Source organism: Hydra vulgaris, chromosome 14 (genome assembly GCF_038396675.1).
Source record: "Hydra vulgaris chromosome 14, alternate assembly HydraT2T_AEP".
Classification (NCBI taxonomy): Eukaryota; Metazoa; Cnidaria; class Hydrozoa; order Anthoathecata; family Hydridae; genus Hydra; species Hydra vulgaris.
Genome location: NC_088933.1, coordinates 43,197,059 through 43,269,147, shown reverse-complemented (window position 1 = coordinate 43,269,147; position 72,089 = coordinate 43,197,059). Strand labels below are relative to the sequence as shown.

General features: G+C 27.5%; 1 protein-coding gene across 5 annotated transcripts; it reads right to left on the bottom strand.

Moving 5' to 3' along the window:
- Positions 1–18,269: 18,269 nt before the first annotated feature.
- Positions 18,270–64,168, bottom strand: LOC136090690 (uncharacterized). 5 transcript variants are annotated; one of them, XM_065817531.1, is made up of 4 exons: positions 64,059–64,168; positions 50,135–50,170; positions 40,922–41,039; positions 18,270–20,958 (listed from the first exon to the last, which is right to left on the bottom strand). In XM_065817531.1, the coding sequence occupies exon 4, from the start codon at positions 20,912–20,914 to the stop codon at positions 18,569–18,571; it is 2,346 nt and encodes a 781-aa protein (XP_065673603.1). In that variant the 5' UTR covers positions 20,915–20,958; positions 40,922–41,039; positions 50,135–50,170; positions 64,059–64,168; the 3' UTR covers positions 18,270–18,568. The 5 variants fall into 5 exon arrangements, 4 of the variants coding, with proteins under 4 accessions (XP_065673603.1, XP_065673602.1, XP_065673604.1 ...); XM_065817530.1 differs by lacking the exon at positions 40,922–41,039; XR_010643643.1 differs by lacking the exons at positions 18,270–20,958; positions 40,922–41,039 and adding an exon at positions 48,121–48,258.
- Positions 64,169–72,089: the final 7,921 nt, after the last annotated feature.

Below are 72,089 nucleotides of genomic sequence, written 5' to 3'. Positions count from 1 at the left end.
CGCTAGCCGCATGCGGGTCTATTCAAGTTTCATTAATTTACTAATAATTAAAACTTGAATTATTCAATCGCTACTTTTCGATTAGTAAGCGAGTTCAAGTTTCTCGTTTTTGGCACAATCAAGACCCGAATTGTTTAAATTTATTTAAACCGTTTGTACTCATTTCCTTATAATAATTTGCGATAGATAAATAATTTAATATGTTTGTTATATTAAATAATTATTTTTAATAAGTTATGGCAAAATTTGTTATAACTTCTTACTATTAAAAACGAATTCGATATTCATGCACTTATTATATTCGGGTCAGGGTTTTATAAAAAACGCAAAACCTGGATTTGCTCACTGGAGTTTAGTTTCAACCGCGAGCCGCAATGACATTGTAAGAGTCGCTTTTTGGCTATCCTTGGTATATACAATGAGAATCAATAAAATCAAGATCAAACCTTTGATAGAGTTAGTGTAAATATATGAAAGCGTGTTTCACTCATGGTCAACCAATTGTTGCATTTTCAAGACCAAGAACATTTAAATGTTTGTTATTAAAAATTGATAAACATGCCATTCAAGGAGTCGAGGGTGAAAAATTGTTGTACAAGTCATGTTATTTTTTCTTATGTTATTAATTTATAGTTTATTTCAAAATTGATGCAATCGCAAAATTGATATTTTAATTAAGTAATTTTTCTGAAAAATCTAAAAAATCTTTTTGTAGTCATAATTTGAATACATGTTAATCATTAATCATGTTTAACAATTTGAATACATGTTTAATCATGGCCCCATAATAATTTTTAAATTACTAAAATATGCTTTTTTCTATAATGTCTCTCCATAACAGACGTTGCAAAGTCTTCTAGATTAATTGTTTATTTAAAAATTTTGTGTTATAGTTGTGTATTTTTTCTTTTTTTTAAATATGCTACAAAAATACATTTATTTTATTTTGTTACACATTCAACTATATATTACTTATATAATTTAATTAAATTTGTATAAAATATATATCAAATAAAATTTTTCTGTTTTTATGTATTTGTTAAATAGTTTTCAGTAAGCACGAGTATAAATTTATACTTTTGAAAATTTGTATTTCAACCTTTTCAGTCATTATCTTTACAAAAATCGACAAACAATTTAATTGTTTGAAACAAATTTGTTTTTTGAAAACAATTTGTATGTTTGTAACAAACAGCTCAACTCAAAACTAAGACGAATGCAAGGCGGAATATATTCCTAATATTTTTTGTTAAAGTTTTTTCTTTACTTTCGAAATATGACCCGAATATATTCTGAAAAAAATAAATGGTTTGCAGACGTGAATTCTAAAGTCGGCCGACTTTCACACTGGCCCTTAACCAATTCAAGATCGATAAAAAATTTCAACAAAAACTGTTTGCAGATCCTTTTAGAACTTTTTTCGTAGATCACAAATCTGTTGAAATTAAAATCCTAGCTGCTCGTCATGTTTTCTAATTTAGATTTTTAACTTTTGATTTCGTCATTATTTCAAAACATACTATTCATCTGCCATATGGTAATAGAAAAAACTGTGAGTTCTAAAGTTGTTATTAGTTATAAATTACTTCTCACCTACACACCTATCCAAAAATCTCAATTTTGATGACCAAAAAAACGACCAATGGACAATTAATCTGCAAGGCCTCAGGTACCATCAGATGTAAAAATTAAAATCTAATCTCTATCGACAAAGGAGAAAAACACACTTAAAGTTTTGTAGCACTTTACGCTACTGTTCGCACTTGGAGCCCCGTTGTAAATCTATTTTGTTTGTCTTTTTCACTTTTGGCTTATTGAGTTTTTAAAAAATATCAAAAACTCTTTACATATATGTGTTGGCTATAACCTGACAAAAAATCAGCTCTTTAATATTTGTGGTTTGTGTACCTAAAGTATAGGGTATGACACTAAAAGCCTCCAAAAAAAGAGACAATGGATGCTTTACGTTTTTATTCTAACCTTATTATCGACTATGGAAGTTTCGAAATTTAATAGAATTAAGCCTTGGCATGTATTTTTCAGGCAAAAAAAAAATAGAAGCAAGATATCTTTTATCTGTGCAAAAATATAGCTCTTTAAGTAGGAATCTCGCCTTTGAAAAAAAGGCCAAAATTTAGCAGCTTTTTGTGGTTTTTATGCTTTTTAAAGATTCAAAGTTACATTAAATAACTAATTTAACATTATCATGTGACTAGTGGATAAGGGGTTCTATGGTTGTTAGGCTTCACATTTGTGTGTACTTTGTCTGCAAAAAGACTGCTTTTTTTGTTCAAGTTTGTATAAAATATGGGGTAGAAAACACATTGTTACAGACATTTATTCTAATTGTTCTGAACTTAATATACATAAAAACCTCTTTATATTTTAGTCGTTAAACCCACAGATTTGCTTTGTTGTTTTTGTTTAAAATGATTGACTAAATAGTGGAAATATACTCAATAATAGCAACTTTTTTTAATTTAAATAAGAAACATATCTTTACTGAAATGGGTTTTAACAAGATATCAAACAAAAGAAAATCCCATTTAATCTTAATCGCCCATTGAAAAAACACATACATACAGACATGAAATAGTTTCCTTTTAAAAAAAATTACTTTATGGTGGTGTTCTGATGTTTAATTCTTTTTCTTCAAAACTTGCAAAATACGATATATACTTCTGATTAATTTTTTGTTAACTTGTGATATTTTATGAAACTATAAATAAATTAATATAGTTTATAATATGAACAAAAGTTTCAGACAAGAATATTTCTTATCAACTAATGTTATATCAAGTATTTCTAGAATGAAATCCTATAAATCTCTGTTTAACTGTTTAAAGAAAAAATGAATTATTTAAAAGATCGAATTCAAAGATACTTGCTGCTTTAGTCAATAACACATTTCAGTAACTGGTCTCCGTACCCAGGGTGATCAGAGTTTCTAATGTACTTCGCCCATTGAGCACTGAAAATTGAATGCAAGGCATCTGTTGATTGCTCACTAAAAATGCCCGATGCATTACCCTTTAAAGCAATGAACTCAGGAATATGGTAGAACACTGCATGGGCTTTTGTGGTGGCTAAAACTGGGAGCGGAAGATATGAGTTCTTAAAGTCTTTGATATGTTGAACAGGTGCAGTATTTAATGACCTTCCAAAACAGGAACTAACAACACTCTTAAAATGTTGGAATAATTTCACAAAACCAAGCATGGTCTGCCTTTTCTTTTTCAACAATTCTTGCAAAACATCCACATTCTTTATAAGCTTATACAATCATTTCCCACAAACTCTCTACCATGATAAGGTTATAATTTTAATTTGAGAAGTAATGGCAAATCTTTGCTTTTAAGTCATATCTTTAGCATTGGTTTGTAAAGATGATTTACAATTCCAACGAGAAGATGAAGTTCCATTGAGGGAATAAACTCAATAACTTATTTGACATTTTCTTGGTCAAACAATGGGTTATGAACAACATTATGAAAATCCTTTGCGCACATTTTTCCATTCCCTTTCTCAATGAATGCTTTGTATTGCATCCAAATGGATCTGAAGTTTCTTGGAGTTCAATGTTCTTTAAAGTCATTAGATTTAACATCACATCAACAGCAAAGGGTGTTTGCTTGAGTGAGTCTGAATGCCATTGATGATATGGGCTAACTTCATGTCACATGCAATAAAAAAAGGCACATCAATTTTCCAAAATAAAATAAATTTTTTTTTGACATTTTCATAAGTCTCTGAAACATTTTCAGCAACAGCAACAAGTAACTGAAACTTGGCACTTGTTTCTTTCCCATGTTCTACAGTCAGTAAGCTTTTGTCATTTGAGACTGAACTTGTTTTAAAATTTTGATATCCACCATTGGAGATAACACACAAGCCAAACTTGAGAAAAGATCCTTCACCATCAATACCTAGTTTCATAAGAGGCGGTGAAGTGATTGCTCTATCTCTGAGAATTGTAAGTGAGATTTCGGAAACTTTGAATAAACTTTCAAGCTTTTGACCAGACATTATAAAATTTTTCCTAAATTTTGTTTCAACAATTTTTGAATTTGTAGTCTTATTTAATGTTACAGTCAGTTCTTGCATCTTTTTATTTGAATCATCAGTATTGATTTAAACTTGAACCACGTCCAAAGTAGTTAGAAAAGTTCTTGATATGCGCGTTATTTTTACATTCTTGATATGCAAATAATTTTTACAATATGAAAAAAAGTCTTTATTATATCCAATATTTGGTCAATCATTTTAAATAAAAACAACAAAGCAAATCTGTGAGTTTAACAAATAAAGAGGTTTTTATGTGTTTTAAATTCAGAACAATTAGAATAAATGCCTCTACTATGTATTTTCTACCCCATATTTTATACAAACTTGAACAAAAAAAGCAGTCTTTTTGCAGACAAAGTACACACAAATGTGAAGCCTAACAACCATAGAACCCCTTATCCACTAGTCACATTATATTGTTACTAAATTAGTTATTTAATGTAACTATGAATCTTTAAAAAGCATAAAAACCACAAAAAGCTGCTAAATTTTGGCCGTTTTTTCTAAGGCGAGATTCCTACTTAAAGAGCTATATCTTTGCACAGATAAAAGATACCTTGCTTCTATTTTTTTTTTGCCTAAAAAATACATGTCAAGGCTTAATTCTATTAAATTTCGAAACTTCCATAGTCGATAATAAGTTTAGAATAAAAACGTAAAGCATCCATTGTCTCTTTTTTTGGAGGTTTTTAGTGCCATACCCTATACTTTAGGTACACAAACGACACAAATATTAAAGAGCTGATTTTTGTCAGGTTATAGCCAACACATATATGTAAAGAGTTTTTGATATTTTTTAAAATCTCAATAAGCCAAAAGTGAAAAAAACAAACAAAATAGATTTACAACGGGGCTCCAAGTGCGAACAGTAGCGTAAAGTGCTACAAAACTTTAAATGTGTTTTTCTACTTTGGCGATAGAGATTAGATTTTAATTTTTACATCTGGTGATACCTGAGACCTTGCAGATTAATTGTCCATTGGTCGTTTTTTGGTCATCAAAATTAAGGTTGGGGCCGTTTTAGGATAAGTGTGCCTATTCTTTTGAAAGTTATTATGAATCTACAATACATAATAAAACAACACTTATGCATACTTTAAATTCAATTGGAGCTATTGCTAAGTGAATTAGAATCAAAAGAAGTAACATATTGTTTTAATCAATATTTTTATAATTAATGCTTAATGAAATAGAATTAAAATAAATAGTAAATAAAAGTGTTAGAAATATCTAGAACTAAATTCCACATCTTTCATCAACCGCTCCCCATACGATACATCGGTGATTATATCAATTTGATACCGTGACCAATACTTTAAAATTTCCCTAGGAATTGACTCTCCTGCTTGTTTATATACAAGTCCTAGTCTATCATCTGGTTTTAGTTTGCAAAGGCATTGTCTAATATGTTCAAGAACTATGTGCATTTTTAGAGTTCCAGATAAATCTCTTGCCTGAAACATTGTTTTCAAAACCTGCGGGTAATGAGATAAATTGTAAGAAACCTTTTCAGTTGATAAATTGTAAAAAACCATACCCAAGACAAAAATTACATAATAGCTAATTTTGATGTTAATTGGTGAAAACTCTATAAATTTTTTATCAAATTCTCACCTGGTAAGTTTTTAAAATCAGTTTAAACTTTAAAGACCATAGCATTACTTTTTCTCTGCCTAAAGGTGGCAAAATTTCCTTCCAAAAGATATCATTGACAAATCATTGTATTAAATGTAATTTAGGAAGAGGGCTTTTAGCTATAACTAACATAAAATCTGGTTCGTTAAAAAATGGGAGGTTCATGGTGCTCATAGTGTTTGGGGCATCTCTTGTTTATTCATCCTAATAGCTGAAACCTAACAAAATATATATTAAACATATATTAAATGTTTATTATTAAACGGGTGATAATACATTGATAACAGAAAATTATTTAAAACATAATTTAATAAATTAATTTTTTGATAGAAAAAATTAAACATGTCGTTTTGTTTTACCTGTTGTAGCATTTTCTCAGATAGCCATATGTTTGTAAATCTGCACATTTATTGTTCAAAGATTTCAAAGAAATTACTAGTTTACATTAGATATATTTTCTTCCTCCAGTGTAATTAATCCTCAGAGTGACCGTAATTTAACATAGCAATATGGACAAAGAGTTGTTGAAGTGGCTGCCTGCAGGCCATTAACAACCAAAACTACTATAAAATCATCTACAAAAACAAAAAGAATCCTATCTAATCTAACAACATTTTCATGTTTTCATAACAGGAAACTTTAATTTGAGGTACTATACAAAGCATTATTAATCTGTGAAAACCTTTTAACTTTCCTTATTTCTAGCTGTACCCCCTTCAGAATACAAGGATCTTTTTTTGTTAGGAAGGTTTAGTTCCTCCGACTTTTTTAACTCTTCAGTTTTATCCTCGGTCAGTTCACAATTTAACTATAGGTGATAATTTTCTGGTAAAATTGATGCACAGATTTTTAGAAAGCCCTCCGTCCGTCCTCAGCCCTGGCCTCCGTCAGCCATTACCTAAATTAAGCAGATTTACTTCTGAAAATTATATTTCTTATTAAAAATAAAATTTTAATGTAAATATAAAATACAATGATACCTAAATGTATACTTTTTTATTAATCTCTCTAGCTATCATCACGACATCCACAATTCTTGTAAATCTGCCGAACAAATGGTTCTCTTTGCTTTCTCTTTAGATTCACCCTTTACATCAAGTATACCTTGTGTAACCTAATGAAAACTTTTCAAAGATTTTGATTTTTTTGACGCCTGCTCTCTGAGATAGGCAGGAACAGCGTTTTTAATTTTATTGGATCTAATAAAATTAGTAAATTTCATCACATTCAAAAATACTCCAGTATTTATTTGAAAGTTATTCAAGTCTTCTCTTGAAAAGTTGACTTTTTCGGCTATATTAGAATTTAAAGCGATTTGTGATTTATATCTGCCTTTTAAATGAAGTTCTAAGCTGACATTTTTTTTACTTGATTATTTTAAATTATCTGCCTTAGTTTGAAGTAATAAATTTATTAACTGGTCTTTTTCTTTTTCTGGTAAGATTTTGTTTAAAAACTTTTCAATATTTTCTGCTGATTTTGTTTGCTTGCAATAATGGGACAGTCCCTTTCCGATTTCTGATTTGCAATACAAACAAATGATTATTGAATTTGCACCTTCATTACCTATACAATTTGAATAGAAATATCACGCTCTTCGTTTATTATTTTCTGTATATATAAATTATGTCACAGCATACAATATTAACGTAAACAAGATTTTAAAGAAATTTATCTAATTCCGGCAGCAGCAAGTAAATCACTGTCTTCAGTAATATTAGAAGTCAATCTTATTTTATAAATTCTTCCTCTAAAGACGATTTGATGGCCAATATACCTAGCTGTGATACATGTATAGCCTATCTCCTCTAGTTCTAGTTTCTTTTATCAATAATTTGTCTTCGTAGTTTGGTATTTTATGCTATTTTCTATTTTCAATTTCTTTGTCTCCCTCATTTAGTGTAATTCTGCAGGTATCACACATACTAAGAGGATTTTCGCTGTTTTCTACGTCAAAATCTAAAATTATATATACATACACAGAAAAGATGGCTGAACAAATTAAAATAATTTGTTCAGCCTTCTTATCTGTAATTGCAGACTGCTGAGATGTTTGTTTTTTTTTTAAAAAAATTTTCCTTTATTGTGCATACACTTTTACTCTAGATTCGTTATGATTTGCTGATTTATTAGGCATATCTTAAGTACTATATTCATTACTTATTTTTAAGACTTGGTTCATAAATTTCCAAATAATAAAGTAGCTGTCGAAGATAAACTTTATTTTTATATGAATAAATAGTATCATAGTTATTACTCCTCATATTGGTTGTCATTTACTTGATAAAAGTTCAAAACTTTATTAATTTAGTTTAATTGTGTTCTTAGTTATTTAGTAGTTATTTTAATTAAAAACCAGAAATATAGATAAATGGTATAGTTTTCCTATCAATTTTTTAAACCGGACGTTGACGTTTATAGGAAAAAGTAATCGATTTGAAAGTCATTTAAAAATATTGAACGAGCAGTTAGGATTTTAATTTTAACGAATTTGTGATGTAAAAAAAAGTTCTTAAAGGATCTGGAAACAGCTTTTGTTGACATTTTTAACGATCTTGAATTTGTTGAGGGCCAGTGTATATTATCGGTTACAGTATTTTTTTTTTTTATAAAATTTTGCCGCCAAATCAAATAAAACAATGATGGCTTGAATAATAAAGCAAAACAAAATTTTAAAGCTTAAAGTTATAAAAGCAATAAATAGGCAATAAATCTAAGGGCCATATTATTCAACTAACTTAACTTTTAATAAGCCTGCTTTGTTATGATAGATGCATATAACACTCGAGCAATCTAAAGGAAAACGGTAAATAAATATCTCTAATGAAGCTAAGACCATTGACTTTTACTATTTTCTGTAACTTATTGAAAACAAACAAAGAATAAGTAGGAGGAGTGTGTAGTTGTAGTGTATAGTTTTCTTGACCCGTATTACGCTTCAAGAAAACTATAGTTGTTTATAATTACTCTTCAATAAAAAAAGAATAAAATTTTAAGAAACATTTCTTGTCTTTTTATTATGTTTTCTAAACTGTCCCAATGCCGTCCGACACTACTCTTTCTTGTGATATAAATTTAGAAAATGAGTACCTTTGATTATAAACAAAAAAAAATTTGATTGAACTAGCTTGGCTTCGCTTTTTTTTACAGAATTATTAAACTATAGTTTCCAACAAAATTTTCAACTTTTTGTCACATAGTACAAAAGCTGTAGTACCTTTTTCAAAAAGTGTCCTATAATGCCAACTTTTGCCCTATATGTATAATATATATCTTCTTTTTTTATGTTATTTTCATCAATATCAACTCTTAATTCCGCTAATCACATCCTACCTGATATGGTTGATAAAAGGTTGATCCATTGTTTGGCATTTGTATCACTCAAGCTTCTGTATCTAAAGTAATTACCTGCTTAGACTGTTCTGCAGATTGTGGTCCAGACAACATGCCCATTATATTCTTGCAGAAACGTTCTCTGGAGCTATTTTCTATACTTTCAAAACTATTTAACAAGTGATTATCAAAATTACAATTCTAAAGTCTTTAATAAAATTTAGCATGCTGGTCTTTTCCATAAGCTCTTTTCTTACGGTGTATTAAGTAATATCTTTAAGACTATTAAATCCTTTCCTAACAATCGTTGTACAAAAGTTGTCTTCGAGGGATAGTACTTTTCTTTATTTTCTGTAACTTCAGTGGTTCCTGAAGGTTCTTTCCTTTGCCCTAAATTTCTTTTAATTTACATTAACGATCTCCCAGAAATTCTCACATCTGTCATTAGTTTCTTGTATAATTATATAAATATTACAGTTTAATTTTTTTGACAGGTATAATAAAATTTCCAGCTTCTCTTGTGTCATATTTATTAACGTTATATTTAAAAAAGTGTTTATAAAATAATATGGTACCTGACCTAATTTAAATTTTAGCATGAATAATAAACTTTTATATATGCTAATTTGATAAATATTAAGTACCTTCATTTCTTAAAAGAAGGATTTAGTGTGTGTAAACTTGTCTCTATGGTAAATTAATCTTAAGGCATATTTTTGACGTTGGTATAATAACTTTTGTTTGGTCATATGCGTACTCGCCAAAGCTATATTAGCGTATACAAGGTAGTTGTGTATACAAGAAAATTTAATAAGTTTTAAATTACTTTGTGACAGTATAGACCTTGCTTTAAAAATAAGACCTATATTTTTTGATATAATAGTATTTAATGCATTTATGTGAGTTTTCCAAGAAAAATTTTCATCATTATAACTCCAAAAAATTGAGTTTCCTGAGTCCTATCAATGGTCATATTTTCTATTTTTAGCAGAGGTAGAGTTGTTGGTAATGTGTTTCTTAGTTGTTTTTAGTGAAATAAGGCGTATTTTGTTTTTGGTAATAAGTTTGTTAGTTGTTTTTAGTGAAATAAGGTATTTTATTTTTTCAGTATTTAGTGACAAATTGTAGCTCTAATTTAGTTTTTTAAGTTCTTTATTTGCATTTTTATACAGATCATGGATGCTTTTTGAAGAGTAAAATAAATTTGTATCGTCTGCGAACATTATAAACTCAAGTTTATTAGATACTTTTGGAAGGTTATTTATATAAATAAGAAACAAAAGAGGAGCAAGAAAAAAACATTGGTAATTTTCATCTGTATTAATACACTGTTGTTTGTTATAAAGGTAACTTATGAACCATTGCAGTGTTTGATATTTTAGTCTAAGTTTTTCCAACTTTTAAAAAAGATTTTGTGGTCTACTGTATCAAAAGCTTTTGATAAGTCTATAAAGACACCTAAACAAATTTTTTTTCATTGGATGATTCACTTATCTTATTAGCGAGGTCTAAGATGGCATACTATGTGAATGTTGTGTTTGAAAACCATATTGGTTTTCGTTCAGGCTATTGTTTGTGATTAGGTACTTATAGACGGTTGTAAATTATTTGTTCAAGGAGTTTTGACAATACGGGAAGAACTGATACTGGTCTGTAGTAAGTAGGGAGGAGGATTCCCCGGATTTATAGGCTGGTACTCTTTTAGCTATTTTTAGATCAATTTAAGTCAATTTAATATTAGAATTTTTCGAATCATCAGTTATATCACTGTTAATGACTTCTCCACCAGCATCAGAGTCGTCCTCGCTAGACTGGAATATTCTTTGATTAAGATTGGTAGCAATATTTGCTACAGAGTGTCTTTTTATTTTATTCCCAAACTGATCATTTTGATTCAAAACATCGGGGTTTGATAAATATAATAAATCAGCGTTTGGAATGTGCTTCAATAGCTAGTTTGAGCGGCTTTAGGGCAGCACAAAGGTTATAAACTTTATCAAGTTCATTCTTAGAAAGAGGAAAATCGGTGTTTTTGCTAATTAAACCTATTTTTATTTCTTATTGGACTTCCAAAAATCTTTCTAACATAGCAGTTGTGCTACTCAACCTTGTCCTGGAGTCACAAGTCAAAGCTTTCTCTTTCCAAATGCTTTAACAATATTTGGCTGAAGATCATCATCATTTTTTACAGGTGATCTATGAAACATTTGTACTAACTTTCGAATTTTGGCCACCGGTTCTTGAAATTCAGTTTTCAATGAGGGTACCAAATTTTCAGTTGATATTTGAATTGTTTTAACATAATTAATCAAATTTCCATTTTCTTCCTCACTATCACCATCATTATCTTCATTAACATCTTCAATTGAATCATTAACTTCAATAGTATCACCAACTTTAATGGTTTCATTAACTTCATTGTTTTTACCAACTTCAATAGTATCATCAACTTCAATGGTTTCATTAACTTCATTGTTATTACCAACTTCAATTGTATTACCAACTTTAATGGTATCAACAGTTTCATTGTCAAAATTATCGTTTGGTAGTGCAGCACATTTTTTTTTTAAAAAAGCACATCAATTACGCATAAATGGATAACATGACTGTAACACATTTGATGTTCAGGTTTAGTGTCATAGCCGAGTTTTTCATCAAACTGGCTCTATCTGTAACAGAGGCAACAATATTTTTGACTAAGTTTAAACCAAATAAATTAATTTTTTTATTAATTAGTCCAATGGCTTTCGATGCTGGCATTGAGCCAAGTACCCTTAACTTCCAAGAGATTGAACACCTCCATCATAATAAATATATTCAAATTCATGAATCTCCTGTTTTTAACTGACGTATACTAATTATATCCTTGAGCATGAAATGCTGATCGTAAAACTTGGCTATTAGCAATGGTTGTAAAACTTATTCCATCAATAGCAGTCAATCTGCTCAAGATTTCAGGTAAAGTTTTAAACCCAGAACTAAAAAAGTTTTCAATTCCTTGGTATTTTTGGAACATGACTAATTTCAACAGCCTCAGAGGCCAAGGTATTACATTTAATAATGTCAATTTTATGTTTCTTTTTTAAGTGTCTTGTAATAGCGCTTGTTGTTGAGCCAAGAGTTTTTAATAAAACTTTACAAGTTTTACATTTGGTTTATTACTGCTCTTTGGAAAATTCAAAATAATACCAAACCTCAGATCTTCTGGATGCGCTAACGTCTTTGAAAGTAGCCATATTTTAGTTTTACTAAATGTTTTAATTTTTTTCAAACGTAAATAAACAGTGATCAAACGGTCACTCTTTGTTTAATTTTTAACGCGGAAAAACTGACGTATTATGAATTGCAATGGTTTTACTCGTTACTTTATTATGCTTGTATTTTTAAAGTGGCCACATAAACGCTGTTTTTCTAAATTTTGAATAGCTACAAATGAATCAAAAAGGAAAGAACATTGTTTCCAAAAATAGTCACAGTTTCAAAACAGTTTTATTTATATTTCAGCTGTATTTATCGAAATGACCGTTAAAGCATTCTTTCTAAAACTTTTAAGCGAAAAAAGTTTGAACCTGCACGTTGAAATTTTGGCGTAAAGTTTGAAATTTCGAACTTGAACAAGTTTGAGCTAGCAGCCCTATTAAGAACCGATACTTGCTGAGTATTTATTAAATTCGTCAGAAATAATCTTTTTATAGTTAAATTCTTTTTCATTTATGTGTATTTTTGATTGTTGGTTTGAGTTTATTTTATTTTTACCAATTACTTCTTTCATAATTTCCTGGGTTTTTTATTATCTTTCTTGAATTTTTGAATTTGCCTGGAATAAAATTTTTTTTTGATTTTCTTTCGATTCTTTTAAATAGATTTTTATATTGCTCATACTTAGATGAGTTCGCTTCTATTTTATAGGTATTTTATGAATAGTTTTTTTTTTGTTTTGATGATTTTCTCATTCCTTTGGTAATTCATGGAGTGGTCAAGTATTTTGCTTTTATTCCTTTCATAACTTTTGGAATATGCTTATTATAGAAAGGATATTATAGAGAGGACATTATAGTTACGAAAGTGTCCATAAATTTATTGAAGCAGAGTTTTTGTGACCGAGGCTACATTCGTTATATACTTTTGACTAATTTACAACAGCCAACGAGTCTTTAAATTATTGGGTTGAAGATTTATTAATGCTTCTTTTGAATATTTTTATTTTTAGGTTATTGCTATTTTTTGCATGTTGGAATAGTGAGAAAGAAATAGGAAAGTGATCAGATATATCCATTTTAATTATTCCTGCTTTTAAAGATGTGTCTTGAATTTTTTAATATATTTTCAATAGCTTAAATTGAGGTAGAAGTTACCCAGGTGGGCTGTTTATAATTGGGAACACGTAATGTTGAATCATATTGTCGAAAAATATTTTGGTATTTGTATGGTCATAATAGTTAAAATAATTTATATTTAAGTCACCGATACAAAATCTTTTTTGTTCAGCGTTGTTTTTAATATATATATATATGTGTTTCATGTAATTTGAAAATTTTATAATATCTCCTTTAGGAGGTCTATGGTGGATAATAATGGTGGTATAGTAATATGATGATATAGTGGATATTACAAGATTTTTTGTGGAATTATTAAAAATTTCTATTGTAAAGACCTCACAATCAGTATCGGAAATTAGGCGATCGTTTCTAACTTGTGCAATTTGGTCATTACGAATGTAGATTGTTATTCCACCGCCTCTTTTGTTTTGTTTTCTTTTAAAAGAAATTAGTTTTTTGGAGATTATAAAGTTTAAATTTGTAAAGGAATTTTTGTAGGAACACCAAGTTTCTGTAAATAAAATCATTCAGAAAGAGTGTTTGCATTCGAAAAGAAAAATTTTTAACTTAAAATATTTATATTTAAGCTCCTAATGATTTTACATAGAAATTTCCTATTTTTGTTTGAAGTTCGGCTTTAAAAGATTCAGTATCAAAATATGCTTTTTCAAATGCTTTTTCGTTATAATCGTTATAATGAATCAAATGCTTTTTCGTTATAAAAAGAAATATCATCCTCAATATTGGTAGCTAAGATTTGGCTTTTCGACTCAAACTTTTGAATAGGTAAGACGCATTTTTATTTATTTGTAAGTTTTCGAACTTTCTTTTTTTTACGCACCTTGTTATTTTTTTACTTTTTTTTATTTCTCAATATATCAAATTTTCAAGTATTCTAGTTTATATATAAGTTCCATTATTTCGCTTCTTTAACTATTATTTTGTTTTACTATTTTCAATGATATTATCTTAACTCGGAGTGCTCGACTAGTTTTAAAAAAGATTTTTTTTGGGTATTTATACATCTTGTATCTTTGTAAAAAAAAAAACTTTATTTAATCGAATATCTATATAATTCGACGATCTTAACAAGTTTACAACTTTATATTTTTATGTATTATGTATATATATATATATATATATATATATATATATATATATATATATATATATATATATATATATATATATATATATATATATATATATATATATATATATATATATATATATATATATATATATACAGTATTGGACAAAACTTTTGCAACCAACATCGAACAATGCTAAAAAATGTTCCTAATTTTATGTCTTAAAAACGAAACGAACTATACTACCACAGCAAACAGTTCAGGAGTCTGGAGTCATAATGACATAAGCAATCAGCTGACAGGTGACAGCACACAGGCAGAATTTCGTTGACAAGTGCCATTTTGCAGCGGACAAAACAAGTGCAACTTCTTTGATTTGTTTCATTTTCTTAAGTCTGGTCCGTGTCAACATCACGGAAGTTTTTTAATAATTAAAGGAAGTATCCAGAAGTTTCCAGAAGTTTCCAGAAGCATGCAGAAGCTTCCAGATGTTTCCAGAAGAAGCATCTGGAAGCATCCAGTAGCATCCAGTAGCATCCAAAAATATCTAGAAACATTCAGAAGCATCCAGACGCATCCAGAAGCATCGAAAAGAAGCATCTAGAATCTTCTAGAACAAGTTCTCACAGGTTCATTTTACTATATAAGAGACATGTAAATCGACATGTAATTCAATCAGTATATGAAAGTCAATCAGTCAGTATTATCAAGACAGTTTATCGAAGTGAGTTTTATCAAAGTGTTTTATCGAAGAACATCAATACAAGAAGTGAAATACAACAAGTGTTTCATTACATCAATACAGTCCACATCCAACCAAGACGTTGTGTTCCACAGAGCATTATTGTATCATCATAAAGTGAATGTAACACGGTAAGCCTTGAGAAGTGTCATTATTTATTTTTATTATTTTTATGACTTCAAGTGCAAAAATAGCTTCCGACAGTCTTGGATTGGCACTAACAAAAAAAATTATTGGCGATTACGTAAGTGGAATGTCACAAAAAAGTATTTGTAATAAATGTCGTGAGAAAAAATGGACCGTATCAAGACTATGTTCCAAATATCGTTCTATGGGGAAGTTGGCAGCAGAAACAAAGGTGGAAGACCGCGTTCCACCACTTCTAGAGAAGATTCTATAATCGTCAGATCCGTCAAGAAAGATCCCTGGATATTATCAGTCGAGATACAAAAGCAATTAGAGCTGCCTGTATCGGACCTAACAATCAGACGACGTGCTGTTGAAGCCGGATTGTTTTCTCGACGCCCTGCAAAGAAACCGCTGATTTCACTAAAAAAACAGAAGAAAAGACTCCTGTTTGCTGCATCTCATATTGACTGGAATGTGCAGAAATGGCGAACTGTCCTGTTCAGTGATGAATCGAAGTTCAACATCATTGGGAGCGATGGCATTTGCCGTGTACGTCGACTGGCCGGAAAACGCCTCGATTTACGTTACTGCCATAAGACCGTGAAGCATGGTGGAGGCAATGTAATGGTCTGGGGGTGTTTTTTTGCTAACGGTCTAGGTCCAATATATCGAAACGATGGAATAATGGACCGTTTCATGTATAAAAATATCCTGAAAGATGTTATGTTACCTCATGCTGAATGAAATATGCCAATAAAATGGGTTTTTTAGCAAGACAACGATCCGAAACACACTGCAAAAGTAGTCAACCAGTGGTTTCAAGACAACCACCTATTGGTGATGGATTGGCCGCCTCAATCTCCGGATCTCAACCCTATCGAGAACCTATGGGAGATCGTCAACCGCAGAATTAATCGTGAAGGTGTTCTTAACAAGGATCAACTGTTTGAACAAATCCAAAAGGCCTGGGCAGCGATTCCACAAAGTTTCATTGATCACCTGATCGAATCTATGCCTCGAAGATGCAAGGCTGTGATCGACAACAAAGGATTCGCCGCGAAATATTGATAGCAAAATACAGCTTGGTCAACATTTTATCGAGTTGCACTTGTTTTGTCCAGAAGGAAATCAACTTTTTTTAATACTTTTGATTAATTTATTATTTTTTGTGTACAAATAATAAACTTTGTGATGAATAAAACTTGAAGAACTTTGTCTGTAAACAGTCACATAGTTATATCTCTAAATTGAAAAAATGCAGCACTTTTATATAAAGAAACTAAATTAGCATTATTTGGTTGCATGTATCATTTTTTTAAACAAGTCTTTAAAACCATTTTGTGATTATTATATCTTTTATTTCTTTCTCTTTTAATTCTGAAAATCAAGCTGCGTTGCACCTGTTTAAATTATTATTCTAATTTTTTCCTATGGTTTTAAAAAAAATATAGTCACGTTTATATAGTAAATAAAATATTTTATTATTAATATCATTATTACTATTATTTAAAAAATATAAAAAATACTATATCTTCATAAAAAATATTTACGCTTTGAATTTATAATACTTTATGTACATTTACATATTAAACTTATGTTCTTTTAAATATTAAACTTACGTACATTTACATATTAAACTTATAGTGGGGGCTCTAAGCATAAATATTTAGCAAAATAGTTCAAAATGTGATACCAGCATGAAACTTTCGAAACTGTTGTTAATAACTATACAAATTGATTTAGAAAAGGACTCCAATTGTAAATGTCTTAGGTTTTGAGTTATAGAGTTTTTTTTTAAAAATGGACTTAAAAAAATTTATTTTATACTGTAAAATCGGCTTGAAATAAATACAGTAACTGATCTTAACATACTTGCAAAACTTGTATTTATTTTTTAAATGGTACAAATTAATTTTATGTTTACATTTTAATAATTGTACACGCTTGCTGATGAAAGCATGTCGGGGCGTAGAGATAAGGCAAACATCGTCTTCATTTAGCCCCGGTCATGTAAATTTTATTTATATAAAACGGCATTGTATTTCTTTTTTAATGACGAAATAAATTTAAAAAAAAATATTTAAATTTTTTTCAATATTGGTCATCTCTATTTAGAACAGTTTGCTCAATACCTATCTCGTGTCGAATTCTTGCTTTACTTATCTCCAGGGATTTTCTAACTTTTTTTATCCTGTATTCTGGAATGACTGCCAAGGTTTTAGGATTCAGTCCTGGTAGAAATATTATACAATTATAATAGTTATAAGTATTATTCATTAATAAGTTCGTATTGACAACTAGAAAGTATATATATATTTTTTCTCTTACTTAAAATTCATTTTAATAAGTTTTAAAAAAAGTATTTAATTAAATATAAATCTAAATAGAGGATAAACTTCTTCAATTAGAACACGAGAACCATATTTTTTAAATTGGATATTTGTAAAACAGAAGATGCATCACTTCAAAAATATCTTAATTTATTATTTCAAACTCTTTAAAACTTAAATAACAAAATAGTTTTCAAAATTTTTGTGAATTTTAGTATAATTGTTTATACTGAATTTGACTGTATTGCTTATATTTTATAATGCAATAAAACAAGGATGTAATTTACATGCATGTAACCGCTTTTACAAGGTGGATCAAAATTGATTGTGTATATACCACAAAATTGATCGTGTATCGTTTATACGCAAAAAAAATATAAATGTATTTTTTTAATAATACAAACTCTATTTTATTTTTGTGTTTTTCACCATCTTATAAGATTATTTACAATGTTTTTTGTTGATCTTATTTACATATTTTTCCAAAAACAATCAATGAAATAATCAAAATTTCAGAAAATGTTTTTTGTCGAATCTTAACTCAATGTAACTTAAAATAAAGTTTCATTACGTAACGTTACAATTTGTGAATAAGCGAAGGAGAAATTATTTTAAAAACAAAAAATGAGTTTTAAATTATTCTTATTCAGGTAATTGTTTCTCAATCTGCTTTTTAAAATTTTATTCGGCTTACAATTAACTATTATTCGGAAGTAACGAGTCCCATAAGTGTGGCCCTTGGAATGTTATCAAGAACTCAAATACAGGTATTAAATATTTAAATCCGTATATATTAAAAGTATTGATTAAAGTTTAAAGTTTATCAAAGACTAATAGCAATATTATTTTTTAGTTATTTCAATTTTTTCTGATTAGACTCATTTAGTGCTGTTATCAAAATCGAAAATATATATTCGTCTTTACTTATCTTTTTTTTTTAGTTATGCACTTTTTAATAATCTCGTTTATATACTTAGGATCAATATATAAAGAAAATTTTTTTATCAGTTTCAAAAAGTTTTCTTCTTCGTATACCGACCATCGATCAAAAAAAAACAAATCTGCAATATCCGTCGACAACGCTTCTATCTCCAATAAAATCTCGATGTCACAATTGGAATGCAGCCAATCGTAAAGTAAACATGAAAGCAATTGTGTTTTATATTTTAATAAATTTAATGAATTCAATGAAATTCCGTAAATATTTGAATATAAGTCAATTAATTTTTTTAATAAAAACTTTTTTTCCAAACGATCACTTTCACTTTCTTGATTTAAACTGTAAACTCTAAGCTCAAGCAGCTTACACAAGCTAACTTTTGTTTCTTTAGGAGATTTATCAAAAATTTGAAAAAGCTCAGATCTTTGGTTAGGTGTCATAACTTGATTAGAAGCATTAAACATATCAATTTTTTCTGTCGAAAAAAGAAAATACGCTTTGGAATATGCGTTATCAACCAACGTGCAAGCATTTAAAATATCGGTATTATCACGTAAGTAATTGCATCTTGCACAATAACAGGTAAAACCTCCATAATTGTTCCAATTCTTAAATATTTGTTGTACGTTCTCAAATTCCCCATCATTTTCTGTGTATGGAATAGTAAGTTCTTCTCCTGCTTCAATATTTCGATTTGTTATAATAAAAAGATATTGACCAATAGTGAACCAGTCACAATTTGAAGTACATGAGTGATTAAAATAAGAACTAAAATAAAACAAACCACTGCATTTCATTTGTATTTTCCTCTTTTTGCTATAATCGTAGATCTTTCCAGAAGTACAAGTATCAAAAGCATTTGTATCAATAATGCCTCGTAACCGCACTACATCAACTTTGTCTTTGTCGATGTTATCTGTGCTAAAGAAAGACTCCTGCAAGTGTAACTCACTGAAACCATCAGACAGTCTATAAACTTGATCACAAATATTAGAATTTCTTATTATTTTCTGTACTAAATAAGGAAGCATAGTAGATGATGAAACACGATTACTTTTATGTGAGTTAAAGATTTGAATGCCTTGTACGCCATCATTATCAATACAATTAACAATTGCTTTTTCAACTAACACTAACTGATTCCAATTTATTGTTTTAGTAGCAAATACACTACGCCCTTTATTAGGAGTTATTTTAATTTCTAAATCACTGGATTGAAAATTCATATGAATAGTTGAAGAAAAAAAATGGTTTACGTTGTTTCTGCTAGTGGCTTTTAAATTTTGGTTTTCAGCCTCTTTGATCATGGCTTTTATATCGTAAAATCCTTCTAGTTCTTTTATTGCTAGCTCAGCATTCTTTACTAATAAATTTATTGAGTCATTATTTGTTAACTCACTTGTGAGTGGTTTTAATATATCTAGCGCATCACGAGGATTATTTAAACATAACATAGCATAGGCCTTTCGAAAGCGAGCTTTCAAATGATTTGGTGACAAACTTAATACTATGTTAGTATCAACAATAACTTCACTCCATCGCTCCAAACCAATATTTACCGCTGCACGATTACATAAAATTCGAATATTAGTTGGAAAATTTTGCAACCCCTTTGTATACCATTTCAACGCCAGAGTTAAGTGATTAGTTTTAAAATACTTATTACCTTCATCACACATTTCATTACTTATGATTTCATTTGGAATAAAGGATGGCTCTATAAGAGTTTGTTCTTCTTTTATTTTGCTGCTTTTTTGCACGGAAAAAGACTTTTGAGCCAATAGCCATTCGTTTTCATTATCAAACAAAATCACGGTTTGAGGGTTATCTGTACGCAATACGGGAGGATTATTTGGGTTATTTCTTGGAAAACGAAGATAAGGTTGACACAATGCTAAAAATGTCCCTCTCGGAAATATCTTTCGTGGGTCTTCCTCTGGCAAAACATAATTGTAAATGTTCAAACTCACCACGTCACCAAGCATATCTTCTACTACAGTCTCCGTCGCAACAACTCGAATGCAATCGTGAATAGTTTTCAAAAACAAAACACAATCATGCTGAATTTTATTTATTTTTTTAACAGCTTCTCGTAATGAAACTGAATTCAAGTTAAAATAACCTCTGCAAATTCCATGAGTTTCAGGTGCATCTAAACTTAAAAGGTTTCCCGTTGTTTTGTATGCTTCTGATGGATTTTCCGAACAATACTTTTCTATTTTTTTCTCATGCAAGTAAATTATCAATGATGGGTTAAATAAATTTCCTTCTACGACAGAAGGTTTTGGTCGCAAAACACTTTTCATTAAATCTGCACAGTCAAATGACATAGTAGATTTTTCGTTTCCCTTACAATGAGGACTAATATCTTATTCTATAAAAAAAGTTTTGTTATTAAAGCAAATATAACAAATTTTCGACCTATCTTATATAACTTTATAGTTTTTAAAAACTTGATGTGTGCTGAAGTTTAAGAAAAAATAACAAATTTACTTAATAAATAAATAAAGAAATTTAAAATAAAAAAATTTAATAATTCTCTCCGGGGGTGGACACAGCATTTTTTTATGTTTAATTATAAATTTTAAGTTTTATTGTATTATAATTCAGCGTTCAAAAGTTTTGACCAGATAAAGTTTGTTCCCACCTCCCCCCCCCATCCCTCTCTTGCCTTAATCTAAAAGAATTATAAATTTTATATAATCATAATTTTTGAAAGATTATATCATGAAACTTAAATTTTATAAGTTGCTTAGAATAGTAAAAATAAAATACATTTTTCAACTTGTTGCTCTCACGTTTGAGGTACGTGGGGCAAATATTTTGGGCCTTTTTTGTTCCCAAGCTCCAACCATCGCCATTTTTTGCAAAGCATCTTTATTTGACATAAGTATAAACATATAAATGTTTGGAGTTTGTTCCGATTTTGGAAATAAGTTCTAACACCAAAAAATGCTGAATCCGGCCCAGTTTCTCTGCTCTTTTGACAAATAAAATTTAAATTGGACTTTGAAATTCAAAATAATCTAAACAAAATAATTTTTTATATAATTTATAACGTTATTAAAACTAAATTAATAATTATTTTCTTTAATTTAAAACCATTGTTTTAATTTAAAAAACATCTAAACTTCATCTCTTTTATAGTAGATATTATAAAGAAACATTATAGCAGATAAATTAAAAAGGTTTTAAATTCAGAAACCCGGATACAACTAACGTTATTTTTTTGAGATTGATCCAAATTTCGTGTCATGCATTTCAACTCATTTTGTTAGTGCTTAACTCGCCTTACCTATCTGCTAAATTCATCTGGTTATTGAGTTGCTAGCCACTTGTGTAGGTTGAGCAGCTTAGTAAACTTAAGGTAATATCGTTTAAATTTATTAGTAAGATTTATTCGTAAAAAATTTACAATAATTTACACTATTTTATTATTCTTAAATAACTTATCATACATAAACGAAAAAATAGGCATTTAATCTGCTTTTAGTGCTTTGTACAAAAGGACAAAGATTTGCAGAGAACAATAACTCGTCTTCTACAAATTTTGTTTAATGGCCTCCGTTTGGCAATTAGCTAGAGGATGACAAACCTCAACATCTAAACATAAATAATTTATTTAAAAGGATTTCAAATTTTTCAAAAAAAGAAGCAAAAGAAGAAGAAGAAGAAGAAGAAGAAGAAGAAGAAGAAGAAGAAGAAGACTTTTCTAAGTTATTTTTAGTAAGCTTTATTATTCATATTTTCGAACATTTGAAAAAACTTTTTCTTAAACGTGAATATTAAAAATCTGCTTCATTTGAGCTGCTCTTTTTTTAAAAAAATTTTAATATACTTGCAGTTGCAGTAATACAAGCTGATGCTAATATTTTGTTCTAGAAACTGCTTGCAACATTTTTTACTTGTATGCTAAATTAAAAATGCTAAATTAATAAATTTAAGAATGCCCTACCAAACGACGAAAAAAATGTAGACCTAATCTTTGTATTGACAATATGATTAGAGTAAGTAGTAGATCTATATATTTTAAATAATATAAAATATAAAGAAGGTAGTAGATCTAGATAATTATTTTTAAAGTTTAAGTTTTGATAACAATTATGTTATGCTGAGTGCTATACTAGAAATACTTTTCCGATTATTTATTAAAAAAAGAGATTGTAATAACCTTATTTTCTAAAGTAAGTATCTAAATATTTGTTTTAACAACAAAGTTTTATTTTAAACTTTTGATAAGTGTATAATCAAAATAATCAAAAAAGACCTTCAAACATTTTTAGCGAAAATTAAGTATATTATTATTAAATAACGATTAACCACTAAAAACCAACTGTAGTGAAATACACAATAGCGCTCGATTGTGTAGCTCGAGCACAAGTGTATAATGCTTACCTTAAACTTTGAGTAGTTAATCATAAGAACTATTTTATTGCTGCTTTAATAAACTTTTAAAAACTAAAAACAGTCAATACCAACAACAGGAAGATATGTTGCTGCTTTTACAGATGAGTAAAGTAAATTATTGTCTGCATCACAACCTAGTCTCGACACCCATAGACTCTCCTCATTTTCTACTTCAATCAAGAACATTTTCTTCACCAAAATAGCGCTAAAAATTACTTACATCAATATTGAGTTTGAAAACATTTTCAGGATGTCCGTTGCGTGGGCTTGGAGTCTACATTTACATGAAACAAAGACCCTCACAAATCTAAATTCCGCCAAGACAGTCATATTGTTTAGTAAGAGAGATTATTTGATTATTTGAACAATCATGTGGTGTTAAATAAAAAGAGATGTGATAATTAAGCATTTAAATTTTTTCCTTGTATTTAAGGTCTCAAAAATTTGAGACTCTAAATACAAGGAAAAATTTAAAATGCATTTTGGTGAATTGTGAAAACGCATATAGAGAGGGTACTTGATTTTCCCAAAATGATATGTAGTCTTTGCTCAATTTACAGTTAAAAAGATTTTTTCTTGCGTTTCTTGTTCTATTCTAGTTTTCCAAATGAATTGTTTTTTTGTCTCAGCCAACAGCATTGATTTTGTGTAATATAAAATTTGTCACGCCAATATTTTCAAATTGAACAATCTTCTAGATTATAATCAATTATAAAAAACTTTTGTATACAAATACAAACTTTTTTTACCTTTGTAAACATTTTCCCTCACCCAGTTAATAACTGCTTTCCTACATACGATAAAGTTTAACTTAAATTTGGGACCTTCATTTACCCATATTCGCAGCCGTGGATAGAGTAACCACGGCTGCCAATATGAAAAGTCAAGTTTTAAATAGCAAACTGATTTTGTAAAGAATGTGTAAGTGTTTTTATTTAAAACTGCCAGTTTAATTCAACAGTTCATTCCAATAGCTTATTCCAACAGTTCATACCAATAGTTTATTTCAATTGTTCATGCAAATAGTTCATTCCAACAGTTCATTCCAAAAATTAAACAACTATACTCTTCTGATAACTCACTTTTCAAGAATTTCATTTATTTGGGTAATACTATTTACAATTATTTTCTTGTCCTTGCGCTTAAGGCAGAACTCCGTATCTAATCTCTATGTATCTGTTTTAGATGTTTTAATTTTACAGTATCTGCAGGAAATATAGTCAAACTTCGTAAAAAAATAGAAATTGAGTTACTTTCTTTGTTCTTATTATTGTCAAAAACATACCTGCACATTGAGTATTTCCTGTTATTGCACTCGCTTAAAAAAAAAAAAATGGTTATATTATTGTTTACTTTATTACATTTGTTTAATAGTTCCGGTAAGTTTCATTGCTTATTATAATAAAAGTTAATTTTAGATTAAAATGTAATCGTTTTAAAATAACTTTGCAATTTAAATTAAGATTTTTATTGTTTTGCTTATACCTTACTTAAGTATAATAACGCATCGGCCGTATGGGAACAGGGTTTATAGAGATTTTCACTGTTTTGCTGACGCTATAACACAGCATAATAGAATGGCATTGGTATTGGTCGATTTGGTCATGTATATTAGTGCATGCATAATATTATTAAAACAACTTGAATTCAAGATCTTATTAAAAAATTACAATAAATACAGAATTAAATAGATAATTAAATGACTTAATTACAACATTCATTATATAAACCGTAAAAATTGCAGTTTTTTTTGTTGTGGCTAATTTTTGCTCGTGAATCATACTTATCAATATAATCTATTTAAATTTCGTAAATTTCTATAAAAAATGTCTACTTTTATGCATATGTATATGTTCATTATACATATATATATATATATACATATATATATATATATATATATATATATATATATATATATATATATATATATATATATATATATATATATATATATATATTATATATATAAAATGTATATTATATCTTTTATATATACTTATAATATAAGTTAACTTATATCATGTAAACATATAAATATTTATTTATATTGTAAATTTCTATAATTTTCGTTGGAACGAACTGTTGGAATAAACAAGCAGTTTTATAAAAACATTCACATATTATTTTCAAAATCAGTTTGCTAATTGAAACTTGACTTTCCACATTTGCAGCCGTGGTTACTCTATCCACGGCTGCTAATATGGGTAAATAAAGAAACCAAAGTTATGGTTAACAGTAGCGTATGTAGGAAAATAGATATTAATTTAGTCTGTAATAAATTTCATAAGTTTAATGTTTGTTTTATCGAGATACAATGAATAGAGCAGCGAAAATTTTAAAGTTAGCTCCGTAAATAATAATTAAGGAACCCCCAGTATTGAATTCAATCAGATCTTAAAAGCAACCCAAAAGTATTACGAGCAACCCAAAAGTATTACGATTCAAACACCACACGTAAAACATGCTCTTGAGATAAGTTCACGTGAAAAAATTTGTTGCTGATTAAAGATTGATTTACAGAAGTTGTGACAGGAATGAATAACGGAGCAGGTAACTTTGCAGATACAAAAACACGGTTTTGTGGCAAATTTTGTTAAAATGGATGTTGCGAATGACATTACAAACATAATAGGAATAAATATTGTTAACGTTATTGCCATGGATGAAGAAAATGACATTGCGAGCTTAGTTGAAATTGGATCTGATATTAACAACATTTTTTAACATTCAAGAATAGGGGGAGATATTAGTGTTTTACCAAGAAAAAAGTTTTATATCTAAATCAGTAAAAGATAAACTTAAGTTACATAACTAACAGCTAAGCATAGGATTCGACCACCGTGTCTACTTGAAAACGAAATTGTATCACGAATATTGATGATACTCAGCGTAATCGATTAAATACGGAATTTAGGAATCTGTCTCGGTACGAGCGAAAAGTTATAGTTATTTCTGGCTGTAAAAGTCAAACTGTAAATCAGCATACCACTGATACATCGAGGCAATCGAAAACAAATCTGTTCTTTATGTGCAATGGAAATGATACTGTTTCAGGTTGTAAAACGTTTTACCTAACAACTTCAGGTTTTAACGCGATAAATAATTTTGTGTGAACCAAGCTCTATGTTATGTCTATGATGGAAGCATCGCACCTAAAAAAGACGGCAGAGAAAAGGCTGCCAATCCTAAAAAAATTAAAGATCAATAGGAAGCACATTGAGTTTTTTTTTCGTGTTTTTCTCACTATTGAAGTGACAACGTGCCTTACAGAAAGTATTTACCATTGAATATTACATAAAAAGAAATGCATAAAGATTTTATTCAACAAAATGAAAATTTTCAATTATTCCTATGATCTGTATTGTAAGGTTTTGAAAGAAATGGGAATATACTTTACAATACTTGGGCATGAGGAATGCGAAACATGTGAAAGCATTGATTTACATAGCCAAAACCACAAAAAGAACAGTTTAAACACTTCCAACTTATATTAATTGTACTTGAACAATGCGTATAAGTTGGAAGAAACACATTGGTAAAGCTACTCCTAGCAGCGATGAGTACAGAGGTGACCAACAAATTCAAGAAGAAAATAGTGGCAGTAATATTATTTCTGTTGACTGATAAAAGGTAATAATGTGGTCAAGAATTGAAGATTTTTAATATGCATGTTTTACTCAACAAATTATTGCCTTCAATAAAAGCTTTGTGAAACTCTAAAATCACAATCCTGTTTGAGCAATTGAAGCAGTATGGCAAGGTTTAACTGGACAAAAATAAAAAATTAGCAACAATGCCTTTTGTGCACTTTTTTTAGAAGAATGTAAAGAAGTTTACATTAAATTATAACTTGACAACTATTCTGGTAAAAATAAAAATCGGGCAATATTCACCTTCTTACTTTAAATAGTAAAAAGTGATGAAACTTCTGCCAATTGAAATAAAATTAAATACTTTGAACCTGGAAAAACATTTAATTTTTCAGACAACTTAAATTTCTGGGTTGAACTTAGCTTAACAGCAGCCTGCAAAGTGTATAGCTTTAACAGTTACCTTTTGCGTATGCAGTATGCTAACTCTGGAAAAATTAAAGTCAAGTCTATGCAACCAACCAATTTTAGTGACTGGAAAGACTTGTCATTCACTTTTGAGCATGATAAAAGAAATTCAGGACCATATCTCTCAGACATGATTTATGTCAGAGCAGAGTGAAAGAGAAGCAGTAACATTCTGAGGTATACTACTAAGTTTAGTGGAGCAGACATTGAACTCAAATTCCTTAAAGCTACAGTCAAAAAGCTGAGTGTGGAGAAACCTGTCGCAAGAATGGCTACAGGAAGAATTCAGCAAATAAAAAAAGATGACATCGTTTTTAAATTGTGTCCACTCATGGTAGAAAACAGAAAAAAGTTTCGGATTGATCTGAAAAGGTCCAGCGTAGACAGTTTTATAGTTTCAGAGTAAAAGCAGAACATATGTGCAACAACAACTATTTTATACATTCATTAGTATTTATAGTCGGACTGGCATTTTTATCTGTAGTCTGATATTTTCAAGAGTTTTTAACTACTTGTAATGGTTTTCCTAATTTTAAAGCAACTTTTAATGGTCGTTTATCTTTGTTTTACAGTAAAGTCTGGTCATAAATATTATCTTGTATATTCTGATTTGTAATTGTAAAAACATTGAAATTATTATTTTTTATAAATATCATCTTTCTTTGTTTGAAAATGATAAAATATTTTGTTTCTAGCAGGCTAAAATAAATAGAAAAAATTAAAAATACTTAAATTGTTATTCTTTTTTTAAACGCAGTTTCTACTTTTCTACATATGAAATTGAAAGCAAGAACTGTATTTCTGTATATTTATCTAATTTAACAATTAAAAAAAAAATTATAATAATAATTTAATTAGAAAAGTCATATTATAATTCAATAATGAAACCAAGCTAAATAATTAAATATTGCTTCTGGATCGCACATGAATGTTTACTATATTGCGAATTGTGAACACAGTATCAGCAAAATAAATATTTGCTGATACTGTGTTTACAATTATGCAAATATGCAAATGCTGTGTTCATTCTTATGATGGCAGTTTAGTTTTTGATTACTTTGCCTCATTTAAATAGGTAATAAATACATTCACGTTTTATGACTTATAGAATTTATCTTTAATGAGTTTTTTGCACATTTTTTTTATAACATTATTTAATTGCACTATCATAATTATATTTGTATTTATATTATTGTGTTTTGAAATTATCAATTAAAGTTGTTTGGTATTATGCAAAATTTTTATTCTAAATGGCATGCAATAAAAAGTATAGAAATGTAAAAAAATAATAATAAAAAATTTGCTTTTTCAATTTTTTGTTTTATTGTTATAGTATAACTGTTTTTATAATTAACAAAATTAAAAACAAAATGTAAATAATTTATATTTTAAAGAAAAGCTTTTTTGTTTTTTGTTTTTTGTTTTAATTATATTTAACCATATCAATAAAAATTTACAAATGCTGATCGTAAGTTAATAGATTTTGGTTAGGTATCTCTCATATAGTTACAAACTAGTCAATGGAGTGACACAAAAAAAACATACAAAATATAAATAAGAGAGAAAAAAAGAAAAGATTGTTAAGCAAATAATAATGATATATTTAATAATTATAGAAATAATACCAAATAATAAGAAGAAGAAGAAGAAGAAGAATATTTTACTTTTTAGGGTTAAAAAGAACTATTGATTTACCAATAAATTCATTAAAAGTATATATTGACAAAGTATATATTGACAAATATGCTTCTTACGAAGTTTCTTGGATTCAGGCTGGCATGGAATCCTTTATTCCCTTTCGACGATATCAAGTCAAACCTAACTCTTCTTCATGGTTTTACTCTCATTTTGCTGCTGCAATATCCAATCGTAATCATTACTTTCATATCTGTGACCAAAGCAGTTCTCCAGAAAACAGACGTCTGTGTACTACTGCTAGAAACCATTGTTAAAAGGTTTTTTCAGACACCAAAACCCTCTATTCTCGGGTTAGAAGATCTTGTAATTTATCTCAAAAATTAGGCTCGTGACTTTTATAAAACTTTTAACAGTATCTAAAACAAGGGTAAATTTGTTATTCCATTTTTCTTGTATTGTTCAAATTTAGTCACCTCCCCTAAAGACAAAGCTGGATTGTTTGCTAAGAACTTCTTGTCAATATCATCTTCTGATTCCACTAGTTTAGCTCTACCAAATATAGTATACAAACAAGTTCCCTAATACCCCGACCTACAATCACTCCAACTTCTGTACGTAAAGTGATTTCCTGATTAGATTCTTCTACAGCTTGTGGTCCGCACAACCTATCAGACAATACCTGTTATAGTCTTGCAGAATTATTCTCTGGAGCTGCCATCTATACTTTCAAAACAGTTTAACAAGAGCTTTTAGAGTTTTATTTTCCAACCTGCTGAAAAGCGGTATCTGTTAGCCCAATTTTCAAAAATTGTGGAGAGTGATCTGACTTGACTATCTACCGTCCTACTAGTCTTCCTACTATCATATGAAAGATTTTGAGTCTTTGATAAACAAACACTTAATCTTGAACCTTGAACCTAATAACTTGCTTTCTGATCACCAATATGAACTTCGATCTTTTTGTTCTACTAATGATTTGTTAACGGTAATAACTGATAGGTTTTTTTGTGCGTTAAATAGATGGGGAGATTCTAAGGCTATTGTTCTTGACATTTCTAAAGCTTTTGATAAAGTTTGACTTGCTAGTCTACTCCAAAATTTTTGTTTTACGTTGTATCATTAAACATTTTTAAGATTATTGAATCCTTTATCACCGATTATAGTGTAAATGTTCTCCTCGATGGACAGCTCTTTTCTTCATATCTTTAACTTCAGGGGTTCCTCAAGATTCTATTATTGAACCTATGTCTTTTTTAATTTACATTCTCACATCTATAGCTGCATTGTTAGCTGATGATAATACCATTTATTCTTGTCTTGATAAGAGCCATTACTCTCTAATTGCTTGGAAGGGGCATTCGAGTTTGAAAGGGATCTCACTTCTGCTATAGCATTATTCACAGTTGCTGGTAAACTTTAACTCAGATAAAACTCAATTTTTTTTTATCTAATTGTTATTGCAATAATCTAAAAATTTTTATACTTATGAACGATTATGAACTCGATGAGTCACCTACCCTTCGTCTTCTATGATTAACCCTTACTTCTGATCTTTCTTGGAAACCATGTATCAAATCCATTATAAAATTAGCATCTTCTAATGTTGCATCACTTCATCATGCTCGCCACTTTTTATCTCAAGACTCTATTCTTTATCTCTATATATCTCAAATCCATTTTTGAATGAAATACTGTTGCCATATCTGAGGTGAATCTTCGGATAATGCTCTTTCTCTTTTAGACAAGGTACAAAAACGCATAGTAAAAATAGTTTAACCTGCCTTGCAGCCAACCTTAAACTATAATCACATTGTTGTAATATTGCTTTTTTTTCTCTTTTCGATAAACATTATAATAGGCCATGCTCTAAAGAGCTAGCGTCACTTGTGCCATCTACTAAAAATCGTTCTTGTGTTACTCGTCGTTTAATTAAGTCTCATCTTTTTACTGTTACTGTTCCTAAGTGTTTTAAAAAATCTTGTTTTCCGGATTAATATAATTTTTAATATTTTAAGCTGTCTGTTAATTGTTATCTTTTTCTATAAATTTCATCTTTTCTCTTCCAGTAACTTCCAAGTCTAACAGTGGTTGCTTGTAGCCTTCTTGGAAGTGAAGATTTTTTTTTAAAAAACCGATATTGTTCCGGCCCCTAAATTGTGCTTTAACAGTATCTAGTTATTTTTACAACTGAAATAAATTATTTTGACTAAAACTTTATCTTTGCTATGTTGCACCTTTTATTCTGAGTTGATACGTTATCGAAGTTTTTTTATTTTTGGGGTTCAGTGCATAATCAAAATATTTTTATAAAGTATATAAAAAGTATGAATTTCAATATGTTAAAACGGAAATTGTACTCAAAGAGGATATAAAAAAGGGTATTTTATTTGGCAAAATAGTAACAATAGAGTCTGTATCTAAGTCTATATGTACGATGTATGTGCAAAACATAGAATACCTAAACCACCATTAAAAAGACATAAAAATTATCAAACAATATTTGCAAAGGAATTAAATAAACAATACTGTGGATGTAGTATTTTGAGAAAGCTTTAGTTGAACATGTTTTAAAAAAGATTTATGAATGTTTGGAATAAATACAATAGATTTTAGACGATTAGCATTTGAAATTGCTGAAAAAAACAACCTTATCAGTTCAACAAAGAAGGTAGCATGGGTAAAAAGAAGTGGTATTACCAATTCATAAAACCCAATCCAAGCCTTAGTAATATTCTTAAATAACTTCTAATGCAAGAGCTACAGTTTTTGTAAGTTAAAGGTTTTATTATTTTTAAGTAAATTTACTGAAGTTGTTTATAACCACAATATTACGACAAATTTGCTTTACATCGCAGATGAAACAGGAATAAGTAGAGTTCAGAAACCAATGAAAGCTTTAGCTCTAAAAGGTAAATACTAAGTAGGTAGTATTACAAGTGGTAAAATGAGAGTTAATACCATAATATAAACGCTGTTGAATATTTTATACCTTATATGCTGATAATTAAATGTAAAAGATGTAAAAATGAACTTAGAGATGGTGCACCACCATTGAAAGTTTTTTGATGTTTTGATATTGGCTGGATAACTAGATTTTAAATTACTTTATGGATAAGTCATCAATAAGTGCACTTTGTCTCAAACCTCTTACGAAAGAGCCAGAAAAAAGAAAGGATTTTCTAACATTTAATTGGAATTCAACACACAAAAAAAACATTGAAGCTTTAGTTTTAGCTCCAGCTCACAGAGTAATAATACTTTCTTTGCCAACATATACTACTCATAAGCTACAAATACATTCTAAGTTAAAAACATTTTTCAAAGCTTCAAATCTATATAATATTGCTGAACTTAATAGAAGATCCCTTTCGAGAGTATTTGAAACAAAATTCTAGGCAGCCATTGCAACCAAGGTGATGGCGAGAAAGAGCAGCACTTTTTTTTAAGAGTGAACGTGAGCAAAAGTGTACACAGATATCTTAAGTACATAAACTTCAAGTTATGTAGTGTTAAAATACACTAAAACATACACTAACGTTCATAATTATTCAAATGACATTAACTTTTCTAAAAAATGCTATTTTTTATTTAAGTACTTTTAATGTTGTTTTTTTCACCATTCAGTTTATGTAAAAAGTACAAAAGTATTTTTATATTTATAAATAATTTTTTTCACTATAGGTGGTATATATATATATTTTTTCACTATAGGTGGTATATATATAAATTTTTTTCACTATAGGTGGTATATATATAAATTTTTTTCACTATAGGTGGTATATATATAATTTTTTTCACTATAGGTGGTATATATATAATTTTTTCACTATAGGTGGTATATATATAATTTTTTCACTATAGGTGGTATATATATAATTTTTTCACTATTAGATAATGTAAAAAATATAAAAGTATTTTGATTAAAATGCTTTGATAAAAATCATAAGTATAATAAAAATGCTAAAAACTACATAAAAGATGAACGATTAATGAGACTGTAAACGTGGACTGACTATCAGTATAATCATATACTGTATAATTTTATGTATACTTTTTGCAGTTATTACAATTAGCATTTTATTTCTTTATTACACAACAGTGTTTGTGATTGGCCCCCGGTGTGTTTGGAATTACCCCACGAACGTAGGGTAATTCCGAACACCAATGGTTTTATTTTTGCCATAAATTTTTATTTTATAAAAAGATTTTAAAAAATTGCTTTTTAGGGTTTGTGACTGAATAGTTAAACTAATTGATAAGCAATAAATATGGTCAAATTTGCATAACTGGTGTCTATAATTCGCATTCCCGCTTAGGTGTTTGCCAATACCCCATTCTCCCCCATATATAGTGTATGTAAAATCTATAGAACTATAAAATTGTTTTGTTTTACATCTTAAATAACAAAAATTTAAACAAAAAACAAGCTGATAATGATTTGCCAAACGGCGAACTTAACTTTACTTTTAAAACAGTAAGACGGTTTAAAATGTCTTTATAAGGAAAATAATTCTAATTTTAAGTTTAGTTTTTTAGTTTTAGTTTTTAGTTTTAGTTTAGTTTTTTAGTTTTTTTGTTTATAATTCCAAATTTCTCTTGTTTTTATATTTATGATTCCTTTTTTGTTTAGCAAAACATTATTCTGACCTTTTATAATTCTTTCCATATCTATTGTGCAACTTTACCTAATGTTTTATTTCAATTAAAAATTTTATAAAGTTGATTAGTGTGCGGAAAGTGTTTATTGTCTTCCCGCCCTCTATGTACATAAGGGTACATATTTTGTTTATATATATATATATATATATATATATATATATATATATATATATATATATATATATATATATATATATATATATATATATATATATATATATATATATATATATATATATATACGTATATATATATATATGTATATATATATAAACGTATATATATATACATTTTATTTTCTTTGTTTTTTTTAAATGTTATTATTCTTTAATGTTTTGAAATTCGTAATATATAATAAAATCGTTTACAGACTATAGTAAAATAAAATCACAAAGTTACGTTATACAAAAAACATATAAAACAACACTGTAAAGTGTTAGAAGCTATATTGAAGAACGTCGAAAACTTGCAGAAGACCGATGGTCTAATCATCAAGAATCCGCTATGCGTTACTAATTTTTGGATACTTCAATTTAAAATGAGTTTGTATTTAAAAAGCAATGTTATCAGTTTTATCAGAATAAAAATAAAAATGCAAAATGCAAAAAATTAAAAATGCAAACAAAAAAAGCTTTAACTTTTTTAATTTTATTTCAATACACATAAATATAAGTAGATACACAATTTGCTAAATAGATAATATATAGTCGTTCTCTCTTAGATAAATAAGTCTATTATTTGTTATTTGTTGTTTTTGTTGTTGATGTTGTTTTTGAGTTATTTAAATTTTTAAAGTTATTAGTTTACATTGGTTTCGGAAAAAAGTTAGTTTTAAACATAGTTTTAAATGTTTTTGGGTGAATAAAAATTCCTAAAGTTGCTAGTGTTTAAAATGAGATCTTTTATCAACGTTTGAAAAGTATTTAAGTTATTCGAATTTTCCAAAAGAGTATTTTTGGATATTAGTTTATTTTATATACAAGGACCATGGTACGAAATGGAAAAGCGCGAGTTGTTTTATAAAGTACGTTGAAGTTTCCCGTTCGTCTAGCATGATATCTATTTTTACTTTTTTTGGAAGATATTCTTTAAAAAGTGAGAAGGAACAAGTTCAAGTTTATAGTTAGCCATAAACAACAAATTTTGGAATATATTGATTTGATATTTTTTTTAAATCACCAAAAAACCATCAACAATTAATAACTCAAAAAAACAAGCCTCGACTTCCCAACAACTCTTACCCAGGATTCAACAAACTGGAGTGTTCGTGTGGAAATTTCTATGTAGGTGAAACAAAACTCAAGATTTCAACTCGCATTTGCCAACATCGAAAACATACTTTTGAGGGAAAATGGAAAAATTTGGCCGTAGCGGGGCATTCCAGAAATTGCCATGGTGCCTTTGGCTGGAATAAAAACATCATGGTTAAAGTAGAGGTAGACTATTTTAATAGAAAGTTAAGAGAGTCCTTGGAAATACAGTATTACCAGCCTTCTCCAAAGGAAGGTGGTTTGAATAAAGACGACGGTGATTACGTCACATCGTCGTTTTGGAAACCTTATTTTTCTTATTTAAGACGCACGAATACCTTACATTGAAGTTTTATTATTTGTTTGTTTTTTAACGGTTTTTTTTTTGTTTTTTTTTTAAATATTTTTTGAATAACAAGGGTATATATAACCCCTAGAAATATTGTAATTTAAAATAAATAAATTTATAAGGATAAGTTTACATACTATACCAGATGTTTAAACTTAATTAGATTTATTTAACATATATTTAATGCTTTCAAATGCTTTCAAGTACTGTCAAATGCTTTCAAATGCTTTCAAAAACTTTGGTAGATAAAAACTTTATCAAATCAATGCATTAGTTGAAAAAATTTGGATAAGAACGCTTCGTCGACGCTGAAACTCAAGTGATGGTAGATTTTTTTTTTTGGTCTTTTGTAATATTAAGGATTTCTCAAGCTTAAAGCCCATTTCGTTGTTTAACGTTGAACAGATTCAACTAGAGCTACGTTAGTTTTTAAATACGAGGCCCAAACAAATACTGCATATTCAAGGTGTGGTCTTATTACCACTTTATAAAACTTGAGAGACATTTTTTCATCGATAATGGTGAATGTCTTTTTTAGCATAACAAGAATTTGAGAAGAAATTTATGGAGACAATTGATTGATGTGTGCTCCACCTGAGGTTATATATAAAAATGACACCTAAATCGCGCTCCTTAATAAAGCTAATCAGACTTTCATTTATAACTTAGTTATTTTGAAAAAAAGTAACTACACATAAGATTGGTTAACAATCCTATGTATAGTTAGTTTGTTAATGGATAACAAAGCATTTCAAAAGGTTTAATTTGAGTAACCAAGTGTTTGACCACTCGTATAGTAAAAGTAGGTAATCCTGCAGATCAACGAAATAAGTCCGCGGAAAAACTTTTTAGAAAAAAGTTCAGTGTCATCGGCAAATAAATCAGAAGTTTCAATAAGTTTGGTCAGATCGTTTGTAAAAAGAACAAAGAGGAACGAGCCGAGAACAGAACCTTGAGGAACACCACTAAGACCATCAACCCAGTCAGAACTAGTATTGTTAATAGTATCGCGTTGGTTTCTACCGACTAAAAAGGAATTATTCCAACGTAGTGGTTTGCAGTTTAGTCCAAATGATTTTAACAAAGCCTGTTGTGAGGTACGTAATCAAAAGCTCTAGCAAAGTCGAGATAGATTACATCTATAAACTGGTGCAATGCTAGGGAAGACGAAATAATATCAAGTTTCTATTAGATTGGTTACGCAAGATTTATGATGAAGGAAGCCATGTTGATTTGTAGAGAGTAGATTGTTATTGGTAACGTGCTTCAATATTTTATTCTTTATAACTTTTTCAAAGATTTTGCACGCAACCGAGGTTAGTGAAATAGTTTGAGAGTTTTCAGGGAGTAGTTCGTCTTCCTTTTTTTTATAGACCGGACTACTTTTTGCTAGTTTCCAGAGAGTTGGTACTATTCCAGAATTGTAAGATTTACAAAAGATTTTTGTAAGCGGAATTGCGAAGCTTTTGGCACATATCTTAAATATGAAAGGATGCAAGCCGTCAGGGCCAAAATATTTGTAAGGGTTTAGATCAGTAAGTTAATTAATAATGTCTGCAATAGAGAAATCTAAGTTGTTATAATAATTGCATATAGGTTTAACTTCACTTTTACTTAACAATGGAAAATTTTCGGAGCTTTCAAGAGTAAAAATAAACTTGTATTGAGAGTTCAGAAATTCAAGTATACTAGAAAGAGTTTCAGTAATTTCACATAAAGCTTATAGGGAACAAGTTTTATCTTTAATTTTTATTTGGTTGTTAATATATTTGCAGATGAATTTTGAGTTGTTCTGAGATTTTGATATTATTTCTTTTTCATATAATATTTTTGCTTAAAATATTTCAGCTTTAACGAACGATTAAGACGATTGTAATTTGTTTTGAAAACTTTATTCTTAAACTTAGTTGAGCAGTTAATATGCCAAGCCGAATATTTTGCTTGGATTAAGCTTTTAATAAGTAGAGTAACCCAAGTATCATTTTTTTTTTTTTGCTTTTTTAATCTTGGAGATAAAAAATTCGCAAGCAGTACGAAAATAAGAAATTAATATATTATCATTTGATCCGCATTTTTGTCAAGAAATAAAATATCCCAATCGATTGATGCAATGACGTTTGATTTTGAATTATAATCAACTTTGTTGTAATTAAATAGTTTATATTCGTTTTAAGGTAGCGATTCTGAAACTAAAGTTCTCCAAGTAATACTAAAGTGACCTTTGGTGTTATTACCTAGTATAGGATTAGGAGACAAATTTAAAATAGAACTATTGTTGTTGGTAAAGAATAAGTCCCACTTATTTTTTGGGCAACCATAGGTTGTCTGGAATGTAGGGCATGCGATACGTTGTGTAAACAGGCTGCTTTGGTAGATGTTCCGAATTCATAGTCGTTAGAAATGTTTGAATTGAAAGATTTTATACCATTATTAGATCACTTCAAATTCGGGAAATTAAAATCACCAACAATCAAACAGTCATCGTAGGGCTTCCTAATTAAGCTTTGAGCTGGTTTGAAAGATTCTGCGACGTTATTTATTAGATTAGCATCATTTGGTCGATATATAAACCCAATAAGTATGCGTATATTATCAACTTTTGTTGATACCGAAACTTGTTCAAGTTGGTTTGCATAGAACTAATTAGCCGTGAGAGTTAAATAAGTCAGTAATGCAGATTGCTACACCGCCACCTCGACTGTAGTTTGTTTTCAGGTTATGTACCAACTTTTCTCACTTTTTTTGTTGATGTCAACGGAGAATGCATTGATAACTGTTAGTTGTTTATGGGTTGTTTGTTTTTGTGTTTTTTTTGCAACTGTAACCCAACTGTATCCCATATTTCTGGTTGTTGTAATAGTTTGTTTAATAGAATTTTGGACAAGTTCATCTAACTTTAATGGTTGTTGCTTTATAACTTGCTCTAGTTCGGATATTTTGGCCAGCCGTTTAGCAGATTTAGCCTCAAGAAGTTTTTTAATTGCGTCATCGACTTGTTTTAATTGAGTTGGTGTTAAATAAGTTGCACATGAGTTGTTGTTTTTTTTCTTTAACTATATAGATTTAAGTTTAATATGTAAATGTAATACATAAATTACATTTAGGTATCATAATTTCAAAGCGGTAATATTTTTTATGAAGGTATAATATTTTTTAAATATTTTTTTTAATAATAATAAAACGTTTTATATACTATACAAACGTGATTGTATATTTTTTAAAACCTTACCAAACAAACAGAATGAAAATTTAAACAGGTATTTGCAATTTACAGCTACTTATCTACAAATGTTGACTGTTCTAGCAGCCTTATTTATCGTAAGCAAGTTTTTTGCATTTTCTAGTTCTTAAGGGTTTTGTTCAGAAAAAATATTTAAACAGAAATGTTGGTTTGTGATATAGGTTTTGAAGGAGATATCAGGGCATTGAGTTTTTCATGGCTATGGACCTATGTTTGCAAAAAAACTATTGAAATTTTCAGCTATAGAAATATTGTCGATATATTCAATTTCTTTAACAATAATATCGCGTTAGTTATTTCGTATGATTTTTACCTATTATTTCTTTCAATTTTTTAAAGGTTTTTTACTATCGCATTTGGTTTTTTGTAGTTATTTTGAATAATATTTTTTTTTGAATTCTTTCTAATGTCAGTTGTGTTCGAGATGGAGAGGTCTTGTCTTACTTTAAACGTTTGATGATTTCGGATATAAGTTGCAATCCCTCCTACCCTTTTGTTTTTTTTTCTTTTAAAAGATATTAGTTTATAATTTGGATTTCGACAATTTGAATTTGCTGAAAATGATTCATGAGAACACCACGCTTTGGTTATGGAAATCATACTGAATGAGTAGTTGTAATCTATTAGAAAGTGTTTTAGTTTATCAAAATTTTTATTTAAACTTTTTATATTTATTTGTATTGTAGTAAAATTATTTTTTAAAGTTTCAAGTTCAATTTTAAAAGTTTCTGTTTCAAAATACTTGGGATCAAAATTATTTCTATAAAAATCATTTAATAAAATATTATTTGCAGTTTCGAAGACGTTGAAACGCAGAGTTTCGAAGACGTTAAAACGCAGAGTTTCGAAGACGTTGAAACGCAGAGTTTCGAAGACGTTGAAACGCAGAGTTTCGAAGACGTTGAAACGCAGAGTTTTGAAGACGTTGAAACGCAGAGTTCCAAAGACGTTGAAACGCTGCGTTTCAAAATCTTTAGTTTTGTTTTTATTTTTGTTAGTCATTCTGTAAAGTGTGATAAATTTAAACGTCCTAGCGTAATGAAAAATGTACAGAACTATTTCACAAATCTTGAATAAGTACTTTGTTAAAATTAAAATTATTTACGAAAATCTCTGACAAATATTTTATCTTATTTGGTAATAGCGAATTTACCTCCCTCTTGAAATCTTTTATCATCTACCCATAAATTTTTTTCTTATTTCCATCGTTTTGTTTGCGTAGTTTACTTTTATGAATATTCCGGTTCCTTTGAGTTTTTTTAATAATGTTTAGATTTTATTTTTGTTTTGAAAACCTAGAAGTTTAATAATTATAGTTCTTGGAGATTTATCTTCATTATTTCCCCAATGCGGTGAGCTCTTTCAATTATTACGTCTTCAGAGATTCCCAGTTTGTTTCTAAATAGATCTTTAACTTTCTTTGCACAGTCATTCAGAGATTCCATGGGTAGCTCAGTTAAGCTATCGATCCTTAGGTTACGGCGTGAACAATTTTCAAGGTCAATATATATATTTTTTTTAATTGTTAATTTTGCTGGCCATCAGACTGTTTGTTTCCGATATTTTGTTTAAAAAGTTTTCTTCCTGAAGGTTAATACTTGCCTTTATATCGTTGATGTCTCTTTCAATGATTAAAACCTTCAAATTGCATTTATTGGACTCGTTCAATAAATTTCAACTCGTTCAACAAATTTCAAGTTTGTCAAGCCGATCTGTTATTGTTTTTAGATTCGCACTTATAATACGGCTAAATATATTTTCCTTTTTTTTTTAAAGGTTGAGAGTTTCACTTAGAAGACCTTTTTTCGTACTTCTGGTTTGGTGGTTAATAGTTTTTTAATATTTATCATTGTAACTTCCAAATGTATGTATGTATGTATGTATGTATGTATGTATGTATGTATGTATGTATGTATGTATGTATGTATGTATGTATGTATGTATGTATGTATGTATGTATGTATGTATGTATGTATGTATGTATTTATGTATGTATGTATGTATGTATGTATGTATGTATGTATGTATGTATGTATGTATGTATGTATGTATGTATGTATGTATGTATGTATGTATGTATGTATGTATGTATGTATGTATGTATGTATGTATGTATGTATGTATGTATGTATATTTGTATTGAAGCAAAAAAATAAAGTCTAAAAAATTAAGTTTAAAGGGTTAACATCTTCTTTGTAGAATTTTAACGTTGAAATCTAAAAACTGATTAATCGAGCATTATTGAATTCCCTTTGTATGATAGCTTCCTGTGGAATTACTTCTATATGAAGCAGAACTCAATTTTTAAAATTGCAACTAAGTTTTCGGAGCAGGGTTTGACTATTAAATGTTGAATGTGAAATAAATTTAAAGAGTATGTCATTAAAGCAAAATAATTTATAATTAGCAAAACGTTAAGAATATTTATTCAAGTTGGTTTGAATTATTATGTAGTATTATATTTTTTAACAATAAAAAATGTTCTCAGAAAACAAAAGTGTACTAAAAACATTGGTATTACGCGAGCCAAAGCATTTGAACTTATAAAAAAGCAACAGACATTGTACAAATTACAAAAAGAGCAACAAATATTAGTTACCTATAACTTTAATGTATTTATTAAGTGTACTTGTTGCAAATAAATTATCTTAAGCTAAACTAAAATTTAAAAATGTTGTTTTTTTGATTTTAGAAATTTTTTTGCAATTATTATTGTTAGCATTAAATCCTACCTGAGCTACAGACGGATAACACAAAGGTTTAAGGATCTTAAAACTCGCGTAAATCTAATTCCACGTAAGATAAAGTCTCACATAGATGAAAGGTTTTAAATGCCGCATATACTTTGTCCTAAATGAAATAACATAGAAAATATTGAATAAATGTGATTTGCTACTGTTACTAAAAAGTTGAGTGAATATTACTAAATTAATATTTAGGTTTGTTTAGAAACATTCATTGAAGTCATTTCCATGGATTCCAGACATTGATCTATCTGACATAACTTGACAACAATGAGCTCTGCTCATCATTGTCAAGTTATGTCAAGTCCATTTCTTTCTAGAATTTTGAAAATGTCATAACTGAGTTTATCAGCTTTTTGCTCTATAAAGTAAAAAACTATAAAAATACTTTTATCACTTCAACTTTCTCATTCTAGATTTTCACAAATCTGATTATTTCAGAAAGCTGGTCAGTGTGTAATAAGTCAAGTGTGCTCAACTTTAAAGTACCTCGCAGCCTTTATTTGAAAAGCCTCTATTGAAAAGAATCTCCATAACATTTTTTGCCAGAGCACTTATTACTCATTTTGAGTTTCTGGTGAAAGATAAGATAAGAATGCTTTTGCTGAAATTGAAGTTTGCCTCATCAGGTGTTCTTTCATCACTAGATCATATTTAAAAAGTATTTCAACCTTTTTAAGAAAGATTTTTTTATTCAAAATTTAATCATTTTCCTTAAAGTCACGAAATGTCAGATTTTGTTTAGCAAAATCCAAAACTATATCTGTGCTAAAAAAAATAGAGTGATAACTGTGAAAGCTATCACTCCATTTTTTTTCTCCTTTTCCATCACAGCTTATGTCCTGCTGCCAATGTTTGTCATTTTTCCAAACAGCATAGATGGTTATCCGATATCTCATGATTATATAATTTTATGCTTAGCATCTGCCACTTTTGAAACCCAGTGACGAATTTAAAATGTTGTTTCTGTTGGATTAACAGCAAAATGTTTGCAGCTAAAGAAGTATAACTTCTCACTAACGAGCGAGTAAACCATCCCAAACCGCAGCATTTTCTATTTTGCATTTTCTTGCAGAACTATTCTTGGTGTACATCCTTTAGCTTTTGCACCTTGTCTTGTCAAAGCACTGAATGAAATATCCTTTTTCTGAAAAAAGCGCTTTACCTTTTTATTTTTAACTTGAAAATGATCTGAAACCAGTACATTCCAGAAAGAAGCATCGGATAAAATATTTAAATTATTTACATTAATTTGAATCATCGCGATGATTCAAGTTAATTTAAATATATGTATTTAAATAGGACGATGCATCGTCATATTTACAGTATTATGGCAAGAATCATTTTCAACATGAACTTCTGTTTCATATTTATCAACTCTGCATCCTCAGTTTCTGTATCAATCTCTTCCAACTCCGGATTTATTTGCTTAATTGAAAAATGCACATTGCTAGCATTTATGGAGTCAGTATTAACTTGGCTTGAGGAGCAAAGTCTTTTGATGAGTCTTGATCATCATATAGTCTCCTTAAATATTGAAGCATGTATCCAAATAGGGATTTTAGTGATTTAAATGTTTTCTTTTTAACTTTTCGCTGATCGCATTTACTAAGCCTCTTTGAGTTATGCACTGCATGTGATTAAGTATTCTAAAATAACAATTTGTAAGTCATAATTAAAGCATAAGCTATAGCATTGTTTTAAGTAGTAGTAAGCATAAGTAATATTAAGCGTAAGTAAAGCTTAGTTTATAAATCATAATTATAAACATAGCATAGTTCTTTCATTTCAAAATTTAAACGTGTTACTAAGTTAATAGCAAGTGAAATCTTAAGTTATCTTTAAAACACTATATTATAGTGTAATAAAAATAGTCAAAAAACTATGATGAGTATTCACCTCAGGGAAATTTATTTCCCTGAGGTGAATTTCCCGGAAATACAATTGAAACGCTAATTTTCACTAATGTGTTTCATTTCTATCCGAACGCCTATCTCTTAAATCCAAATATAAATTCTTTTTATAATAAAATCGAAACCATTATTTGCTCCCTAGCGTATTAAAAAACGTGCCACATAAAGTCATTGCTTCCAAAACGAACGATTAGCGACCTTTTTAAGAGGTGATTTTCAACACTTCACAATTAAAGTAGTATAACACTTTATGAACTCTTGTAGAAAATTAAACATTTAAAGCTGGTAGTTTTGTGATAAATAAACCCTATATAATAAAATCAGAAAACATTATGGATAATCAGAAAATCAAAAAAGCACTATAGAGCCTTCAATTATTGTAAAATACAATCTTTTGTGAAAGAAATCCAAAATACAATCTTTTGTGAAGTCATCCAAAATATAATATTTTGTAAAAGGAATGCGAAATATAATTTTTTGATCTTGAATAAAATACGAAAGATTTGTGAGTAAAAGGAAGAAATAGAAGAGTTAGTAATAAAAAGTATTTTTGTTAAAAACTCTTCTATTTCTTCGAAAAAACAAAATCTGAAAACTGTTGGTTGGGTAAATGCAAAAATAATTTAAAACGAGCATAAGCAGTTTTTTCAAATTTACATTTATTCATTTTTGTGTCAGGTCGTGATGGTGCGGCCGCACCATCACGTTCCATAATGATGCCACTGCTCCCAAAACTTTTTATCGGTGACCACATTGTAAAAAGATAATGTTCAATAAAATGTTTGGTGTGATTTTTGGTGAAAACAATTTATAAAGATGACACAAGCACGATTGAAAATATAATTTCTAAAAATATTGGTTTGCTCTGTAAAGCAAAACCTCTTTTAAATCAAACATGTTTAAAATACATTTATTTCTCATTTATATTAGTTACACAAATGTTGCTTGGTACAGCATATAACTCAGACAAAAAAACTATTCAATAAACAAAAAGATGCTGTTAAATTAATATCAAATGTATATTGTCTCTCACATTCAAAACCATTGTTTAACAAACTGAATATACTAAATGTTTACCAAAAAACATATATCAAATTTTTAGGTTTAAAATTAGTAGAAATACAATGTCAAAAATTTTCAAACCATTATTTAATATCATTTATCACAGAAACCTTACCAATTATTCGAGTAAAAATTATGTTTAATCTGAAAGCTATATATTATTTAATAAAGTTCTTTATTTCTATTAGAGTTCCTAACGTACATAATAAAATGATTAGTAAAAATATGAAACAATTACAACTCTTGATCAGTTTAAACAAAACTTTTAAATAAGGAGACAATTGAGGATTGTTTCTAATTTTTTATTGAAGGGGTTATATTTGGAAAGTTATAATATTATGTAAATTTTATTTTGTTTAAAAAGATCTTTAATTACTGAAGTCTTTAATTACTTATATGAAAACATTTTATACAGAAGTAAATGGATAAATTATTTTTAATTAGAATGGATTTATATAAGTTGGTGTAGATAATAAAGGTAATTGGTGGTAAGACAAACGTGTCTTCTTGTTTTTACTTTTTATATATAGTTTATTACACAAAACTTGTACGTAATATGACAGCAAATAATTAAATAAGTATATAAAAGAACTTGTAGACTTATGTTATGAAAAATGAAATAAAGGTTGATTAAAGTTATTTAAATAAATTGTGTTATTTTTAAGTCAGAGTCCGAGCTGCTGCCAGAGTTAAAGCTGAAAATATGGGGTAGCTGGAGTCGGAGCCACAGCCAGGGCAAGAAATTGTAGTATTTTAGCAAAACTGTTGCTATTAGGAATATGTTTGGATAAAAAATTATCATTTGATATTATAAGGCCTGCGAGGGGTCGAATTTTGTGTTTTTTTGATGACTAAAAAATTTATTAGTTTTTAAAGTTGCTAGTTTTTAATTATGTTAACCAATACCCACGAAAAAAAGCTTTATAGAATTTCTATAAACTTTTGAAACAAATGGCCTATAGAAATTCTATAGAATTTTTATAAAATTTCTATATAATGTCTATTAATTTCTATAGAAATTGCTATTTTTTTTTCTATAGAAAAAAAAGTAGAAAAAAAAGTTCTATAGGGATTTCGATAGAAATTAACAGAGATTCCATAGAAATTCTATAAAATTCTATAGAATATCTATAGGCTATATGTTTCAAAAATTTATAGAAATTCTAAAGAATTTTTTTTCCTGGGTATGTCTATTGGGAAGTAACATTGTTTAATAAACTACAATCTATAGGCTTTTTATTTCAACAAACAAAGCTATTGAAAAAACAAGTTTATACTAAAAATAAAATATAAAATAAAATAAAAATTTCTATTAGCAAGATATTAGTGGGGTAACATGGTAGAGCATTTGCAGGGGACCTTAAAACAGTAGAATAGTGCTCCATTGTGCCATAAAGAGTTTTAAAAATCATTTCTTTCAATATATAGAGCCTATTTTTAGGATTTTTATGTAAATATAAATCTTTGAAATCCAATTCCGATACTAAGTCATTCTTTAATGACGCTTAAGAATGACATTAAAAATAGATATCTAGATTTCTGAAATGTGATTTGGATCATTAGAAAATATTGGATGCGTTATTTGTGTTATAATTATAAATTTGTTTGTCTTTCAAGTAATAATCTGTCTTTTCTCTAAGTTTTATACTTTTTATTTACATTTTTAATATTTGTATCAAGGTTTCCCAAGGGCGGGGTACTTTAAAACGTTATCTGTTATTTAAAACGTGCTCCACTCTCCCCTCCACATTTCACTAAATAGTTTTACGAAAAAGTAGTAAAGTCGAAAAATATTTACAGAATAAAAAATAATTAACAAGTAAAAATAATATTATAGCATTAGAAAAAAAAAAGATAAAGTTAGATCTTGTTTTCGAGAATTTTATTTAAAAACTTCATAAAATTATAAGACATACATATTATACATATATAAAAATGTGTGCATAAGAAAAAAATTAGCAAACTGTTAAATGTTTAAAAATATAAAAATATATTATTAAGAGATAAAATAATTTTTTTAAACTTTTTTAAAGGAAAAATAACTTCATTCAAAATAAAAATCAAAATGTTTGTAAACTATTTGCTCCATAGAGAAGCTCCACAGAATCAAATGCTAGATTTTTCAATGTAAGTTATAAGAATTGGTTGCCAAATTAAACTATCGTTTCTTAATTTGTATTTATATACGGCGTATACAGCGATTTATGGCGATTACGGCATATTATTGGCATATACGGCAATTTACGGCGAGAAAAGAGGGCGGCCAAATTCAGCACGTTGTCAGATTACTTTTATTTTTTCAAATCTACTATTATCAAGTCAATGATTATTATATACTAAAACAAAATGGCTAAAAATTTTACTCCATTTCAAGTAACAGAATTATTTGATATACACGAAAACACTTTACTTAAAATATTTAATGAACGCTTTCAAAAGCTAGAAAATGACTTTTTAATTATAAAAGATGAGAACAAACAATTATAAAAAGAACTAGATCAAACTAATTCTACTATTCAATTCCTAAGCGATAAATACGAAACAATGAAAGAAACATTAAGCAACAATAAAAATAAAATATCATCTCAAGTCAATTTTAAACAAAAAGCCACTAATCTTGAAAACAAATATCTTAAATAACCCTGAAAGACAAAATGGCAGAGTTAGAGGATAGGAGTCGTCGTAACAACCTTCTGTTTGAAGGAATCGAGGAAACTGAAGGGGAAACGTGGAAAAACAGCGAGGCAAAAGTAAGAAAACTAATAAAAGAAAAACTAAATATAAACGAAGAAAGACATAGAACGCGCGCACAGAACGGGGAAGAAAGAAAACGATGACGGCAAAATATAAGAAGAAGAACTGATGTAGTTAAATTCCTAGATTATAAAGATCGTGAAAATATACTAGAAAATCATAAAAAGCCAAAACTATGGAACAAAAAGATTTACATCAATGAAGATTTTAGTGAATGAACAACCATCATTCGTAAGCAATTACTTATTAAAGCAATTACTTATTAAATACGTTCATCAGGTAATTTTGCCAAAGTGGTATATAATAAATTAATCACCAAGTCTTTCGAAAAGACTATCTGATTATCAAATAAAAATTAAAATTTGACGTTTTAATGTATATGAGTATATATGTATGTAATATGTACACATTTATGTGTGCATACATATATATATATACTGATGCATATAAAAACTTTTGAATATTTTCGAAATAATAAAAACATGCAAAATGGATTCAACTTATCAGAATGATTTTGAAAAAATATCAAATTTATTTCATATCAATACTTTTAATTTAGACAATGAATCTGATCCAGATATTAATTATTTTAATGAGATTAATGGATCAAAATTCGAATGCTCTTACTTTTATCCAGATAAAATTAAAGCATATTAAAAAATGATAGTCGTGATTATTTTAATATAATCCACCTTAATATTAGAAGTTTAAAAAAGAATTTTGATAGCTTTTTAAATATGATTTGTTGAACGGAATACTTTTTTAACGTTATTTGTTTAACTGAAACTTGGTGTACAGAAGCAGATTTTAAATCAAACTCTAATCTCATTCTTACAGGTTTTAATACAGTGTTTTTAGAGCGTAATAATAATAAGCGTGGAGGAGGAGTTCTTTTTTACATAAAAGAAAACATTGGATTTAATATTAGAACCAAAATAAGTGTCTGATGAAAATATTCAGATTTTTACGGTTAAAATATTAAACTAAAAATTTAAAAATATTTTACTAAGCTGCTGCTATTGGCAATCAACTGGAATAATTGAGTACCTAAGCAATTATCTTGTTCATAATATAATAGAAAAAGCTAGTCAAGAAAAGAAGAAAAATTATATACTAGGGGATTTCAACCTAGACTGTTTCCAGTACAATGAAAAACAAAACATTACAAAGTTTTATAACCATTTATTTGAAATGGGAATAGTATCTATTATAAATAAACCCACCAGAATAAAGGAGTTCTTATCCTCCTTAATTGACAACGTTCTTACCAATGACTGTTTCAATATAACGCTCAAAAAAGGTATTGTAAAAACTGATGTTTCGGATCTTTTTCCAATTTTTTTCTGCTAAGGCGCTGACCTCAAAACAAATACGTACGAAAAAGTAAAAATAAAAAAATGTATTTATAACAACAATAACCTAAATTTATTTAAACAGCAACTTTTACATTAAGACTGGAGCTATATAAACTTTAATGAGGATATAAACATCATCTATAAATCTTTTTTTTAAATATATTTTATAAAATCTACGAAGCAAGTTTTCCAATACGAGAAATTATTCTTAACGCCAAAGACATTTCTTGTCCTTGGATAACTAAAGGAATAAAAAAATCCTTAAAAATAAAACAAAAACTCAATGTTAAATATCTTAAAAATAAATCAGACAAACATAAAAATAACTACACAGCTTAAAAAATATCTATTTGAAAAACTCCACAAAAAAGCCAAATAAATTTACTACTCTGACTTGCTTATGAAACACAAACATAATTCAAGGCGGGTTTGGCAAATAATGAAAGAAATTACTGGCAAACATAAAACAAGCACAAATTCGATGCCGAATGCTATAAAAGTAGAAAATAAATTAGTTACCGATTCAAATGAAATCGCTGCCAAATTCAAAGTTTTTTTCAACAATAGGACATAAACAATCAAATAAGATTCCTTATATAGACAACAACTCTGTTGACGAATTTATATCGTCACCAAATTCAACTATAAATTTTCAAATCTAAGTTATTATGAATTTGAAATAGCATTTAAATCATTTAAAAGGAATAAAGCAATTGGGTCAGATGATATAAATGGAAATATTATAACTGACACTTTTAATGTGATCAAAGATATTCTCTACAAAGTCTTTGAAGCATCTACTACTCTAGGATCTTTTCCAGATAGTTTGAAAATAGCAAAAATAATTCCAATTTTTAAAACAGGTGATCATACCAATATCACATACAATTGTCCTACCTCAGTTCTACCAGTCTTTTCGAAAATATTAGAAAGAATAATTTATAACAGATTATACACTTATCTTATTGATAATAAACTCCTCTATAAAAATCAATTTGGTTTTCAAGAAAACAATTCTACTGAACACGCTATTCTCCAAGTAACGCGCAGTATTGCCGACTCATTTAAGAATTCTCAATTCACACTAGGCCTATTTATTGACTTGTCAAAGGCTTTTGATACTGATAATCCTCATATTTTAATTAAAAAGCTGAAGAGCTATGGTGTAAAAGATAAAAATTGGTTCAAAAGCTATCTAAGTAATCGCAAATAATTTGTTTATAATAAAGAATCTTCATCGCAAATAATAACGTATATAACATGCAGTGTCCCCCAAGGTTCCCTACTTAGGCCACTGTTATTTTTATTATACATAAATTATCTTTACAAAGCTTCTAACTTAACGACCGTAAATTTTGCGGATGATACGAATTTATTGCAGTCGCACGAAAATGTAGATATACTTTTTAATAAAATGAATAATGAACTAAAAAGAGTATCATATTGGTTTATAAAAAATAAATTGTCTTTGAATACGGATAAAACAAAGTTTTAACTTTTTTACCCAGCCTCTAAAAAAAATGAGAATACAAAATATCTTGCCTGACTTATTAATTGACTATACAATCATAAAAAGAGAAAAAGTTACAAAATTCTTAGGAGTCATGATAGACGAAAACTTATCTTGAAATCAACAAATTGATAATATTTCCATGAAAGTTGCTAAAAGCATTGGAATTCTATATAAAGCTAGATATATACTAAATAAACACCAACTAACTCAACTATATTATTCATTTATTCATTGCCATATAAACTATGCTAATATTATATGGGGAAGCGCTCACAAAACCAAACTTAAATCTCTCTATCGGCATCAGAAACACGCAGCTCGCATAATTAATTTTGCAAATCGTTTTTCAAGCTCAATACTACTTCTTATAAAAATGAAAGTTTGAAATATATACAAACTAGCTATTTTTAATATTCTGTATTTTATGTTTAAATGTAAAGAAAATGTATCTCCTAGTGTATTTATAAATCTCTATAATTTGATACCAAAAACAAATATGAACTTCGTTGTTGTAAAAATATTCAAGAGCCATTTTGCAAAACAAAAATTGACCAGTTTTGTATTTCCTATCGTGGCCCATTTCTCTGGAATAAAATAGTATTACCTAACTTTGATTTTCTTTCAAGTGGTCTTTTTCTTCCTTTAAAAAGAAATTAAAAGAAATAATATTTTCAACACAAAATATATTCGTCTATTTTTAGTATTTCAAGTTAATATGATTTAATACATTATTTTTGTTTACTGTATAAAAATATAATTTATACAACATATATTGAATACTTTATATTATAATTTTATCCAATATTGAGTATGTTATATATCTATATTATAAAATATGATCTTAAAACTCGCTTAACATCTGAAGAGTGTTATAGCGCATATGTAATTTTTTATTGTGCGAATTTTTTCTTTATATAGATTGTAAAGGGCTTTATGATAAAATCATGTGATCTTCTGGAAGTCCTACCCGTAATATATTCATTGTAAATTTACTTTGTTTATATTATTCTGGAAAATAAATTACAAAAAAAAAAAAATATATATATATATTTTTAACTTTTAATCTAATAATTTAACTTTTAATCTATTTTATCTTTTAATTTATTTAATTTAATACATATTGTGAAAAGAAACGCGAAAGAACCAGTTTTAAATTTGTACTAATTACAAAGTATCTTAAACGGAGCCGATATATATTAAGAATTAATTTTAAATAAAAGCGGCTCGGCATGAGTAAATCTGTCTTTAAAACTGATAAGACGTGCAACATGTTTCTGTTGACTATAAAGAGGCTACAGCTTGTGACTTATTCGCATTACATTAAGTAAGATGTGCATAATTTAAATAACAATGGATAAAAAAGAAATATATATCTGAGTTTGTTTAAAGCACTTTAAGTTTTATACAGTATTCCTTAACGTTTGGCAAATTTAATACACAAGAATTCAATGTGGCATTTCCAACTAAAGTTTTCATCGATATAGATACCCAAAAGGTATGTACTAGGTTAAAAAGATTTTTTTTTAAAGGCTAGAACTATAAAATGTAAATGTAAATCACAAGTTAGTAGTTTTGTTTTAAAAATTAGACAAAAAAATGCCCATTTTATTTTTTTAATATTTAGTAAAGGCATATTCATTTTAAACCAATCAAAAATTTTCGCTGGTTCAATATTCATATTTTGAAGTAAAGTTTATAAACAGATAAAAAATGATCATCAGCAACATAACTTCCATTAAATTTGAAGCTTTATGACGATAATTGATGTCAATGAGAATGAGAAGGGCTCCAAGAGCCCTGAGTTATTCCATTGGTTATATTTAATATATTAGAAAGGTCATTTTCATTACTTTAACAAATTTTTTTGGGTTGCCTAAATAACTTTTAAGTAACAATAAAACATTTTCTTTGATTCCATAATATTCAATTTTTTTGAAGGAAAATTTTATGATCAATTGTATGTAAAGCTTTAATAAACCAATGAAAACTTCGAAGGAATTTTGGAAATTTTCAAAAGATTCAACAACACTGAGAGTAATATGGATATATAGTATTACATAATATATATAGTATTACATGTTCTGTTGTTCTAATTATTTAAATCCGTATTGATTGATAAATAGTATATTATTTAAAGTAAGGTGATTATAAATTTATAATCACCTTACGTTATGTAAAATTCTTTTTAAAACTTTAAAAATATATATAATTTAGGAAATTATTGCAACTTATTAATCTATACATTTGTCTGTAAGGACGAAAACAACAAACTTTTTATTTAAATATTACTGTTTTCTCAGTGATTTTTTTAGTAATCCACTTTTAAGTAAACCACTACTAGAACAAATCTACTGTAGTTTTGTTCAAAGTTGCCTAAACTACGGTAATATAGCATGGGGTAGTACCTATAAAACGAAACTAGAACCACTATATCGTAAACAGAAACGTGCTATCCGTATGGCTAGTTTTAAAAATAAAACAGAACACTTAAAACCTCATTTTAAACAAATGTCTTTATTACCATTGTTTGAACTAAATCTATATAATGTTCTAAGTCTTATGCATAATTGCAAAATGAAATATTCATTTTTCTAAAGCCTTATAAACAAAAACCAGAGTACAAATATTTACTGCGTACAAATAGTACCCAGTTAGAGCCTTCATCCCAGTGGGCACAAGTACGTTTTTCAAACGTTTGGTAAACGTTTAATCGTCGCGTTTTTTTTTTTTTTTTTTTGCCATATAAATTTATTAAAGTCGTAAAGCATAATATAAATACAAATAGCAGGGGCAAAAAGAAGACATAATTGGTCTTATCACCAAGCCCCTTAGTCTATACCGTAAATATAAGACAACAAAAATTAAAAAACGTAACACTATATAATATAAAACGTTTTTCTAAAGACTTAATAGAGTAAAAATCATCGGTCCTAAAGTCCTACTTCAACTTTTTGTTTTTGTGTTGGTTAAGAAAAATTTAAAAAAAGAAAAAAAGGAATTTATACAAAAAAACTATATTTCTAAAAAGCAAGCAAGCAAATACGCATAATCCTGAAGCTTTCCTTTTACACCAGCATATACCTTTAAATATGTGAATAATTCTTATAAACCATAATTTTATATATATATATATATATATATATATTTTTATTTCAAACCTCATTAAAACTTCAGAAAAAGCTGAGCGCTACGTCGATTATCTGTAGTTTTTGCTTTAATTTATTCTTAAACTCATATAGCATAGAAATTGTTTTAAGATCATTAGTTAATATTTTATTCCATAATTTAGTCCCTCTGGTAGAAATTGAAAATTCGGTCGCCGCAAAATAACTTTTGGGTTGAATATAACTGTTTTCTGAAAATCTGGTGAGATATCTTTTCTGATTTATTTTGAATAATGGGTAAAATATTTTAGGAGATATATTTTTATTAATTTTGAACATAAATATAAGAACTGGATAGACATTTAATTGATAAACATTCATTATATTTAAATTAACAAATAATGCTTGGGAGTGTGTATAACGGCCCACATCGGAAATGATTCTGATTGCATGCTTTTGTTTATTAAATAGTTTTTTTATTTTATTTTTATTTGTACTGCACCAAGCAATACTTGCAGAATTAAGATGGCAGTGAATGAACGAGAAATATAAAAGCTTTAAGCAAGTTGGATTTAAAAAAAGCTTAGCTCTGCATAGCAGGCCTATGTTCCTTGAGATTGTATTTTTGAGATATTGTATGTGATCTCTCCACGTCACATTTTCATCAAGAAGCACGCCGAGAAATGTTAAAGTGGTTTCTCTTTTTATGTCCTGATTGGCAATACAAAGTTTTGGAAGTTTCAATGGAATTTTATCTCGATAATGAAAACGATGGCAAAAAGTATATTTTGTTTTGGTTATGTTTAAAGATAATTTGTTTGCATTAAACCATTCAGTAAGATTTAATAGCTCTTTGTTTACTGACTTAAACAGAATATTTATATCATTATGTGCATAAAATAGATTTGTATCATCTGCAAATAAAATTGTATCTAGTTCAGTAAAAGGTTTACTTAAATCATTAATAAAAATGAGAAATAGGGGTGGCCCTAATACAGATCCCTGAGGAACCCCACATGTTATGTTCATATTGGTTGTTTTACCTTCATTATAAGAAATGTATTGTTTTCTATTTGACAAATAGCTTTTAAACCACGCAATATTTATATGTTTAATACCATAGTTTTCTAATTTTGTTAATAAAATGTTTTGAGTGATGTTTTTATAAGTTTGAGCGACGCTTGTAGACGTTTATACTATAAGTTCAAAGTTTGAGAGACGTATATATTATAAGTTATAAGTTTGAGAGATGCTTGAGAGACGTTTGTATAAGTAATTTGTTCAATAAACGTTCAAAAAACATTTTAATGGAAATTTTTTTATCATTTGATTTAATATTTTACGGGACCTTAAAAAGACCTTTAAAAAACGTTTTTTCCAAGCTAAAAACTGCGAACTGCGCATGAGCAACTTTACTTAAAAATATGAAGTATTTACAAGTTTTTCGACGAACTTTTACGATTGTAAAGGAATTTTTTTTAAATTATACATTCATAAGTTCTTACTAAGTTGTATAGTCAAACATTATTGCAGTATATAGAAATGCAATAGTAGAAAATCACTTTTCAAACATTTTTTATTTAACACTGTTTTTTTTATCTTTTAACTTTATTGATGTTTTTAGTTTAAAAACTCATTAGATACACAGTGTAGATGAAACACTGTTTTAAATGAAAAAAGTTTAATAAGTTATGCTCTTCTCATTGTAGACGTTTCAAACATAATAAATATTTATTGACTTTAGTACATACATAATACTAAGTATGGTTAAGTTGAAAACTAAGTTTTTTTTATAATCAATGATTGTTACTAGTTAATTCAGTACATGTCTAGTTTTCAGTACAGACAGTACTTGAAGTACATGTCTGTATAATAAATAGACGAATACAAAAATATTTACTTACTTTATACAGAAATACTTACTTATTTATAATACAATTTATTTTGTCGATATAAATTATACAAGTAAATATAATATATATTAACAAATATCTTGACTAAAGTATTATAGAAATGCGTGATACATCGATAAAGTTTGTTTCAAAACTTCTAGTTTTCGAGTTCTATTTATTCAAAAAACTTCAAATTCATAAAAACAGTTTGTTTCTTTTATATTTAGTTCACATAAATGCAAACTTATTGAAAAGTTATATAAAAACTTGTGTGTGTTAATAAAAAAATAGAAAAATATTTATTTTATCTTATAACGAATGGCAAATATAAATATTGGCAACCTAAATCTTGACTAAAGAACTAAAATAATTTAAGATGCATCCATAGAGTGATTCAAAGACTTCAAGTTCTAAACTTCAAGAATTAGGTTGTTTTTTAAAATTTAGCTCATGTATGTAAACTTCTGGATAACTTTTCAAAATTGGTTTTATATCTAAAATTCTTCACTAAATACTTCAATGTAAGTCTATATAAAAGATTGGAGTGAGCAGTCCTTTGTATTTGTTTTTTAATATCAATTTTAGAACGAAAAGTGTAATGTATCACAATTGTTTGCATTATTAAAGAAGCTAGTCCTGATATTACAGTGCAAAAAGTTGCCAAATATATCATCTACTTTTATATAACATTTTATGCTACATAAAACCAGCTAATTATTTTTCAAAAAGTTCAAAAAACGTGTATTTATTTTTAACAAGTTAATTGATAATACATGAAACACTTCTTCAACAATTTTTTTTTTTAGGTGCCCCAAGAAGTCTTTCCGGTCTGATCACAGAGCACCGGGGATGAGCATTTAATTGGAAGTTAACCCCTCCTTCCTAATCAATGTTCCAAAACTTGCCCAGATGTGGGGTTTCAACCACAGATTCCTTGTTTCTAAGGCAAGTGCGCAACCACTGCACCACGGTTGCAATAAAGTGCAGCAAAGCTTTCAGTGAAACATTGCTGCACTTTATTGTTACAATGAACTGCCATCAAGTTTTAAGCCTATAAGTGGAGCAGGTATGTTAATAAATGTTGACTTTTTTCATTTTTCATAAGATGTCATGGTATTTAGTTCAATTTTCAGTTTTCTACTGCAGTTTTTTATTAATATTTTACTCTGTTCTAACTTTTTTTTTCTTTTATAATAGGTTTCCAATATGCAGTATTTGTGGGTACCGTGATACCAGATATACCATTCCTAATGTATGAAATCAAAAAGTCTTTATCTGCAGTGAATATCCTGGAGGAAAAGACGGAGTTTGAAGATTCAGTCTTTTTTATGATAAAATAAATGATACAACAAGGTTTGATCAAAGCGAAATAATTTTAAATAATAAAGTAATGTTTTATTTGTTGTAATATTCTTGTTTACATTTATGTATAAATTTTTCCTAAATAAAGTAAAATGTGATCAAACTAAATATAATCTATGATTTTTTAAGCTCTTTTTCAGCTTCTGTTAATAAGGTTTTGGATGACATTATGTCAAAATGTGTTATAGCATTGTTTAAGAATGCTAGAACTTATTAAAATAGATCATTTAAAAAAACACATTATGGTATGGAGCAATTATTGGTAATTTTTTAATAAATGTGGTGTGTATGTCGTTTATATTGTTCCTTTTACATACTGTGTGAAGTTTTACATTACTTATTTCTTATTATTATTAACATTTTGATTTATTTTTTTACATGCATTTTCAAAACATACATGGTATTCTCAAAACTTCTAGAACGATTAATCTATAATAAATTAAATGAATATTTAAAAACTAACAAAATTATTGATTAAGGTCAAAATGGTTTGCAAAAGCTACACTCAACTGAGCATGCAATCCTTGACCTCTCAAATAGGATAAGTAGATCATTTAAAAAAAAAAATTCACATTAGGGATCTTTATTAATTTTTCAAAGGCATTTGACACCGTCAACCATTAGTTTTTACTAATAAAAATGAAAAACTATGGTATAAAAAATCAAGCTTTAAATTGGTTTAAAAACTACCTTAATAATAGACAACAGTGTGTTATTATATATAGAAAAACCAACTCAAATTTACTAAAAAAAAATTTGGTGTACCCCAAGGTTCCATTCTTGCTTCTCTTTTGTTTCTTATTTATATAAAAGATCTTCCAAACTCTAATATTTTTAAAACTATAATGTTTGCCGACGATGCAAACTTATTTTACTAGTCAAAGACAATCAAAGACCTCTATGAAAGAACAAATACTGAACTAAAAAAAGTTAACATATGGTTTAAATCAAATAAACTGTCACTCAATATAGAAAAAACTAAGTATATACTCTTTCACTCTAATCAAAAAAGTAAAAAAATACCCCTGAACCTACCAACAATTAATATAGAAAATATAACCAACAAAAGAGCTCTGAATACAAAGTTTTTAGGAGTTCTATTTGATGAACACATCTCTTGGAAACCCCACATAAACTACATAAACACAAAAATATCAAAGAACATAGGTTTACTTTACAAGGCAAGATCATTTTTGTCACAAAAAAGTCTAAAACTTATCTACTTTTCATTCATACATAGCTATCTCATGTATGCCAATATTTCATGGGGCAGTACCCACAAATCTAAATTTCAACCACTTTACTTACGTCAAAAATACGCTTCAAGACTAGTATACAACAAAAACAAATTTACTCATGCTCAACCCCAACAGGAACAAATGAACGCACTAAATATATTCCAAATAAATATTTTTCAAAATACACTTTCCATGTTTAAGTATAAAGTCTGGTTCCAGAACATTTTACAGCACACTTTTTTAAAAACAATATAAATAAATACAATACAAGAGCAACTGACAACTTTAAGATGGTCCATATTTATTTAACAAATTAGTTTCTAGAAACGAATCACTATTAAACTTAAATAATGAACACTCTCTGAAAAAAAAGCTAAAAACTACAATATTCAAATTAAACAACTGTAAGGAATTTTTTTAAATTTGAATAAATAAATAAATGTAACTTTAACTTTTAATACAAATTGATAAAAAAAAAGTAATATTAATAACTAGGTATATATGTAACACGTACATATATACCACGTATGCAACTGATTTTTTATGTGTATTACACGTCTAAGAAATAGGTACTCGATGACAAGACTGACTTAAGTCTTCTGCGAGGTTCCTATGACTACAAATAAGTAGTTCTTTATATCAATCTTACACAAATCTTACACAAATTTTACACAAATCTTACACAAACTTTGTTTTTATCATATTATACACTAAGATTATTTTGAAATGTGGTAAATAAACTTATAGTGAAACATCTAAGCTCTTCTCCAAAGATTTATTTTTATTTATTGTATCTTTTGCAGATTTATTTTTATTTATTGTATCTTTTATTTTAATTGGAGTAATATAGAAATATATTTCTCGGATTATTTTCACTTACACGTCACTAAATTGTTGTAATTGGTATTTATTTTATTCACGTCTCGGAGTTGTAAGCAACTACATTTTTATTTACCTCGTATATTTCGAACTTTATATTTATGATTTAAATTTGTATATCTTTGCTGCCAATTAGTGATTGGTTACTTGTAATTACTTTGTAGTTGTAAAATAAACATGTATAAAAAAAAAATAAAAAAAAAATTCGTTAATTTATTTTCGATTAAAAAGGGATTAAAGCTTTGAATAGAAAAGTAAACGACAGACGCTTTTTTCAGCTTTGCCCTTTTTACAAATGGCGGACTATTGTTATAAACAAAAAAAAGCGGCTTCATTTTTTTGTCCAATAAAATCCCGCAAGTTAGACATCTAGTTTATATAATATATATTTGGTGCTGGCTATTTTAAATTTGGTGCTGGATGTATAACCCATGCATTTAAAAAATATACACAAGTACGTCGCACCACAGGGCTACTAGGGATTTTTTTGTTTGTTCTTTTAACTATATTTTCTGGTTAATATGTCGTTGGTACATAATATATGAAGAACGCGGAAACTCGAAGAGGATCGTAAGATCCTGCCACCGAGAACCATTTAACAATACAAAAATAATAAACCAATTATTTCAAAAATATATAAAATGAAAAGGAAATACCGTTTAAAAAACCTTCACACACAAAAAAAAAAGATTATTAAACGGTGTTTTATAATCTTAATTATAAAACACCGTTTAACAAAATAATAAGAAGTAAATCAAATATTTTAAATTACATTTTGATAGCACTTGTAAAATAGAAACGAGATAAGAATTTTTAGAGAGATTCAGATTTTCTACAAAGAAAATAATTTTTTTCAGTTTGTTTTTGAAAGTAGAAAAATTTCAACTTTGGGAAAAATCAAAATTTTTTAAAATTATTTGGTTCCACAAATAAGCTCCGCGATAAGATATAAGAGACCTTCCAAAATTTGTATGCGAATAACGTTGATAAATAAAATTGTCATTTCTTAGATCATAATTGTTTTGGGGCTTTATTGCATATAAATTTTAAAAAGATATAGGAGTTAGGTTTATTTTACATTTAAGTATAAAGCAAAGAATGTTAAAAACATTTAGTTGGTATATATTAGGAATATTCATTTTGAATAAAAGTGGCTTTGCATGAGTTTAACGATCTTTAAAGTTTATTAGTCGTGCTAGATGCTTCTATTGCAATAAAAAGGATCTAATTGACTTTTTTTAGCACTACCCCATGCGATATTACAATAATTTAGATGGCATTGAATAAGTGAGTAATAAAGCTGAATTAATGCGTCTCTATTTACAAACTTCTCGCTTTACATAATACTCCAATATTTTTTGAAGCTTTGTTGGGCAAGGTTTCAATATCATTTTTCCACGTAAGGTTTTCATCAATAAGAACACCAAGAAAAAGGGACTTGCTTGTAGTTGTCGTTGAAAATATATATTAATATACTATAATGATAATATGTAGTTGTAAGAAAACTTGCAGAAGTCTAAGAGAAATCTTATCATCGAGAATCTTTAAAATACAAAATAAACTAAAAATTTAAAAAGCAAATTCTCCTATCAAAAAACATAAACTGCCAATTAACATGCCTCATCTTGTTATTGACAATATACAAACTAAACAAGTAACAGTAACCAACTTTCTAGATGTTTGTATAGATGAAAATCTTACATGGAAAAGTCACATTGAAAACTTACCAAGTAAAATTTCAAAAAGTATAGGAATATTGTACAAAGCAAGAAATGTTTTAAATAAACGTACTTTAGTACAATTATATCACTCATTTATTTATTGTCACATAAACTATGCAAACATTGCTTGGGGTAGCGCAAAGAAAATTAAACTTAAACCTCTTTATTGTCAGCAGAAGCATGTAGCGCGTCTCATATATTTTAAAGACCGTTATACTCATGCCAACCCTCTATTATTTGAAATGAAAATTTTTAATATATATGGGCTTAACATTTTTAATATTCTTTGTTTCATGTTTAAATGTAAAACCAATTCATCCCCTATTTCTTTCCATAATTTGTATTCATCGAAAAATAGAAATAAATACATTTTGCGGAATAATAATTTTATTAAGCAGCCCATTTTTCAAACAAACCTTTTTAAATTTTGTATTGATTATCGCGGACCATTCTTATGGAATAAAATAGTTTAAAAAAATTTTACTAAGGATTTTATTCATCAAAGTAACTACTTTTCTTTTAAACGAAAGCTTAAAGAACTCATTTTTACTATCGAAGATGTAACAATATACTTTTGATATTTTTTTTTCATTGATCCTTTTTACCCCCTGTTTAACTATTGATTTATAAAAATTATATATGCATCATTAACAACTGTAATATATAATAATGTATCTTGTATTTGTAACGGAATATTTTAAGTTTCTAACTTCGTTAACTTTTTTTTTATCTTGTAAATATCTTATAAATTTTAACACGATCATTTCTTAGCGGTACTCGACGACAAGACCGTATGGTCTTCTACGAGTTCCTGCGTTCTTTTATTATTTAATAACGATTATTATATATATATATATATATATATATATATATATATATGTATTTATTATTATATATTTGTATTTTAAATATTGTAACGAAATGCTTATTTATAATGTAATAAAAAGAACAAAAAACAAAAAAAAAATTATTAAATATACAGTAACTTTTTGAGGTCTATTGTTCAGTAATATTTTACAAAGTATAGTTGCTAACTTTATTTATTTTTTATGTTTTTTTTTAATGATTTCTTTTTTAAATTTAAATTGGTCTTATTACATCTTATTACATTAATTGTTCTTTACATTTAATACATATCGATAAATTGGTTTTGTTAATTATGAGATCTTTTAGTTTTTTTTCAGGGGCCGTATTCTCATCTCTCCGTTAAGCTTAACGGAGAGATGAGAATACGGCCCCTGGACAATAAGACTATCCAATATAGTAAGTTCTATATTTTAAGGTATTATTACTTTGTTGCATAAATAGGGGTCTCGGTATACAATTACAAATCTAAAATTATTATTTTTTTATCGGCAATGTAAAGTTTTCTGTTCCTGTGTGATATATCTGTTGGCATTAGTTTGAAAAATTATTAGTAAAATAAGTTGCGATAAGTCCGAGCTTATATTTGAGCATAAATAAAATATTTTAGTAGATGTTAATTTGATAGATATTTAAAGCATTCAAATTTTTAAGTAAAGGATTGGCTTGAGTTAATTTACTTTTATTATGAATCAATTTTGATGCATGTTTTTGGTGTATATATAGGAAATTTAGTTTAGATTTGTTTGTACTTCCCCAGGCAATATTAGCATATGTTAGATTTTGCATATAAGAAAAGTAGAGAATTTTTAGATTCTCCTGGGAAAGCATAGGCATATATTTTTATAAAAAGAAAGTATATGTTTTTATATTAAGGGCAATTTAAAACAGTTTTTGATGACAAGACCATTTAGTCTTCTGCAAGTTTTCCGCGTTCTTTTTGCAGTGTTAGAGTGAATTTATTTTTTACAGTGTTAGAGTGAATTTATTATTTTTGTAAAACCACTTTGCAATATTTTATTTTTATTTATACATTCACTGTTAACTAATCTTTGTTATGTAATTACGACTTTGTAATACACTAATACACTAAAATTCACAGTTTTAATATAAAAATATAACGATTTAATGACAAAGTGACAAATTATGGTAAATTTGTGCTTCAAAGCTTACAAAACATGTTATTAAAAAAAAGGCTTATAAAAAAAACTTAATATTTTGTTGGATATCCATTATTTTTTATTACTACAGCAATCCTACGAGGTATTGAGTCCGCTAAATTGCCCAAATCTTCAGTGCTGATCACGTCAAACTAGGACTTGATTATGGGCTCTATTAATTGTCGCTTGTTCCAAGGTTTTTCTTTCCTTACAAGTTTTTTCAGTCGAGACTACGGGTTTTATATCGGATTTAGGTCTGGACTGTTTACAGGCCACTTCAAAACGTTTATCTTTTTGGCTTTAAACCAATTTTTGACAGTTTTTGCGGTGTGGCATGAAGCGCTGTCCTGCTGGAACACACAGATTTCTGTTTTGCCCTCAAAAAATTATCAATCGATGCGAGTAATTTGGCTTCTAATATGTTTTCTTGGTATTTTTTGGCGTTTAAAATACCATCCACAATGTGGATATGACCCACAGCATCTCTGGTCATGCATCCCCACACCATTACACTTATGGGATGCTTCATTGTAACCAAAGTGCACTCTGGCAAAAGATCTTCACCGGGCTTTCTTCCTACATAATTGATTCCATCACTTCCAAAAATGGAAATCTTGCTTTCATCACTCCAAATAACTCTTGCCCAGTCTTCCTTTGTTCACTCTTTGTGTTCTTTTGCCCAAATTTAACGATTCTTTCGTTTTTTTTTGTTTAAATATGGTTTTTTTCTGGGTCTTCTTGCTTATAAACCATTTTCAAAAAGCCTTCGGCAAATTGTTCTTGAACTAACCGAAACTCCGGCGGCCTTTAAATCATTTTTAATTTCAACTGAAGTTGCTCTTCGGTTCTTAAGTGCAAGCCTCGTTATCATCCTGTCATCGTTGGCAGTTGTCTTCTTAATTTTTCCATTTTTTGGCATGTTTTTGAAGGTATTGGTTGCCTTAAACCTTTCGCACACCTTCCTCACTCCAGATCTTGTTGCTCCAATTATCAACTTTTTGGCGATTTCCATGTACGAATAACCTTCTCCACGTAATGTAACAGTTTTGCATCGCTTTGTAGGTGACCAATACCCTTTCGCCATTGTAAATAAAAGTACAATTTTAAAAAACACACTAAATCTTCAAGAGCACTGACGACTTTTCACCAGCAATTGTTGAAACTCAACTAAATGATTACAAAACAATGATCTTGAATTTATAGCTTAAAAGATTTTTGGATAAAAATGTTTTATGGATAAAACATTTTGATCTTGAATTTATAGCTAAAAAGATTTATGGATAAAAAATAATTGCAGAACTTAATTTTTTAGTAATCGCAGCCTATGTTTGATTTTTAGTAGTTGCAGCCTCTGTTCTTTTAAAAGAATTAAGATTGCTGTATTATTTAATTATTACAGTTTTGTAAAACGTTGAAGCAAACGTTTTCTTGGATAACACGGCCGACGATACGGATTTCAAAGTGGAGGGGCACAATCGTCAATTTCTAAATAAAGTCATCTATCTTTAGAAACTTTATATAAAAAAAAGGTCCTTTAAAAAAAGTGGGGAAGGGAAGGCACTGCCCCCTGGTCCCCCGATGTTGTTGGCTCTTATAGGTGCTAACATTGTGAAACAATGGATATGTGGATATGCAGAGGGTATAACTGTAGAGGATAAAACTTTGCCTAGATATAGCATTTTTTTAACAAATTTTACTCATCTTATCTTAATCTTTTCCCTAGACATGCATATGTATACTTCATTTTCTCCATTTTAATTTTCTTTTTTATGAATTTGAAATAATGCGTGATTGTTAAATATTTTGGAAGACCTTCTAACATAATTACTTTTTTTGCATCTGTTTTTATTAAGTTTTTATTAAGTAAGTTTTAAATGCTACTGGAGATAAGCCATACTTTGCCTTAAACATAAATGGTACTACTTGGTGAACATAAAGCTTAAAATAATTTTAAGTCTTAAGCTCACGTAAGAGGTGTTCTCAATATGTTACTGTATATCCTAATTGTTAGCATGCAGTATGTTTACTTTTATTATATTTTTTGTTTTGTTTTGTGTGATTCACTTGTTTTACCAGTTTTTTATCAACAAAAAAGAGTTAAAAAAATAAGGATATATAAAATAATTTATATATACATATATATATATATATATATATATATATATATATATATATATATATATATATATATATATATATATATATATATATATATATATATATATATATATATGTATATATATATATATATATATATATATATATATATATATATATACATGTATTAGAGAAAAATTAAATAGTTTACCTCTTTTCTTGAATAGAACGCGTATTCATTTAATGTTTCTCTTAAGGTAAGTAAATTCTAGTATTTAATCTAGTTGATCTAAACTTAAAAATGATCTAAACTTAAAAAATATTAAGATCTAATTTTAAAAAATAAAATAGAGCTATTTATACGTCATCAAAATCTATTCATGCGGTTTAATGAATTTCTAAGAACTATGAAGTTCCTGGAATACAGAAAAAAAAACATTTATATTTCTGTTTACTCATAGAATTAACTAACTTGTAAAAAAGCCGATATTTTTAAACAAATCCAATTGGTTGTTAGTGGCAACCAAACAACTTTTTATTTACTAATATTTAATTTGTCCAAACAAGGAATTCGTAAATAATCAGTGGCGTAATTAGGGGGAGCACATCCCCGCGGAGATTTTTCACGTATTCTTAAATGAAAAACAGATTATTATTCTGTAATAGGATTATTATAAAATTTAATAGAAATTATAATTAATTATAATTTTCAATAGAAATTAAATTATAGAATTTACTTTCAATAGAAATTCTATTATAGATTCTATTATTAGTACTTTAGTATTTGTCGATAAAGTTAGGTGCTTTTGAAGTGGAAAATTAAGTATAATTTATGAAATATTATAACATTTAGAAGGTAAGTGCTTTTCTTTTCATATGCATTCATGCAAAGCAGTAAAAATCATATAATTATATATATATAACTACATATATAATTATATATATTTATTATACTATATATATATTTATTATATATAAATATATATATATATATATATATATATATATATATATATATATATATATATATATATATATATATATATATATATATATATATATATATATAGAATATAATTATAATTTTCATTACAGTAAGTTGAGTTATCAAAATGTTTAGCTAATAGGTAATAAACTAGTTATATTTATAATATTGGTAATATTTTTTAACTGCTTGTTAAATAAATCTTGCAATTTTATTCTAGCGATTTAAAATTTCCTATATAAATTAATTACTGAGATCTTGAATTTTTAAATTAAAAAATGTATATAAACGCGATACAGGTAGAACCATGTTTTTGTGTTGAGTACTCACTAGATTTTGTTATAGTACGAGGATAGTACGAATTAACAAAGAAACATAAATTGTATGTACCTACTTGATATAAAATTAAAAGGGCGGACTCAAAATACGAACTAAAGAATAGATACAAAATAAGTTTATTACTTATTCAAAAATATTTAGATATATATACTTATATCTATAGGGTTAATACAAAGATATAATTGTTCTAATAAAATATTTTTCTTACAATAGCATGCGCTCAAAAAGAACTTATATGAGTGGAGCCAGAAAAAGGAAATTAAAAGAGGATGCTGATGATAGATTACGTAAAAACAATAAAAAGATATCCTTATTTTTTCTATCAACAGAACAGAAACCTAGCGAAGTAGTTGCAGATAAAAATATTAATGTCGTTGCTAGTACTTCTTAAGCAACACAACTAAAAGAAATGTTATGTTTCAACTAACTTAGAACACAATGAAATTTTGAAAGATTATAATGAATCTCGTTATAAAAGTAATGCAGATATTTTTGCAAATCTTAACAATCTTACCAGTGCAATGCAAGTTGAAGAAACAGATCCAGAACCGAATATATTTCAGGATATAAATACATTAACAACAGATAAAGGATATTTTAAAGGGAAATTTCTTGATGATAGCACAAAAAGATTTATAATTTCCTCTGAAAGATATAAACCACAAGGACCATATTAAAAAGATCCTTCACAAAGTTGTAGACATTTTTCCACAAATTATTATTATTGGGCATATAAATTTGGTCGAACACAGCGATTTTGACTCTGTTATTCCAAAGTTCTGGACTCGGCATATTGTGAACCATGTTGGTTATTTTCAAATGATAAAAATAACCAATGGCGTTCGGGAGTTCGAGACTGGAAAGCACTAAGTAAAAAAATAAAAAGTCATGCTAATAGCCTAAAAAATATTGAAGCATCTTAAGTATACGACCATTGGAAACAAAACAGGACACTTAATGAGGATACAGAGACATTAATTCGCCAAAAAGCTTTATTTTGGAAGATGGTATTAGAAAGGTTATTTAACATCACTTAAATGTTAACAAAGAACTCACTTGAATTTAAAGGTCATAGTAAAGTGTTGGCAGATGAAATTTACAATGGCAATTTTTGTCAAAGTACGACGATACAATGAAACAAGTATTCAATAAGATTAAAGGCACTTTAAAATATCTTAGTCCAGCTATCCAAAATGAAGTGATTCAATGTTTAAACCAAAAATCTAGGAAAAGCATTATTATTGGAAATAAATGAATCTGCGTTTTTTTCTATTATAGTTGACACAACTCAGACGTATCTAGAAAAGAACATTTAAGTTTAATTTTTTGATACGTTCACATATATCGCAAATAGGACACTCAACCTTGTCAAATAGAGACTAAAGAAACACTTTTGGGTTTTTTTGAAATAAAGGATTATTCGGCAGTAGGTTTAACAAATCAATTGTTATTATTGCTTGAAAAATAGAGGAACAGATTTAAAAAAGTGCCGTGGTCAAGGATATTTTTTTTAAGACGGAAATATGACGGAGCTAGTGTGATGAGCGGCATATATAACGGAGTTCAGAAAAAAATAAATAATATTCGGCCATTTCCACAATATATTCATTATGCGAGTCACAATTTAAACCTGGTTATAAATGACGCTGTTTCTGGTTGTAGAGAAGCAAACAATTTTTTTATAATTTTACAATAAATTTACTCCTTTTTTGGCAACAGTATTAAAAAATGGGATTTGTTATCAAATTTTAGCAAGGAGTCGGAAGTAACATTAAAAAAATTAAACCCAACAGATGGTCTTCAAGAATTAATTCTTTATTAGCCATAAAGTTACAGTTTATGTATCACATATTAACAAATGTAAATTATGCTTCAAAAAACTAACAAAAAAAGTACATAGATCTATACGAAGCAGCAACGTTATATGGTACTCTGAATTTTTTCAAATTAATGTTTTTTTTAGGACCATAGATATTGTTAACGTGAAAATAAGTGATTGATTTACTGGAATGGAAAAACTTTCAAATCTTTATAATTTTTTGCAACCTCAAAATTTAATAAAATTGTCTGAAGATGATTTAATTAAATCAGCTAAATTATTGCAACATAGTTACCAAGACGATTTGATAAAACATTTTTCAACCCAATTAATTAATTCAATCATTTTTATTAAAAATGACATCACAGAAGCAACTACATTAAAAGATTTAGGTGACATACTGCTCACCGGATACAGTTTTAAGGAGTGCACTTTTTCGGATGTAAACACAACAATATTGCTATTGATGACAATACCTGTGACAGTTGCAAGTACTAAAAACTCTTTCAGCAAATTAAAGATTATCAAATCATATTTAAGAAATCTCAGGGTCTTCTCAAACATTGTGCAATTTTGGCAATAGAGAACGAAAAAGCACAAGCATTAGAATTAGAAAAAGTAATTGCGGAATTTGCGAATAAGAAGAAAAGTTTAAAGTAGTTCAACAAATAAAAAGTTTCTTAGAATATTCTTCAATTCTTTTTTCTATTCTTGATAGCATTCTAAGAACTACTGTCTTATGATAGTATAGCTATTATGAAAATAAAAATTCTGCCATAGGCATTAGTTAGGTAAAGTTAGTTTTTACTATTAAGTATGCATCTCTTAAACATAATTGTTCGTTCTTTTTTATAAATATTTTGAGAAAAGATTCTTGATTATTTCTCAAACTTATAAAATAAATGTTTTTGATATACTTAATCGTGTTAAATTAATTCAATATAAAAAGCAAATGTTGGATATTTCATTTGTAAATACATTTTGAATAAATACAAAGTGGGAGGGCCCCTAAATTTTTTTGGAGTGGGAGGGAGAGACAAATTTATAGTTACGCCACTGTAGAGAGACAAATTTATAGTTACGCCACTGTAAATAATGGCAAAATATTATAAACAACCGCGGCGTCTGCTATAAGAATTTTCCAGGAGATATATTATTACAATTAAAATATCTTGAGGTATTTGTTTGACATAATTTATTAACCTAATTACAATTTAATACATTTGTGTTGGCATATTTTTAAAAAATATGCTTCTTTTTAAAGCTGATAGAATGAATTATGTAATATATATATTTCATTTTGCACTGTGCTAACAACAAAAAGTATTTATCTTAATAAATAAATAAATTATAATAAAGCTTAATAAATTTGTATAAATATTAGTTTGTATAAATAAGTATTAATAAATCCTAATAAATTTGTAGACAAAAGTATAATTGTTTTTAAAACATTAAGTAACTTATGTTACTTTTAAATTATTGTTATAAAAATAAAAGAAACCAAAGGCCGGGTGAATTGAAATAAGCATTTGCTTTTACTCAGTTATTGGTCAGCTTTACGTGAATAAAAACTTAAGAAAAATCTGTCAAGTTTTTATTTAGGTCAAGCTGACCAATAACCAAGTAAAAGCAATTGCTCATTTTTATTCACCCGGCCTCAAATGTCAATTAAAGTTTACTAATTATTTAAAACGAATGAGTTTTAAAATAAAGGTAATTAGTTTATAAAGTTTACCGCTTCTGTTTTTTAATTGTTTACGTATTCTGAATAAAAATAATTATTTTTCCAGATGGCCGATTAAGTCCCGAGTATTTCAAAAAATGGTACTAAATACCGAAAACAGTTTTTTGAATGGGGCTAAATGTTATGAATATTTATGCAAAAACAACTTTTGTAGAAAAATCAACACTACCATAGTTTATCTGAATGTAAAGTGACATTATTGAAAAACATTTTTTTTTTTTTTTTCTATCTATATATTTTGCCGTTTAAATAATGCTTCAATACCAAATTGTACAAATAAATATTCTGAATGTCGGGGCAAAAAGAAAAAAAATAGCCTTATCACTAATCCTCGTAGTTTACATCGTATTTTTACATTAATAGCAGTTGTTTTATAAAATAAACATTTTATAATACCGTTAAAAATTAATTTAAAAATATTTTATTTAACAAAAGCCAAAAAACAAAAAAAAAAACAAAAAAAAAAATATGACACAATATAAATAAAACACAATAAAAACCTCAAGGTGTACAAAAAAAAAAAAAAAAAAAAAATTAAATATAAGAGCTGATTTGAAATAAAGTTATAAAAAGAATTATTTGTTGAATAAATAATATTGATTGTTAATCAATAATTATTAATAGGATTAAGAGTTATTTTTTACACTGTTTAAGTTTATAATAACAGAACAAAAAAAAGCTAACGAGGTGGCTTGTTTGCATAAGGGAAATTAAAAAAATAAATAAAAAAGTAAAAATCAGAAAATAATAAATAACCAGAATATAATGAAAAAGAAGACAAAAATAAAGTTAAAAAAAAAAAGAAAATTTAGAAATAACTTAATTCATTGTCAATAGTAAGAAGTTTTTGTTTAAGTTTTGCTTTAATTTTGTGAAATGAAGCGGTTGTTTTAATGTCGTTATTAAATTCAGAATTCCATAACTCGGGTCCTCTATTTGCAATAATTTGATTAATCAAATTAAGAATTTGGTGGCCTTTAAATAGGTTTTGGGTGAATGTAGTTTTAATTTGAAAATCTAGTAGAGTAAACATGATTTTTTTTGTTAATAAAGGTATTAAATATTAGAGGTTTCATTTTATTATTAATTTTGTACATAAAAGTATGTATTGAAAATAATAGCTTCAATTTTCATTAAAAAAAGTTTTTCACACATTATTTTCGCAAATAATGTCTGATTATAAATGTCACCTTAAATTCATTGAAGGCAAGCACCAATACGTGCTTTTATGAAAAAATAAAATTCATAGACTTATCTATAGCCAAGCCCCAAGGTAATTTATGTTGAAAATTACATCTTTTCTAAATAAAACTACGCTTGACAATTTGTTATTGTCGCATTATTTTCACCAGATTATAATAGTGGTTAAAATAGTCTTTTCATAGATGCCAAATATGTCTTACTTTTTGATGAAAAAACTTACATATATTGTAATTGAAAAAACTCGTATTTTTGTTCGAAAAAACGTGTACCATACCTAAGTTGCAATTAGCAGTTTTGTGTTATAGTTTATATTATTTGTTTTTATAAAAAGCAATTAAAAAAAAAGAAACTTAAATAAAATTGGTGTCCTAACAATGCCAAATAATATTTTCGGACGTGGAATAACACAACAAAAAACAAAAATAATATTTTTGGACGTGGAATAACACGACGAAATAAAACAACAAAACACGACGATTAACACAACAAAAATTCAAAGAGCATTAGTTTGAGCGTGTATTTTAGAACCGGATGATTCGAGGTTCAATGTCAGCTTCAACGATATATGCAACATCACACTGTTGTTTCTGGGATCAGTTTTTGGCAAAAAAAAGAATTTTTTTTTATATAAAAACTGATTTATTATATGCGGCATCTTGAAGTAAATCCTCCAAAGTGTAAATAAACAGTCTAATTTAAAATCAATAGTTTAGTTTGTTTATTCTATGCGCTCAAAATAAAAATATTTTTTATCGCAGCTTAGTTTACTGTGAGTAAGCTAAGTTTACAGCGACCAGTTAAATTACGTCACTTTTTTAATAATAAATATATTTATTAGCTATTTATTAGCAGTAAAGTAAATTATTTTAGAAAAGCTATGTATTTTAGAAATAAATTATTAAGTTGAAGTATTGAATTATTATATTAACTTTATAAAAGAAATAACACGTATATATCAAATCTTGCTTGGCAGATTTTTTTCAAAACTTTAAAATGGCTTTTAAAAAAGTCTCCGTATTTCTAAAAAAAATTGCATACAAGATCAAATTAAGTTAATGTTTAGTAATGTTTTCCAACTTTCGAAACTTGCCCGTAGTTGCCTCCATTAAGTTTAAATATAGAAACATTATAACTAGTTATAATTAATTATTAAAAATAATTATTATAACTAATTATTAAAACTAATTATTATAATTGATTAATAAAATTAATTATTATAATTATTTATTATAATTAATTATTATAAATAATTATAATTATTAAAATTATAATAAATAATTATAATTATTATAATTAGTTATTATTAATAATTAATATAAATAATTATTATAAATAATTATTATAATTAGTTATTATAAATAAATAATATAATTAATTATTATAAATAATTATTATAATTAATTATTGTAACTAATTATTATAAATAATTATTATAATTAATTATCATAAATAATCATTGTAATTAATTATTATAAATAATTATTATAATTATTTATTATTATTAATTATTATAATTAATTATTATAATTAATCAATATAAATAATTATTTTAAATAATTATTATAATTAATTAATATAATTAATTATTATAATTAATAATTATTATAAATAATTATTATAATTATTTATTATTATTAATTATTATAATTAATTATTATAATTAATCAATATAAATAATTATTTTAAATAATTATTATAATTAATTATTATAATTAATCTTCGGTTCTAATTAAAGTAATCATCAATATCAAAATTTAGGAAAAAGAGCAAGTATGAGAAAATTAAAAAAGTAAATTTCTAATCTGGGTAAAATTTTGGAAAGGTAATTTGGCTTGGAGACCAAATATTATCTCCATTTCCTATATCATTACGCAAGTACCATTCAAAAGTTAATTAGAAGATACAATCCTATTGTGCAATCGAGAAAAGAGGAGTTTTATAATAACATGCAATCACTTAATACAAATGAAATTAGTGCAGAGACAATTTTTAGAAGCAGTATTGATTATAGTTCCTGTTATTCAACCTATAAACATTTATGAATTGCAAATATAAATTTTATACTACAGGCAGCCATTCTGATATAAATTCATTTTTAAAAACTGTTATACCATTTCGTTTAACCTTGGAAGATAATACGATTTTATGGAGC

Bases quoted from the DNA above. Each gene is read 5' to 3' on its own strand.
- LOC136090690 (XM_065817531.1), bottom strand. From the start codon at position 20,914: ATGTCATTTGACTGTGCAGATTTAATGAAAAGTGTTTTGCGACCAAAA.